Source organism: Tachyglossus aculeatus, chromosome 9, assembly GCF_015852505.1.
Source record: "Tachyglossus aculeatus isolate mTacAcu1 chromosome 9, mTacAcu1.pri, whole genome shotgun sequence".
Taxonomy (NCBI): domain Eukaryota; kingdom Metazoa; phylum Chordata; class Mammalia; order Monotremata; family Tachyglossidae; genus Tachyglossus; species Tachyglossus aculeatus.
In genome coordinates this window covers 64,078,967-64,151,055 of record NC_052074.1, presented here as the reverse complement: position 1 = coordinate 64,151,055, position 72,089 = coordinate 64,078,967, and positions in this window count along the sequence as shown.

The window sequence follows — 72,089 nt, the reverse complement described above, 5'->3', positions numbered from 1 at the left end:
AATGCTCTTAAATCAGCTATGTAGAAAAATTATATATATATAATTATATACATATGTATATAATATATATAATTATATATGTATATTATATGTATACATATATATGTATGCACATGTATATATCTATATCTATATATATATATATATATATAGATATAGATATATACATGCCCAACCTTCCCTCACCCTAGGCTTTGAAGTCCCTTCTCTCCAGGTAGGAGAGAAATAAATTCACCTATTTTTCACAACTGGCCGTTAATAAATGATTGCCTCCAGGAGGCAATTTAAAAGGCTATTTGCAAGGTTAGTACAAACACAAATTGGATTTATAATGGCTTTCAGACAAATCTGTATGTTTTGATAAATTCTGAGGAATATTATGTCCCCTTACAGCTTGACATTGGGTAATATGTTATGGAATAATGAAAATGGTTCTTAACAAAAATTTGAAAAGTTGTATTTAAAGTATATTTTATTCGGTGTCTACACTGTCTGCACAGCACATAAGATGTATGACTAAATGCAAAATCTTCCATTAAAATATCACATGAGGAATGAAGCAAATATCTTGGAACTTTTTGCACTATGAATTTACCTTTCCCTTATCCACATGATCACCTCCACAGATATTCACATTGCATATGAGTGAAAAATGACTCTGGAGGAGTCTGACACTGGTTCATTTCTCACAATATGTTCTTCATTAAAATATTCCATTAGGCATATATTCATGAGTCAGAGTACACTTTTCAGTTTCCCCAAGCAGTGTTAGACATGCTTACATTTCTTCTTTCCTTACACCCACGCCACAATCACACCAATCTCCTTTTGATTTGAGGACCAGAAAGAATCATTCACAACAGATAAATCTATTTCCTTTGGTTTGCCTGTTTGGTTTGTTAACTCTTCGAGAGAAAATAAATCATTATTCCAGTAATTTAGAGACTTTGTCTCGTGATTCATTGAAAATGATTTGATGAGAATACCCGAAATAAAAGGCGGTGAGCCTCAAGAGAGACAGGGACTGCGACAAACCTGATTTTCTTACATCTAATCCAGGGCGTACTACAGTGCCTGGCTCACAGTATGTGATTAGCAAATACCATTTTTTAAAGGGAAGTGTGTTTACTATTTAAGGCTATACCTATTTTGCCTTTAAAGTCTTTCTAAAAATCCACTTTCTCCAGGAAGCATTCGATTCATTCAGTTGTATTTATTGAGTGCTGACTGTGTGCAGAGCACTGTACTACCCACTTGGGAGAGGACAGTACATCAATAAACAGTCACATTCCCTGCCCACAGTGAGCTTACAGTCTAAAATGAGCTGTACCTCTCCTTAGAGCAGGCCATCACATCAGCTGACTTTTGCATTGCTGTTTATTGATTCTGTCACTCCATTTCATAATTTCATTCATTCATTCATTCAATTGTATTTATTGAGTGCTTACTGTGTGCAGAACACTGTACTAAGCGCTTGGGTAGTACAAGTTGGCAACATATAGAGACGGTCCCTACCCAACAGTGGGCTCACAGTCTAGAACGGGGAGACAGAGAACAGAACAAAACATATTAACAAAATAAAATAAACAGAATAAACATGTACAAATAAAATAAATAAATACATACAAACATATATACATATAATTACTTTGGCTTTAATCTTGTTAAGCTCTTTCCCCTCTTGTTGCTATTTGGTATACTTTTAATTCATGTCTGCCTTCTTCCCCCATTAGATTCACCAGTAGAGACTGTGTCTTCTACATTTGATGAAGTTTTTCAAGCACCTAGTAGGTAATCAACATTTACTGCTGACAATGATGATGGTGATGATGAGGAGGAAGACTGCTTTTTTGAGAAATCTCGCTTGAGCATTTTGGTTGATCCAGGAGAAAGTGGCAATGAACTGCAGGTTGGATTGGGGAGTGAGCTTCTTCAGTGTTAGCAGAACTCTTCCTCCTTAATGAGGTTGAGTATAGTGTTCACCACCTGGAACACGAAGAAGGCTATGACTGTTTGGACCAGGGGTTAGCTCGGCCTGGAGAACCGAGGAACACAACACTCCATTCCTGCCTGGTGAGAGCATTCTGCTATTCTAACTGTTGGTGATGTTCTTGTATTTTCTGCACGTCCATCTTCCTGCCCTCTAGATGGAGAGTTCCCATTGGACAAAGTGGCAGGCCCAAATCAGTGATGATGATGATGTTGGTATTTGTTAAGCGCTTACTATGTGCGAAGCACTGATCTAAGTGCTGGGGTGCATACAAGGTGATCAGGTTGTCCCACGTGGGGCTCACAGTCTTAATCCCCATTTTTACAGATGAGGGAACTGAGACTCAATCAATCAATCAATCAATCGTATTTATTGAGTGCTTACTGTGTGCAGAGCACTGTACTAAGCGCTTGGGAAGTACAAGCTGGCTCAGAGAAGTGACTTGCCCAAAGTCACACAGCTGACAAGTGGCGAAGCTGGGATTAGAACCCACGACCCCTGACTCCCAAGCACGGGCTCTTTCCACTGAGCCACGCTGCTTTCCCGCACCATTGTACTATTCTTAGTTCAGTGGTTAACACTTTGAAAGTACTTAATAATAATGATGGTATTTATTAAGCACTTACTATGTGCCAAGCACTGTTCCAAGCACCGGGGTAGATGCCAGGTAATCAGGTTGTTCCATGTGGGGCTCAAAGTCTTAATCTCCCTTTTGCAGATGAGGTATTGGAGGCAAAGAGAAGTGAAGTGAGTTGCCCAAGGTCACTCAGCTGACAGGTGGCAGAGCCGGGATTAGAACCCACGACCTCTGATGTCCAATCCCATGCTCTTTCCACTAAGCCACACCGCTCCTCATAGCCACACTGCTCCTCAATTAATAAATTAATAAATGTCACTTTAATTGCTAATGATCCTTCTAGTTGTAATATATCTATTACACAATCCACCCTGAGCAGTCCATACTTAACAGGGGAAGCAGCATGGCTCAGTGGAAAGAACCCGGGCTTTGGAGTCAGAGGTCATATGTTCATATCCCGGCTCCGCCAATTGTCAGCTGTGAGACTTTGGGCAAGTCACTTCACTTCTCTGGGCCTCAATTACCTCATCTGTAAAATGGGGATTAAGACTGTGAGCCCCAGATGGGACAACCTGATCACCTTGTGACCTCCCCAGCACTTAGAACAGTGCTTTGTGCATAGTAAGTGCTTAATAAATGCCATTATTATTATTATTATTATTACCTAGATTGTTTTTCCAGAACATCACCATGCAAAGTGATCAAAAAATTTTTAAACACGTTCTTCCTCTCTGCATCAAGCAGAGGTTACTTTAAGGTGTTCCATAATTTCTCTCCGCCTATTTGTCCTCACTTCTCTCACTGTATGTCAGTTCATAACTCAGAGGACGTGGGTTCTAATCTCAGCTCCACTAAGCACCTGCTAGCTGACCTTGGTTGGGCAAACCATCTAACTTCTCTGAGCCCCAGTTACCTCATCTGTAAATTAGGTATTCAATACTTGTTCTCCTCCCTACTTAGAATGAAAGCCCCATGTGGAACCTGATTATTTTATAGCTACCCCTTTACTTAGTACTGTGCTTGGCACATAGTAAGTGCTTAACAGATATTATTACTATTATTAATACCTATGTACGTATCCATAATTTATTCATTTATATTAATGTCTGTCTCCCCCTCTAACCATAAACTTGTCGTGGGCAGGGAACGTACCTGTTAAATTTTTGTACTGTACTCTTCCAAGCACTTAGTACAGTGCTCTGCACATAATAAGCTCTCAATAAATGATTTATTTATTATTATGATTAATAATACAGACCTACTCACCGTGCTTTCTCACCACGGCCTCTTGGTCACACCCTACCTCCTCCCTGAAGCTCTCATCTTTCACATCTGGCAGACTGCCCCTCTCCCCTTTTTGAAATCGCATCTCCTCCAACAAACAGGCTTTTCTTGATTAACTTTTCCTCTCCCCTCCTTAATTACCCCACTACAGCCTCTACAATATTTTCTTTCCTTATTTATTATAGTATTTTTTTAAGCGCTTACTGTGTTTTAAGTGCTGGGGTAAATACAAGTTAATCAGCTTGTACACAGTCCCTGTCCCACGTGGGACTTCCCAGTCTTAGCAGGATGGATAGCAGGCATCAAACGCCCATTTTACAGTTGAGGACACTGAGGCCTAGAGAAGTTAAAGGTTTCACAGCAGAGAACTGATGGAGTAAGTGCCTGTGACTCTGTCCAAGCATTTAGTACAGTGCTCTGCACACAGTAAACGCTCAATAAACATGATTGAATGAATAAACGTTCAAGTCCTCTGACTCCCAAGCTCATTCTCTTTCCCCTTGGCCCATCTCATCTAAGCCCTTGAGTGCTCCAATTCAGTAAGTACTATTTATTGATTGATTGTTGTAGCTGTTAATTCTCCCTTGAACCCCCAGAATGTTCCTGACACTTCTGAATCTCCATTTAAATGTCTCCAACAGCATCCAATGAAGGGCAGTCCTATGAGAGAGGTATCTGTATTTTGGGGAGACACTGATCTTGTCCATTTGTTGATCTGATGAATAATGTACCTGTCTCAGTTTTCCTCTTCACATCAGAAAATCTGAATCAAATTGTCTGGACAAAGACATTTTCCAGATCAAACCATCTCGTGTCAAATACCTTAAAACCATAAATGAAAATCAGCCTGACTCAAGGTCATTAATTGCCCATATGTCACAGGGGAAATGGCAGGGAATACTCCTTTATTTAGTTTTCATTTTTTTCGGGAAGCTTAGATAATTAGATGACTTGGTTTTATTCACTTTATTTTGAATGGTCGGTCAGACAACTGTTTCAGCAGGCAGCATGCATGCTGGATTCAGACTGCTGGTTGCTTATAATGAAATTATTCCAGAGACGACAAATGACTATTTATTTTCTTTTAATGCTCTCAAGGCCTGAGGAAGATACTGGTTTTGAGGCTATCCTACTTCAGATTCTCTCATCAGGCATGTGTACTTGGAGGATGTGGACTGCATAAGGTAAACACATGTTGATTTGAAAATACAAAATTTTCATGTTCTTTAATGACAGAAATGTTTAGAACTTTGTTTTTATAACTCATGGATTCTATTATTATTATCATCATCTACAGCAGTATTAAAAACAGTATTTATTAAGCACTTAATATTGTGCCAAGCACTGTAATAATAATAATGATAATAGTATTTGTCAAGCACTTACCATGTTTCAGGCCCTTTTCTAAGTGCTGGGGTAGATATCAGATAATCAGGTTGGACACAGTCCCTGTCCCACATAGTGCTTACAGTCTTAATCCCCATTTTACAGATGAGGGAACTGAGGCACAGAGAAATGAAGTAATTTCATTCATTCATTCATTCAATCATATTTATTGAGTGCTTACTGTGTGCAGAGCACTGTACTAAGCACTTGGGAAGCACAAGTTGGCAACATATAGAGATGGTCCCTACCCAACAGTGGGCTCACAGTCTAGAAGGGGGAGATAGAGAACAAAACAAAACATATTAACAGAGTAAAATAAATAGAATAAATATGTACAAGTAAAATAAATAAATAGAGTAATAAATACGTACAAACATATATACATATATACAGGTGCTATGGGGAAGGGAAGGAGGTAAGGCGGGGGGGATGGAGAGGGAGAAGGGGGGAGAGGAAGGAGGGGGCTCAGTCTGGGAAGGCCTCCTGCAGGAGGTGAGCTCTCAGTAGGGCCTTGAAGAGCCTTAATTTGTCCAAGGTCCATTAAACACTGGGGTAGATACAATATTATTAATAATAATAATGGCATTTATTAAGCGCTTACTATGTGCAAAGCACTGTTCTAAGTGCTGGGGAGTTTACAAGGTGATCAGGTTGTGCCACGTGGGGCTCACAGGCTTAATCCCCATTTTACAGTTGAGGGAACTGAGGCACAGAGAAGTTAAGTGACTTGCCCAAAGCCACATAGCTGACAAGTGGCGGAGTTGGGATTAGAACCCATGACCTCTGACTCCAAAGCCCGAGCTCTTTCCACTGAGCCACACTGCTTTCTGAGCACTTAGTACAGTGCTCTGCACACAGTGAGCGCTCAATAAATACGATTGAATGAATGAATCTGTTATACTGTACTTTCCCAAGGGCTTATTACAGTGCCCTGCCTACTGTTAGTGCTGAATAAATATGATTGATTGTTTGGCTGTCCTACGGGGAGTCTCTTCATGGCCTCTTCCACTTGTTATCCCATAGGGGACCAATCAATCAAAACTCTTGTCAAGTACTGTACTGAGGGTTTGGGAGTATATAATAGACACTAATCCTGCCCTCTTCTTCTGCCTGTTCTCCAGTTCCACCCAAGCTAGAAGCAACAGGCCCCTCCCCTTAGCCTAGACTCAGTTGAATGAACCCAGGACCCAACCCAGAAAATATTCTGAAGTTGCACATAGCTGTTTCCTCTGGAGGGAGATAAGTGAAGATCAAAGGCTTGGAGTGAGAGGAACAATGGCACTCCTATTTCTCTGAACCCTCTTTCTCAGTTTCTTTTCCTCCTTTTCCTTCCAACCTCTCAGAGGCGGGGGTCTCTCAAGGCTCATTTCTGGGTCCCCTTCTATTCTCCGTCTACACCCATTCCCTCGAAGAACTCATTCAATCTCATGGCTTCAACTATCATGTCTTTGCAGATGATTCGCAAATCTATATGTTCAGCCCTGACCTCTCTCCTCCACTACAATCTCTCATTTCCTCCTGCATTCAGGACATCCCTACCTGGATGTCCTGCTGACACCACAAGCTGAACATGTCCAAAACTGAACTCCCATCTTCCCACCCAGTCCTCCCTCTGTCTTTCCCATCACTGTAGACAACACCACAATCCTTCCTATCTCATAAACCCATCACCTTGGGGTTGTCCTCAACTCATCTCTCTCACCCCTCCCACGTATTCAATCTGTCACCAAACCCTGACAGTTCTACCTTCACAATGTGGTTAAAATTTACTCCTTCCTCTACATCCAAATTGCTCCCTCACTCATCCAAGAACTTATCCTGTCCCGCCTTGACTGAGGCATCTCTCTCCTTGCTGTCCTCCTGGCAGCCTGTCTCTCCCCACTCCAGTCCACACTTCACTCTGCTGCCCAGATCATTTTTGAACAAAATGTTCAGTCCACGTCTCCCCACTCCTCAAGAACCTCAAATGGCTGCCCATCCACATCAAACAGAAATTCCTGTTTTAGAGCTCTCAGTCGGCTCACCCCATCTTATCTCACCTCACTGATCTTCTTCTACAGTTCAGCCCACAAGCCCCACTCCTTTAGTTCCAGCTTACTCACCGTGCCCCAAACTCATCTATTTTTCCTGTGTCCTCCCCTACCCTGAAAATCCTCCACCTTCATATACACCAGACCACCACTCTCTCAACTTCTGAAGCTTTATTAAGTTCATATCTCCTCCAAAAGGCCTTTCCCTATTTAGCTTTTTTTTCCCCCTGGCTCCCTCTCCTTTTTATATCATCTCTCCACTTGGGTCTGAGATCTTTAGAGAAGCAGCATGGCTTAGTAGAAAGAGCATGGGCTTGGGAGTAAGAGGTCATGGGTTCCCCACCATTTATCAGCTGTGTGGCTTTGAGCAAGCCACTTAACTTCTCTGTGCCTCAGTTACCTCATTTGTGAAATGGGGATTAAGACTGTGAGCCCCACATGGGATAACCTGATAACCTTGTATCTACCCCAGCACCTACAAAAGTGCTTGGCACAGACTAAGCTCTTAACAAACACCATTATTATTGTTATTATTTATTTAGACCTTTGATATTTGCCCCACCCCAAACCCCAAAGCATTTATGTACATATCATTAAATTATGTTTTATTAATTCCTTATTTATTCATATTAACGTCTGCCTACGTCTCTAGACTGTAAATTCGTTATTGGCGGGGAACGTATCTGCTAATTTTGTTGTATTGTACTTGCCCAAGCATTTAGTATAGTACTCTGCACTCAGTAAGTGCTCAATAAATGCCATTGATTAACTGATTGATTGATTATTGTCTTGTACTGTACTAAATGTTGAGGTACCTACAATCCGATCAAATTGGACACAATTTTTGTCTCACGTGGAGCTCACAGTCTAGGAGGATGGAAAATAGACATTTAATCCCCATTTCATAGATGAGGAAACTGCAGCCCAGGGAATTAAAGGGATTTTCCAAGACACAGACCAGACAAGTGATAGCCGAGATTAGAAACTGGGATTAGAGTTCCACTAAGGTACTAAAAATGGAATACGTAGAAAATGTCACTTGTATTTTCTCATATATGATGTGTATTTGCTGGAATTTCTGGCTATTTTCATCTCCATTTCTCATGAACCATCTGATAGTGATGGGTCTCTAGCAGTGGCTGGAAATTATTGAAGCCCTTCCTTCCCCCATTTTTCCTAGTATACACAATCATCTTTTTATTAAATTAGAAAAGAAAGGTTCTGTATAAATATTAGAGGACAGGACTATCCATGACAGTTTGGAGCTAAATGATGGAAATGACTGAAATTTTAAAGCTGTGAAGAAGCAGCAATATTTCCAAGTCATATTACTTATACTGTTTACAAATAGTGTTTATTCATTTTGTTGTAATAGTCAAAGTCATTTTCTGCTGCTGTCACTAATCCACGTTCAGCTGGCCTTCAAAGAGAGCTACGGCAACATTATTTTTTCTTAAAGGAAGCCTGGCTATTGTGAAGAAAATAGCTGGTCTGCAGAATTAAAGTGGAGAGCTTGCATTTGATTACAAATGTGTTCAATAATGAAATCAGCCTTCTGCAACCACTAACTGGAAAAAAAAGAGATAAATTGGTGGCAAGATTGTATGTACTACAACGAGTCAGAGAAAATGAAGCCTAGGTAATTCAAATTACAGCATTGGAAGATAATGTTCAATCAGGTGGCATTGTCGAGCCCTTTCTACTACCTTTTTCCAATTCCAAATTGAGGTGGTAACAAAGAGTTCATGTTTACTAGCTAGTTTTTCTCAAAACTATAAAAGTGCATTTGCCATGCATATAAACCTAATGGTCTTCGATTCCCTTTCCGATTCTGCAATTTGCATTCATGGCTTATTAACAATCTGTTTGTTTTCATTTCTGACTGATCTTAGAAGAATGCGGTCCCAACATAGGGGAAGAGTGGAAAGGTAGGATGCTGAAAACTTGCCGTGTATATAGCAAACTAAGGCTGCAGATATACTTCAGCGGAGAATACGTGAAAGGAACAGGGACTGTCTCTATATGTTGCCGACTTGTACTTCCCAAGCACTTAGTGCAGTGCTCTGCACACAGTAAGCGCTCAATAAATACGATTGAATGAATGAAAGGAACAAGGACTAGAGAAAATTAAAAATACCACTAATGGGTCAGACAAAAAGGTCCTTCCAGGATGGCAGCCAGTCTCCAGTAATAGTAGCCAGATGCCTGGAAGAACAAGGTTGTCGGTACTCACGTGCTTATTTATTACTATGGTTAGACTATCTGCCGTCACTTACTGTTTTCTCGCTATATTTCAAGTATGATTCTTGTTAAGCACTTACTGTGTGCCAAGCATTGTTCTAAGCACTAGAGTATCAGCACTTAGAACAGTGCTCTGCACATAGTAAGTGCTTAATAGATGTCATTATTATTAGTAGTAGATACAAATTAATTGGGTTGGACCCAGTTCCTGTCCCATTTAGGGCTCACAGTCTTAACCCCGCTTTACAGATGAGGTAACCGAGGCACAGATAAATTCAGTGACTCGTCCAAGGTCACAAAGCGAACAAGTGGATTAGCCAGGATTAGAACCTAGGTCCTTCTTAATCCCAGCCCCATGTTCTAACAGCCAAACATATGTACTGTTTTTCGAACTAGCAATCAAAAGGGGAACATAGGCCGAAGAAAGTAAGGATGAACAAAAATCCAACTGTTAATGGCTACAGATTGGAAATAATAATGACAATGATAATAGTATTTGTAAAGCACTTATTATGTGTCAGGCACAGTACTAAGTGCTGGGGTGGATACAAGCAAATTGAGTTGGACATAGTCGTTGGCCCCTGTGGGGCTCACAGAATCAATCCCCATTTTACAGATGAGATAACTGAGGCCCAGAAAAGTAAAGTTCATTCAATCGTATTTATTGAGCGTTTACTGTGTGCAGAGCACTGTACTAAGTGCTTGGGAAGTACAAGTTGGCAACATATAGAGATGGTCCCTACCCAACAACGGACTCACAGTCTAGAAGGGGGAGACAGACAACAAAACAAAACATGTGGAAGGGTGTCAAGTTGTCAGAACAAATTGAATTAAAGCTAAATGCACATCATTAACAAAATAAATAGAATAGTAAACATGTACAAGTAAAATAAATAGAGTAATAAATCTGTACAAACATATATGCAGGTGCTGTGGGGAGGGGAATGAGGTAGGGCAGAGGGGAGGGGGAGGAGGCAAGGAAAAAGGGGGTCAGTGTGGGAAGGCCTCCTGGAGGAGGTGAGCTCTCAGTAGGGTTTGAAGTGAGCTAACTTGGCAATGTGTGGAGGGAAGGCAGCAGCATGGCTCAGTGGAATAGAGAACGGGCTTTGGAGTCTGAGGTCAGGGGTTCAAATCCTGGCTCTGCCACTGGCCAGCTGTGTGACTTTGGGCAAGTCACTTCACTTCTCTGGGCCTCAGTTCCCTCATCTGTAAAATGGGGATGAAGACTGTCAGCCCCCGTGGGACAACCTGATCACTTTGTAACCTCCCCAGTGCTTAGAACAGTGCTTTGCACACAGTAAGTGCTTAATAAATGCTATCATTATTATTACTGTTATTATTCCAGGCCAGGGGGAGGACGTGGGCTGGGGGGTCGATTGCGAGACAGGAGAGAATGAGGCCTAGTGAGGAGGTTAGCGGTGGCAGGGGAACGGAGGGTGCGGGCTGGGCTGGAGAAGGAGAGAAGGGAGGTGAGGGAGGAGGGGGCGAGGGGATGGACAGCCTTGAAGCCGAGAGTGAGGAGTTTTTGCTTGATAATAATAATAATAATGATGTTGATGGCATTTGTTAAGCGCTTACTATGTGCAGAGCACTGTTCTAAGCGCTGGGGGGGATAGAAGGTGATCAAGTTGTCCCACGTGGGGCTCACAGTCTTAGTCCCCATTTTACAGACGAGGTAACTGAGGCTCAGAGAAGTTAAGTGACTTGCCCAAGGTCACACAGCAGACGTGTGGCCGAGTTGGGATTCGAACCCAAGACCTCTGACTCCAAAGCCCGTGCTCTTTCCACTGAGCCACGCTGCTTCTCCTTGATGCGGAGGTTGACAGGCAGTGACTTGCCTGTGGCCACACAGGACACAAGTGGTGAAGCCAGGATTAAAGCTCCTGACCTTCTGACTGGGCCTGGGCCCCAGCCACTAAACCATGTTGCTTCTCCAAAAAAAAAACATCATTTAGTGAATGGATTTGTAATCGAGGCAAACATAAGTTTTAAGGGTGGCTGGAGATGCATAGTTGAAGTAGAAATAGTAGTTTTTAAGCCCTTACTGGATACAGAACACTGACGTCGTCCCTCCCCCTCAAAGGGCTCACCGGCTAAGAATAAAAGTGCAGAGCGGGAACCGGAGTCGGACACCCCAGGAGTGACGAAACAATGTAACACTGAAACAGCAAAAATCATAAGGACACACATAAACAAAATAAAAACAAATACCAGTGCGGTCCTGTGGCTACAGCAGAATTTCAGGTTCCTCGTGGCTCATAATCCAAGGTACCAAGGCAGCGATTTCTGCAACCATCAGCTCTCTTCAGGTTTTGTGGCAGGCTCATGCTGTGGATGATTTTCTCTTTCAGACCGCGGTGGTCAGAGGCAGGGAAGCTTGGAATAACAATAATAATAATGATGGCATTTATTAAGTGCTTACTATGTGCAAAGCACTGTTCTAAGCGCTGGGGAGGTTACAAGGGGATCAGGTTGTCCCACGGGGGGCTCCCAGTCTTAATCTCCATTTTACAGATGAGGTAACTGAGGCCCAGAGAAGATAAGTGACTTGCCCAAGGTCACACAGCAGACATGTGGCGGAGCTGGGATTCGAACCCCTGACCTCTGACTCCAAAGCCCAGGCTCTTTCCACTGAGCCATGCTGCTTCTCTAAGTTGGACGTTCCTAAGTGGTGCGGAGGAGGAGAGCCGATCCTCATTTGTGGGGTGGCAGTATGGTGGACGGTCTTTCTGTGGGGACACCGAGAGCACACATCTGTGGCTAAGGATGGCTTTATCTGGGATAATGGATATCTTGTAATCTCCCCAATCTTTAGTACAGTGTTCTACGCAGAGCTCAGAAAATACTATTTACTGAATGCGGAGAATAAATTAATGAGGGATGGCTTCCTGGAGTAGGTAGGACATCAGGAGTACTTCGAAGATGGGGAGAATTACTGTCTGGTAGACGGTAAGGCCGGGTGCTCGATTTGAAAACGGATGCAGCGTGGCTCAGTGGAAAGAGCATGGGCTTTGGAGTCAGAGGTCATGGGTTCAAATCTCGGCTCCACCAATTGTCAGCTGTGTGACTTTGGGCAAGTCACTTCACTTCTCTGTGCCTCAGTTACCTCATCTGGAAAATTGGGATCAGGACTGGGAGCTCCACGTGGGACAACCTGTAAAATGGGGATTAAGACTGAGCCCTACGTGAGATAACCTGATCACCTTTAAACCTCCCCAGTGCTCAGAACAGTGCTTTGCACATAATAAGTGCTTAATAAATGCCATTATTATTATTGTTATTATTATTAGACGCAGGCCCAGTGATGCTGAACTGGGAGTGTGGAGACAACAAAATTGACAGCATAGCTGAGGGGTTGAAGTATAGGTAGAAGCAGAAAATCAGGGGCGGTTTAAGTCCTAGAAGGGGAACCAATGAAAAGAACTCGGTAAAGGAACACCAGGCCCATCCTGGAAGAAAGACAGAGAGGTTAAGTAATTATTTTAATTAGCATACTTTTATTATTAATAATAGTAGAAGTATAAAGAGCCTGGGCCTGGGAATCACAGGACCTGGGTTCTAATCCCAGCTCTGCCTTTTATTTGCTGTGTGACCTTGGACAAGTCACTTAGCTTCTCTATGCCTCAGTTTCCTCAGTTGCCAAATGGGGATTCCCAACCTTTCTTCCCTCCTACTTAGACAGTAAGCCCTATGTGGGGCAGGGACTGCATCTGACCTAATTAACTTGTTCCTACCTTGATGCTTAGAGAAGCAGCATGGCCCAGTGGAAGGAGCCCGGGCTTTGGAGTCAGAGGTCATGGGTTCAAAACCCAGCTCCACCAATTGTCAGCTGTGTGACTTGGGTCACTTCACTTCTCTGGGCCTCAGTTACCTCAACTGTAAAATGAAAATGTAGACTGTGAGCCCCTCATGGGACAACCTCATCACCTTGTAACCTCCCCAGCACTTAGAACAGTGCTTTGCACATAGTAAGCGCTTAATAAATGTCATTATTATTATTAATATTATTATTGTTAAGAGTATTTTGTCACATATTAAGTGCTTAACAAATACCAAAAAAAGTTATTATTATTGTACCCATAGCACTTAGGTACATAACCCTTCTAGACTGTGAGCCTGCTGTTGGATAGGGATTGTCTCTCTGTTGCCAAATTGTACTTCCCAAGTGCTTAATACGGTGCTCTGCACACAGTAAGTGCTCAATAAATACAACTGAATGAAAGAATGAATATCCGTAATTTATTTTTTTATATTAGTGTCTCTCTCCCCCTCCGGATTGTAAGCTCCTTGCGCTCAGGGAATGTCAAGCAACTCCATTACATTGTACTCTCCCAAATACTTTGTAAAGTATTCTGCTCACAGTAAGCACTCAATAAATTAGATTGCTTGCTTGATTGATAATAATTGTACTATTTGTTCAGCACTTACTATGTGCCAAGTGTGGCTCGGTGGAAAGAGCCTGGGCTTGGGAGCCAGAGATCTTGGGTTCAAATCCCAGCTCTGCCAGTTGTCAGCTGTGTGACCTTGGGCAAGCCACTGAACTCCTCTGTGCCTCAGTTACCTCATCTGTAGAATGGGGACTAAGACTGTGAGCCCCCCGTGGGACAACCTAATCACCTCGTATCCCCCAAGCGCTTAGAACAGTGCTTTGCACATAGTAAGTGCTTAACAAATACCATTATTATTATAATCAGGTCCCACATGGGGTTCATATTCTATATAAATGAGAGAACAGGTATTGAATCCCCATTTTGCAGATGAGGAAACTGAGGCGCAGAGAAGTCTTGTAACCTGCCCAAGGTCACACAGCGGCAGAGCCTGGATGAGAACCCGTCCTCTGACTCCTTTGCTCTTTCCACTAGGCCATATGATACTTGCTATTGATAATTGTTTTCATGGTATCTGCTGTCTACTACTACTAATAATAATGATGGCATTTATTAAGCGCTTACTACATGCCAAGCACTGTTCTAAGAGTTGAAGGTGCCAAGCACTGTTTACTGAGAAAACAGAAGCAGCGTGGCTCAGAGGAAAGAGCCCGGGCTTTGGAGCCAGAGGTCATGGGTTCAAATTTCGGCTCTGCCAATTGTCAGCTGTGTGACTTTGGGCAAGTCACTTCACTTCTCCAGGCCTCAGTTACCTCATCTGGAAAATGGGGACTGTGAGCCCCAAGTGCAACCACCTGATCACCTTGTAACCTCCCCAGCACTAAGAACAGTGCTTGGAGCATTGTAAGCGCTTAATAAATGCCATTATTATTATTATTATTATTATTACTATCGAGAGGGGGAGATTTAATGCATTGTTTGGCAACTGCTAACATCCAGTAACTCCAGCCACACCCTGCTCTCTATTGCTCTAGATTGTAAATTCCCTGAATGCAGGAATCATATCTACTCTCTTTATTGTATTTACTCTCCCAAGAGCTCTCTATAGTGTTCTGTACACAGTAAACTCTCAGTCACTTAACTGATATATCACTGGTTCCTTCCCATTGCTCCCTTTCCCACTTTAAGTGACCTGCCCAAATTCAGTTTTCCTTGCCCCACCCTTGTGGATCAAACCCCTTAGGAAGTGCAATTACAGATTAGCTGAATTGATCCCCTTGTGCCAGTGAAATGACGATCATCTCCGTGATTGTTAAAATCATCTTGTGTTAGTCTTTTACAACACAAATTCTTCACCTACTTCAAAAATACAGACTGGGCAAAAACTATCATTATTGTACAATTAGGCCAGTGTTTAGAGTAGCATAGAATGAATTCATTTATTCATCAATCATATTTATTGAGCACTTACTTTGTGCAGAGCACTGTACTAAGCGCTTGGGAAGTACAAGTTGGCAACATATAGAGACGGTCCCTACCCTACAATGGGTTCACAGTCTAGAAGAATGAATCTGAGGCTTATGAGAATGCCTAGCTGGATAGGATAGAGAAGCAGCATGGCTTAGTGGAAAGAGCCCGGCTTGGGAGCCAGAGGTCATGGGTTCTAATCCTGGCTCCGCCACTTGTCAGCTGTGTGACTTTGGGCAGGTCATTTAGCTTCTCTGGGCCTCAGTTACCCCTACTGTAAAATGGGGATTAAGACTGTGAGCTCCATGTGGGACAACCTGCTGACCTTGTATCTACCCCAGCGCTTAGAACAGTGCTTGGCACATAGTAAGCACTTATCAAATACCATAATTATTATTATAGAGTGATTAAAAGATCAGGCTGGAAGATAAAGAGTTCCAACATAGAATACTAACTGGAGAACACTTCTTTGCCAAGACAGAAAATCTGAAAAGCAGCAATACAGTCTCTATGTTCAAAACAAGTTAAATCACATCTCTCAGTGCTATGCACAACTATTTTTGAAGTTATAAAATTATTCAAGATAGAAACCAGTCCTTGAAAGTGCCGAGGAGGTGGCAAGTGTGTAAAACTCCGCATTAAGCTGAGGCAGCTAAAAGTAAAATCCTTTTTGAGTGAGTGGCATTGCTGAAAACAAATCAAGCACAGTGGATCAACTCTGCCTCACAGTGAACCCGCTTCCTAGTCAACCAAAATAGGAAAGCTTCTTTGCTGACCGTCCTGCATCCTGCCTTTCCCCCTTCATTCCCTATTTTCACACTGCTGCCTGGATCATTTTGCAACATTACTTGGCAACCCGCCCGCCCTCCCCTCCCCATAATCTCCAAGCCAACAACTGTACATTTTTATTGATTTATATATTGTATTTCTATGTTTACCTGTACTTACAATTATTTGCTCTACCTTTGCAACCTGAGGTGTTTGTACTGCTTCTTGCTTCCTGCTGTTCTTCCTTTAGATTTCACCATGTATAAACAATTTTGTCTTCCTCTCTCAGTTCTCGTCAGCTCCTTGAAAGCAGGGAATAGGTGCCTTGCCATTGTGGTACCCTTCCAAGCACTCAGTCCTTAGCACTTAGTAGGTGTTTAATAAATATCACCAATTGATTGATTCTGACAGCAGGTTTGATATCTCTTTGGATTCTCAAGCATGGCAGCAGAGAAGAGAATGAAGAGGATAGAGCCTTATCACAGTATCCTGCATCATACTGACAGTCCAGAGGAAAGCAAGAGAGCCTTCAGCTATGATTCAACCAACCATTATGGAAGTTACTAAAGTTTTGGAGAATTGACAACTAAATTTGTTTAACAGTTCCCAGAACCCTGATCTGTTGATGGTATCACGTGCGTTGAAGGTCAGTGAACACACTAAAGAGGTCTTTATCTTGCCTTTCTACACTGTTCTTGTATTTTACATGCTGTAAATATCAAACATTCTTTACCGCATTTTTGCCTGAAGATGACTTTCTTTCAGTAGCTGCCCAAAGCAATCCATCAATATTTTCCAGTGATGGAGGGGAATCAAATTCCCCGGTAGTTTCCACAATTGGCTTTCTCACCCTTCTCCTCAAAGAGGGTAATTATGGTTGCATCTTTGAAATCTTGTAGCATTTCCTCCATAGGAACAGCATTGTATTTATTGACCACTCACAGGTGGAATATACTGTTATCAATCAATCGTATTTAATGAGCTCTATTGAGTTTTATTGTATTTATTGACCACCCACTGGTGGAATATACTGTTATCAATCAATCAATCGTGTTTATTGAGCTCTATTGAGCCTTATTGTACTTAGCACTTGGGAGAGAATAATGTAACAATATAACATACACATTCCCTGCCCACAGCAAACATACAGTCTAGAGGGGGAACAAACTTTAGTATAAATAAATCAATTAAAGATATGTACATAAGTGCAATGGGGCTGAGAGAGGGGATGAATAAAGGGAGCAAGTTAGGGCGATGTGGAAAGGCAGAAGGGAGTGGAAGAAAAGGGAAAAAAGGGCTTACTCAGGGAATGCCTTTTGGAGGAAATGTGCCTTCAACAAGGTTTGGGAGTCGGGAGATAAACTGTCTGTCAGATATGAAGAGGGAAGGCATTCCAGGTCGGAGGCAGGAAATGGGCGAAAGGTCTTTGGGGAGCTAGAAAAGATTGAGGTACAGTGAACAGGTTGGCATTAGAGGAGAGAAATATGCGAGGTGGGTTGTGGAAGGAGAATGTGGAAAGAGCATGGGCTTGGGAGCCAGAGGTCGTGGGTTCTAATCCTGGCTCTGCCATTTGTCAGCTGTGTGACTTTGGGCAAATCACTTAACTTCTGTGCCTCAGTTCCCTCATCTATAAAATGGGGATGAAGACTTGTGAGCCCCACGTGGGACAACCTGATTACCTTGTACCTACCCCACTGCTTAGAACAGTGCTTGGCACATAGTAAGTGCTTAACAAATACCAACATTTATTCATTTACTTTATTTTTTAATAGCAGGGCAATGACTGGAATTTCTTGAGAAATGCGGAAACACGGAAGGAATGTTTTTGCAGAAGAATGATCCAGGCAGTAGATTGGAGTGTGGACCGGAGTGGGGAGAGACAGGAGGCAGGGGGGCCAGTAAGGAGGCTGATAGAGTAATCAAGGTGGCATTCATTCAGTCAGTCATATTTATTGAGCGCTTACTGTGTGCAGAGCACTGTACTAAGCACTTGGGAAGTACAAATCGGCAACATATAGAGACCGTCCCTACCCAACAACGGGCTCACAGTCTAGAATAAACTAAGTGTCCGTATAAAGGCGGTAGCACTTTGGATATATGGAAAAGGATGGCTTTTAGCAATGTTGTGGAGGTTGAATTGACAGGATTTAGTGACAGATTGAATATGTGAGCTGAATGAGAGAGAGGAGTTACGGATAATGCCAAGGTGTTGGGCTTGTGAGGCAGGAAGGATAGTGCTGTGATAGGAGAGTCAGAGGAACGACAGGGTTTGGGGATGTGGATGAGATCGCCCCGATGTCTAGATTTCCTCCATCAGCACTCTGTGGCTTGTGCACAGCAGCAGAGGAGGAGGACTGCGGAGATGATCCAGGGCTTTGGGTTAGTGGTAAAAGATCAATGAAGGGTTAGGGGAACGAGTGTTTGAGTAGAGAGGTGGTGTTGAGAGCATCAGTTTGGACATCAAGAAAAAGTAGTTATGGTATGCATTCATTCAATCGTATTTATTGAGCGCTTACTGTGTGCGGAGCACTGTACTAAGCGCTTGGGAACTGCAGCACTTAGAAAAGTGCTTTGCACATAGTAAGCACTTAACAAATACCATTATTATTATTATTATTTATTTACAAGAAAGGCTAAATAATGCTAAGTATTGTATCCGTTAAGCACTTACTATGTGCCAGGGACTGTACTAAACGCTGGGGTGGATACAAGCAAATTAGGGTTGGACACAGTCCCTATTCATTCATTCATTTAATTGTATTTATTGAGCACTTACTGTGTGCAGAGCACTGTACTAAGCACTTGGGAAGTACAATTTCACTAGTAAATGGAAGTTTTTAGGACCTGATAGCTGAACCTCTATGTTCAAGGGCCAGACCTACCAATTCATTGGCTGTTTTATTACAGACCTGATTTGACAATTATTTTTTTGTTTAAAAAAAAAGATGGGTGAGGCTGGCCCAGACTGTAACTGTATCAATGTAGAACAAGCCTGAATTTATAAAGCTTCAAACCAGATTGATTTGGTACTTGATTCTGGAAGATCTTCATTTAAAACTACACTCACAAAGAAACTGATCAGGAGCCCCTTGGAGAAGTCTGTCAAGGTAAGACAGTGCTGCCAGTGTCTACTGGGGAAAGGGTGGGCCTCCGACATATTCATTTGGCTTTTCGGGCATTACTAGTAGTGTTCCCCTTCCCCCTGCTCATGGCTATAAAGGCTTTGCCTTGGTCTTGTGGTCTATCCCATGTGGGACTCCCAGTCTTAATCCCCATTCTACAGATGAGGGAACTGAGGCATGGAGAAGTGAAGTAACCCAGGTCACACAGCAGACAAGTGGCAGAGGCAGAATTATAGCCCATGACCTTCAACTCCCAGGACCATCGTCTATTCATTACATTCCTTCTGTCTTTCTCCGTGCCCATATTGATCCTTGGGGACTTCACTAACCACATGGATGGTCTTGATGACCCTTCTATCATTCCTCAACACTGCTGGCTTCCTGCTGCACCTCATCTTGCCCATTCACCAACTCGGCCACACAGTCGATCCCATCATCTCCAACCTCTGCACAATTTCCACCGTCACCGACACCGAAATCCCTCTGTCCGACCACAACAAACTCAGCTGCCTCCTCTCCCACACGTCTCGTCCTTCTAAATTTGTACTATTCCCCCACAGAGACCTCCGATCTTTTGACCACATCCAATTTTCTCAACTCACGATGGCGAAAATCTAAACAGGCTGACTTGGTCTAATTCAACTTTATCCTTACACGCTTTAACTGTGCCCTCTACCAGGAGAAGCAGCGTGGCTCAGTGGAAAGAGCCCGGGCTTTGGAATCAGAGGTCATGGGTTCAAATCCCAGCTCTCCCAGTTGTCAGCTGTGTGACTTTGGGCAAGTCACAACTTCTCTGTGCCTCAGTTACCTCATCTGTAAAATGAGGATGATGACTGTGAGCCCCCTTTGGGACAATCTGATCACCTTGTAACCTCCCCAGCGCTTAGAACAGTGCTTTGCACATATAATAAATGCCATTATTATTATTATTACCAGCAAAAATATTTTTGCCAACCTAAATGACACCCATACCTATAACCCTGGCCATTTGTTGCAGATGTTAAACTCCCTTCTCAGACCCCACTGTCCCCCTGCCTTCCCCTAGCCTCCAATGACCTGGCCACCTGATTTATTAAGAAAATTGACACTTTCGTCTAAGAGCTCCCCCAAATCTCCCCTGTCCTTCTTCAGTCCCCCTGCAGTTCTGGCCCACTCTTCAACTCTCCCATCCTTCCCAGCAATATCTCTAAAGGAGATCTCCTGCCTCCTTTCAAAATCTACCCCCTCCAACTCCTCATCCATTCAGAATGCTTGACCCCTCCAACTCCCAACCCCACAGCCCTTATGTATATATCTGTAATTTATCTAATTATACTAATTCCCATCTCCCTCTGTCTAGACTGTAATCTCATTGTGGGCAGGGAATGTATCCGTTTATTGTATTGTACTGTCACATGCACTTAGTACAGTGCTCTGCAAGCAGTAAACACTCAATAAATATGATTGAACGAATGAATGATTATTCTCCCCTAAATACACAGGTAGCATTATTAAACTGCACGGGTGTCTTATAATTTCTAATTATTTTTATTTCTAGTACTGTAACTATTGGAGCTTTAAATACCATCATCAGAAGGTTTGAAATAGATTGGCCTTTTTATTAGGGACTACTGAGAGAAAATTAGTAAGAGAATATATTACTATTGTATTTGAAATTAGGGGCAAAATGAAGGTAACAGATAGTCAAGTAATTGACTGTTGGTGACACCGTGAAGATTATTTCCAAAATAATTTGCTGATACATTAACAAGTATTTTAAATTAAAACAGCGTTCAGGTCAGCATGATTTTGCTCAAAGAAGCCTAGTCTACCCATATACATATATTCTTACATAACTCTAGATATGTGGATACACATTAATTTTTCTTTTAGCGTAAAATCACTTTTTTCAGTTTTAGAAATGACAAAAAAAGAAAATAATCATAAATTGAAATGAACTGGTTTGTCATTTTTCCTAAAAGCAAGACTTTATAGTCATTGACTGATAAGAGACAAAGGAAAAGATTTGTTGGAAGTAAATGAAAATGCAATTGGCGTAGAAAGAAACAAAAAAATGACTGAATTAATTGTATTTCTCATTGTTGCCATACACAAGGATTCAAATCCCAAGCTCCATAAACACCTCACCACACCTTTTCCCCCAAACAAATATAATGAATTCCTTTGAGTTATAGTGAATGATAATGGTTTTGGCAGCTAATTAGCAGTAGGTCTCGAAATAAATTCTAATCTAATACCAGGCTGTTGTTCAGTGCAATTGATTACATTATTGATGGTATAAACATAATTCTCCCAAGCTTGTGGGTAGAGATTTAATTATTGAGAAGGAAGCAGAAAAAAATACTCTTGCATCAGAACATATTAACCCAATTTAGCACTTTTAATTCATTTAATAATTAGCAATAGATTTTTGTTCATTTTGCATGTTCTCTCAAAACAAAATTTAAAACATCAGAGTGTGCAACTGACACAATTTTCAATAGTATATCATACGCCTTACTATATAGATGAGACTTAAAAAACACACAAAATAGTGAAATATCATTGTTCAGTTAAAAACAAGCAAATCCCATTGCCTGTTTCTCATTTCTATCTTTTATTCACCCCTGGCAATATGTCTTTGCTCACTTGTCAGTAATACAAGCATTTCTTCTACGTGAAACATTGGGTTGTCAAAAGATGAACAATTTACTGCCCTGCACTAAGAAAACGTCCTTTAAATAATTCACCGTATCGTTTTAGTGAACACTTTAGGTGGAGAAACACAAAGAGAACTAGCTCTGCATTCTTGATGTTTTATTCTATTCTCCATGTGTGGAATAAACTCAATCAGAGAATCTCCCAAAGCATACAATCAAAGGTCTAAATTGAGGTCCCTTTACCCTACTGGGAGCCATAGCGTTTGGGCTTCGTAATCATGGATTCAGGGAGTGTGTCTGTTAATTCTGGGGTATTGTATTCTCCCTAGCGCTTAGCAAGGTGTTCTGCACATAGTAAGAACTTACTAAATGCCATTGATTGATTGATTGATAGACCCAGGTGCCACTTGTCTGTTGTGTGACCTTGAGTAAGTCATTTCGCTTCTAGACTGTGAGCCCACTGTTGGGTAGGGACTGTCTCTATATGTTGCCAACTTGTACTTCCCAAGAGCTTAGTACAGTTCTCTGCACACAGTAAGCGCTCAATAAATACGATTGATTGATTGATTTTGCTTCTCCGTTACTGCATCTGTAAAATGGGGATGAAGACTGTGAGCCCCACGTGGGACAACCTGATTACCTTGTATCTCCCCCAGAGCTTAGAACAGTGATTGGCACATAGTAAGCGCTTAACAAATACCAACATTGTTATTATTATCAGAAAATGAAGGGGGTTGTCCTAGATGCTGTTTGGGGAGGAGTACCTCAAGCCAGTCACCCTTGATGAGGTTTTGAACAGATCCAGATTGTTAGAGTGCATTGCCTCTTAAAAACCATCTTAGATTATTCACCTGAGTGCTAGAGATGAGCAGAGAGGGGCGTCACTCAGGCTTGCAAGAGAGAGGAGCTAAAGGAAAGGGTGAAAAATGCTTTTTGAACTCTCAGCAACTAACCCTTTTGAGACAGCTGTGGCTGTCTGATCCCCTTGCCATTTGGGAGGTGCATATCAAGACCCAGCACTTAGAACAGCGCTTTGCACATAGTGAGCACTTAACAAATACCATTATTATTATTATTGTGGGCAGGGAATGCGCTTGTTTACTGTTGAATTGTACTCTTCCAATTAGTATGGTGCTCTGCACACAGTAAGTGCCCAATAAATAAGAATGAATGAATGAATCTAGAGAGATGCAAGTCAATTATGTTTGCTCTCTGAGAAGGTCTAAAAATTGTCACCATGCCTAAAAGAGAAAACTAAGAGACCTTGGTGACACTTCTGGGTATCTGAGCCATCTTGCAGGTGGCTTTGGAAGGAGTTTCTTCAGAGGAGAGTTGGATGTGGGAGCAGGGGAGAGACGGCAAACCATTAAGTCATCTGACTGAGATAAAGTTCTCGTTATCTGGAGACTTGATGAAATGAGGCTAAATGGGCAGTCTGTCCATGCATCCTTTGTTACTTTTCTTTTCTTCTACTTTCAGGTCATCTCCTACATTTTAACATCTGCTCCACAATAGGGCAGGAAGGATTTGGATAAAGATACCTGTGGGTTGTTGCTATGGATCTCAAGCTTACTCTAAAGTACCAGGAGTTGCTCAGATGAACACTATTTCCTTGTGGTGAAATAGTTTTATCTTGGAACACTATGAAGTTAGGTACCAACTATTCAAACCATCATTTAATAAATATTCATTCACCCATTCAATCGTATTTCTTGAGCGCTTACTGTGTGCAGAGCACCGTATTAAGTGCTTGGGAAGTACAAGTTCATTCATTCAATCATATTTATTGAGCTCTTACTGTGTGCAGAGCACTGTACTAAGCACTTGGGAAGTACAAGTTGGCAACATATTGAGATGGTCCCTACCCAACAAGGGGCTCACAGTCTAGAAGGGGGAGACAGACAACAAAACAAAACACGCGGACAGGTGTCAAGTTGCCAGAACAAATAGAATTAAAGCTAAATGCACATCATTAACAAAATAAATAGAATAGTAAATATGTACAGTATAACTTTCAATCAATTAATCAATCAATGATATTTACTCTTATTGAGAGTTTGGCTAAAGAACAACTTGGTGGGATATTCATTTCCCTCGCCACTAGTTGAATAAATCAATGGATCCATTGCCTATACGAATCAATTCAATCAGTCAGTACTCTGTACTGACCACCTACTCTGTATAGAGCACTACCCAGCTGTTCAAATGATGTTTAACTGTTAAATTATTTGCAATTGAGATGGCATTTATTTTTATTCATAACAGTCTTGAAATCAACAAAAAATGAGACATTTTTGGTTCAGGAAGTAGATTAGTGCAAATCAGCTGTAAATCTTTATGGCTAACAGATGCAAGTGAATTTCTTCTCTAGATGAATCACAGCCTTAGACTATTAAGCCTTCTCTTCCCGTTCCCTCAAATTCACTTTACAACCAAATGTAACTTGGTGGCCATAATCCAGGATATGCTTGAATGCAACTCATAATAATTATGGAACCAAAGTTGTTCCACAATGTCGAACTAGCCTCACGCATCGCAGTTGTTGTGCAAACTACAACAGGGCAACATGCAAAAATATTCCAGGCTACAGTATATTCTGTAAAACTATTTCTCCAATTTAAGAACTGAAAGGGAAAGGTTATAACTCTTCAATCAATCAGTGGTATTCATTGAGCCCTTACTGTGTGTAGAACACTGTGTACTAAGCACTTGGGAGACAACAATAGAGTTAGTTGATCCTCAAAAGATTTACAATCTAATGGGGAGTGTGTAATCTAGTGACAATCACTGAGAAGATTTGGAGGAAATATCAGAAATCTTTATATCATCACCAATATCATATCTAGACTAGCAGGCTTGGCTCACTGAGTAACCTCTCATCTTCCCTCCTTAGTCTCCTTCCTTTCTGCAATAACTATACTCTTAGGCCTGAATCCAAGCACTTATGCTCACATCCTTATTAACTGTTACTCTCTAGCCTTGAATCTTGCATTATTATCTCATTGCCTTGGTGAGTTGTTGTGTCCTCTGCGAGCTGGACTTTACCTGATTTTCCCCATCTGACTTCCTCCAAATTCATTTGCCCAGCTTCTCTAGACTATCAGCTCATTGTGGGCAGGGAATGTGGATGCCAACTCTGTTGAACTGTAGTAATAATAATAATGGTATTTGTTAAGCTCTTGCTAAGTGCCAAGCACTGTTCTAAGCGCTGGGGGGATACGAGGTAATCAGGTTGTCCCACATGGGGCTAACAGGCTTAATCCCCACTTTACAGATGAGGTAATTGAGGCACAAAGAAGTTAAGTGACTTGCCCAAAGTCACACAGCAGACAAGTGGTGGAGCTGGGATTGGAACCCATGACCTCTGACTCCCAAGCCCGGGCTCTTTCCACTGAGCCACGCTCCCCCAGTACTCTGCATACAGTAAGAGCTCAATAAATACCACTGATTGATTCCTGATAATTCAGGGTTCTGCTACAACCCAGGGCACTTTGTTTTGATCAGTAGCCACGTGGTTATTGCCATCACATTATTAGTAGAGTTTCCTCTCTTAAACCCTTACTACATTACACTGAACTAAGCTCGTCCCGGGCGGGGAACGTGTCTGCTAATTCTGTCGTACTCTCCCAAGCGCTTAGTACATTATTCTACACATACTAAGCACTCAATACATATGATTGGTTGAATGGTTGATTGATAATTACTGGGGAAAGGTACAATGATATTGAATCCAACATGACTCAAGTCTTAAAGGGGGTTCACAGTCGAAATGGGAAAGAATAGAAGGGGAACTTTACTATAAAATAACATTCCAATAACAACAACAGGAAGAAAGCAGAAGTACATTAATACTGAAAGGATAAAGTCCTCTGGCTTTCAAAAATTTTAGTTAAGGCCATTCTTGGTCAAAAGAATCACAGACCTTAGGGGTTCCAGTGTTCTGAATCAAGCTTCACATGAAAATGCAAACAAAAAATCTGTGGTCCACATGACATTCCTGAAGAGGTTAATAATCCATTCCCCCAGTGAAATTTTCCATGATACCACTATCCTCCTTGTCTCCGAAGCTCACAACTTGGGTATTATCCTTGATTCCTCCCTATCTTTAGCCTTTTTTTTCATTTACTGCATTTGCCTACACTTAGCCCTGTGCCTTGTTCTTCTCTCTCTCTCACCTCTGACTCTTTACTCACTACCTTCCTGCTAACTGAAACTCCTTCCCCTTTCCCACTCCTCAAACTACAGCTCTCCTCGTCTTCAAATCCCTTCTGAATGATGCCAGTAAGAGCAAAAAAGCAACCATCGATAGCCTTCACGTATTTGTCTTACTTAACTAATACATACTTCCATCATCTTTGAAGGTTGACTCCACCAAATGTCACTGATGATGTACAGTAAAGGAGTTTACCCAGGAACATGAAACAGGTGAGGGACACAGTGTTATGACCAAATTATATTAGATTCCATTCATTCAATCCTACTTATTGAGTGCTTACTGTGTGCAGAGCACTATACTAAGCGCTTGGGAAGTACAAATCAGTAACATATAGAGACGATCCCTACCCAACAACGGGCTCGCAGTCTAGAAGTTTCCAAAAACTACCACATCTCTTTCCTAGTACTTTTGACTCAACTTCATGACTTTCTCAACAAATATAGATAAGTGTCATGCTGTTTCATCTCGGGTAGGCTGTTTGAAGAACAGTTCCTTTCACTGAATCTTCCCAGTGTAGGCCTAATCTTTTTGAATTGCTGTCTTGTTCTTGTTTTCCAATCCATTGTAGGTGAGGGATCCTTTCGTTATTCCACTTGGGAATTGCATGGCACGCCCATTTCCTTTTAGCTTCAGATATAGCTTTTACTTTGTTTTTTGAATTTCTGTGTCCAATCCGATCATCCCATATCTACAGCAGAGCTCAGTAGAGCACGAGGCAAAGAGTGAATTCTTAGTAACCACCATTATCAAAATGGAGATATGGAGTCACTCCTTACCTTTCTTGGAACTTGTTACTGGCCAGCGTTCCTATCTGGATATCAGGGAGAGCTACTCAGGAGAGTCACGAAGTTCTCTGTTCTTCATCTCGGGCGACGACTCATCCACCGGTGATGTTATAGCTTTATTGAAATTGATCTATGCTGCTCTCCCCCTGCTATTTTCCCCAGGAAATGTGCTTTCTTCATTGATTTCCTGGTCAAGGTAGATGAAACTGCTTCAATATCTTCACCATTTACAAAACACAGCATTCCAAAAGGAAGACATCAGGGCACTCTAATGGATTCACCAACACCAGATCGATGGTCTACTGATGGACACATAAAAACAACAAAAAAGAAAGCTTTCTTGATATCTTAAGAAGGGTGAAAGCATCATTTGCACACCGGCAGAAAATAAGATGGATTCCATTCGGTATCCCATTGACTGCATCCATTCCCACCACTAGCTCAAAATACCAAGGACCAGAAACATGAAATCCCAGTTGAAGTGCATTTGCCAATTGCAAAATCATAATAATAATAATAATAATTATTATTATTATTATGGTATTTGTTAAGCACTTACTGTGTACCAAGCATTGTTCTGAGCGTTGGTGTAGATATAAGGAGATCAGGTTGTCCCATGAGGGGTGCTCAGTTTTAATCCCCATTTTCCAGATGAGGTAACTGAGGCACAGAGAAGTTAAATGGCTTGTCCAAGGGTACACAGCAGACAAGTGGTGGAGTCAGGATTAGAACCCATGTCCTCTGACTCTCAAGCCTGTGCCCTTTCCACTAAGCCATGCTGCTTCTCAAATCATGCATGAAGAGCTGCTATGAAAGGGGAAAAGGGAACTTTTTTGTTCTCTTGGATCTTTAAATGAATACTAATACTAATACTAGTACTTCTAATAGGAACAACCATTATGATGGTGATGATGATGATGATGATGATAATAATAATTGTTAAGCACTTACTATACATCAAGCACTGATGCATGGGTATGGACCGTCTCTATATGTTGCCGACTTGTACTTCCCAAATGCTTAGTAGAGTGCTCTGCACACAGTAAGCACTCAATAAATATGATTGAATGAATGAATGAATGATACTAGGTAGATGCAAGATAATCAGGTTGGACACAATCCCTTTTCCACATGAGGGTCACAGTCTAAGTGGTAGGCAGTAGGATTGAATCCCTATTTTACTGATGAGGTAACTGAGGCACAGAGAAGGGATGTGACTTGACCAAGGTGACAGTGCAGCCAAGTGGAAATGGCAGGATTTGAACCCAGATCCTCTGACTCCCAGGCTTCTAGTCTTTCCAATAGGCTACTCTGTTCCCCCTATTATATCATATGAACAACACTGCATGTGAGTGTGTGTATTCGCATCCATACATTATTGTTCACTTGCATAGAAGAATACTCAATAATATTTATGGACGAGGGCATGCAATATAATTGCTGAGTACTGTGGACTTAAAAGGTGCATGGTATCTCAATCTCAAAGTTTACAATAAAGCTTATGGTGAAGCAAAGAAGTCCTCCAGGAGGATATTACTTGTATACAGATAATAACCCCCAAATCACCACCTCAGCGCCTCTGAGTCAGCTGTGCATTTATATACTCACAACTCCCGTCGTATTTATGTTCACATTGTACTACAGGACAGAGCGCAGGACTGAGAATCAGGAGAATTGGATTCTAATTTCCATTTCACCACTTGCTGTACGATTGTGGGTTAGTATCTTAACTGTTCTCTCTCCCCTCTTACACTGTGAACCTCACTGGAAGACAGGGGCTGTGTCTGACCTGATTGCTTAATATCGATTACAGTGCTTGCCATATAGTAAGTGTTTGATAAACACCATATTAATTATTATCATTATCATCATTATTTTATCATTATTAATGGTACCTTATTTTTAAGCATTCGCACACACAAGTTCACTCTTTCTTTTTGTGTCCTATCTCGATCAATAGCCTATTGAGATTTTACTTTGCACAGAGCGTTGCTTTAAACACTTGTAAAAATCCTCTTGACCCTCAAGGGTTTACAAGCAACATATTCCCTGCTTGACTATAAGCTCCTCGAGAGCAGGAATCATGTCTACTGACTCCATTGTACTGTCACAAACACTTTCAAATGTTCTTTGTACACGGACATTCATCCTCAGTCTCCTTCATGGTCTCCTCCGTTGCTCCTCACCCCCTAATAATAATAATAATGATGATGGAATTTATTAAGTGCTTACTATGTGCAAAGCACTGTTCAAAGCGCTGGGGAGGTTACAAGGTGATCAGGTTGTCCCACGTGGGGCTCACAGTCTTAATCCCCAATTTACAGATGAGGTAACTGAGGCACAGAGAAGACAAGTGACTTGCCCAAGGTCACACAACAGACATGTGGCAGAGCCGGGGTTTGAACCCATGACCTCTGACTCCAAAGCCTGTGGTCTTTCCACTGAGCCACGCTGCTTCTCAACTGTGGGGATCCTTTAAGGTTCAGTTCTGGATCCCCTTCTATTCTCCATCTCTGCTCGTGTGAAGCAGTGTGGCTCAATGGAAAGAGCCCGGGCTTTGGAGTCAGAGGTCATGGGTTCAAACCCCGGCTCTGCCAATTGTCAGCTGTGTGACTTTCGGCAAGTCACTTAACTTCTCTGGGCCTCAGTTCCCTCATCTGTAAAATGGGGATTAAGACTGTGAGCCCCCCGTGGGACAACCTGATCACCTTGTAACCTCCCCAGCACTTAGAGCAGTGCTTTGCACATAGTGAGCACTTAATAAATGCCATTATTATTATTATTAATATTATTATCTACACCCACTCCTTTGGAGAATTCATTCACTTCCATGGCTTCAACTACCACTTCTATGAAGATAACACCCAAATCTACATCTCCTGCCCTACTTTCCCTCCCTCTCCGGAGTCTCACATTTCCTCTTACCTTCAAGATATCTCTACTTGGATTTCCTCCCAACACCTCACCCTTAACATGTCCAGAACTCCTTATCTGTCTTCCCCCTGATTTTCCCATCACTGCAGATGACGCCACCATCCTTCCTCTCTCAAGCCTTAGTGTTTTTCTTCCATCACTAAATCCTGTATGTTCCACCTTCACAACCTTGCTAAAATCTGCCCTTTCCTCTTCATCCAAACTGCTACCACGTTAATACAGTCACTCATCCTATCCCACCTGGATTACTGTATCAGCCTCCCTGCTTACCTCCCAGCCTCCTGTCTCTCCCTTCTCTAGTCCATACTTCACTTTGCTGCCTTGATCATTTTTCTATAAAATGTTCAGGACATGTCACTTCCCTCCTCAAAAAACTCCAGTGGTTGCTCATCTACTACTGCATCAGACAAAAACTCCTCGCCATTGGTTTTTAAAGCAGTCCATCACCTAGCACACTCCTACCTCACCATGCTTCTCACCTTCTACAACCCAGACTGCGTACTTCGCTCCTCCAGTGCTAACGTTCTCATTGTGTCCCGATTTTGCCTGTCTTTCTGCCGACCCCTCGCCCACGTCCTGCCTCTGGCCTGGAATTCCCTCCCTTCTCAAATCCGATGATTATTTTCCTCTCCTTCAAAGCCTTACTGAAGTCACATCTCCTCCAAGAGGCCACTCCTACGTACCCCTTTCCTCTTCTCCCACTCCCTTCTCCATTGCAGACTTGCTCCCTTTGTTCTCCTCCCTCCTCAGCACTTATGCACATATCTGTAATTTATTTATATTTGTCTGCCTCACCCTTCTAGACTAATAAGCTCATTGTGGACAGGAAATGTGTCCATTTATCACTCTATTGCACTCTCCTAAGTGCTCAGTACAGTACTTCGCACACAGTAAGTGCTCAATAAATTTGAATGAATAAATATGATTGGTGTATTGAATGAATGACTAGATGAGAAAATATTTGAAGAAAATTGGGAAATATCAATATAATAATCGGGCTAATATTAAGACAATTTATTTTTCATCCAATAATGCTTCCATTTAGAGGAGAAATGATTAAACCCTCCCATCTGAATGAGAATCCTGCAGTCGTTTTGGGACTAGCAATTAGGTTAATAGGAATTTTACCTTTGGGTTTCTGCAAATTTAATTTCCTGTGAGCAAGATAAAATTCAAATATTTCCAAAATTATACTAATGTCAGAATATGGATACTCTGTATCACTTGGGTTTGACAAGTTGCTAATTATTGTGTTCCTGCAAATCCTTGCTCTAACTGCTCTACAAACTATGCGGATTTTTTTTTAACATTTTATAATTGGCTGGAAAGGGAATCATTAAAGATATAAAACAGCAACTGAAAGCAGTTTGGAAACCCCAGTCAGAACTGCAATTCTTGCAGGATTCCAAACGTAAAGAAAGATCTTTATCAACTAGATGACCTCCTGTCATCAACTGTGAAATGGTCATTATCAATCCTGTAATTCAACCTGATGTAAGGTTACCATAAAATGTATTTCGTGAGAATCGTACAGGGAAAAGTCAGAGACCAATGTCGGGAAAAAAAAAATGCCAAATATTTTATTTCAAAATATTTGTGATGGTAACTTGCTGAACAGCATGTCTAGCGACTGTGCCATTTACTTTGGAAGAATGATGAAAGCCAGAAGTAAACCTTGATATTCCCAAGAGGCATGCGACCAATCTGTTATGTCAAAGCTAATAAGACTGATGTTCTTAGCTCAACCAGGTTCTTCACCGAAGCCTAAAAACCCTGACATAAAACAACAGAAAAGGAAGATCACCATGGGTCCCATCGAGGTGAGGGATTGTATGATTGTATATCTACCCCAGCATGAAACAAAGTGCTTGGAACAGGGTAAGCCCTCAATAGATATCATTATCATCTTGCCCTAAATGCAGTTACTAAAGAGTGAAGCTTACAAAACCAAATGTATCCTCCATTAAATATATAAATGACGAATATTACAAAAAATTGTGTTTGTTTCCAAAGTCTTGGAGTCTAAAATATTGTATTGTATTCTCCCAAGCATTTAGTACAGTGCTCTGCACATAGGAAGTGCCCAATAAATACCATTGATTGATTGATTGATTGGAGAAACATGCCCCATCACAATCATGGAAAGTAGGAAATCTAAATATGTTGCTCTGGCCATCACAGTCCCCAAAACATTTCAGGTGAACACACTTAGGTACCAAGCCACTAAAAACTTTTCTCAGTCTTTTCTTTATGACCCTACAAATCAGTCAATCAATCAATCAATCTGTGGGGCTTATACGGATTGCGGAGAAAGCCATTTAAGTAATTAAAACATCAAACAATTTCATTCTAGTTGTTGAATTAGAATAATCCTACAAGGCAAGTACTCAGCGTCTAACCAAAACCTATTTCAAGTTTAGTGCACTCAATTCTTCCATAACACATGTTTTTACATGTTTTGGATTGAATGCTATTATGGGAACATTCTCTCACAACACCTGTCAGTCCATATAGAACACAGTAAGATGTCAGAAGAAACGGTATGTCGTACGCATGTAGTGTCAGCCAAGGTGACATGAGTTCTGTCAGGAAACTCACTAAGAAAATTGAGTGTATTTCCATGGTTAGAGTAATGGTTTCATAGTATTGCTAGTATTTTGATGATATTGCTTACAGATGATAATGATGATGATGGTGATGATGATGTAGTAAGGATAGTGATAATGGTGATGATAATAATAATAATGATATTTGTTAAGTGCTTACTATGTGCCAACCAGTCAATCAATCAATCAATCATATTTATTGAGCACTTACTGTGTGCAGAGCACTGTACTAAGCGCTTGGGAAGTACAAGTTGGCAACATATAGAGACAGTCCCTACCCTACAGTGGGCTCACAGTCTAAAAGGGGGAGACAGAGAACAAAACCAAACATACTAACAAAATAAAATAAATAGAATAGATATGTACAAGTAAAATAAATAAATAAATAGAGTAATAAATATGTACAAACATATATACATATAAACAGGTACTGTGGGGAAGGGAAGGAGGTAAGATGGGGGGATGGAGAGGGGGACGAGGGGGAGAGGAAGGAAGGGGCTCAGTCTGGGAAGGCCTCCTGGAGGAGGTGAGCTCTCAGTAGGGCCTTGAAGGGAGGAAGAGAGCTAGCTTGGCGGATGGACAGAGGGAGGGCATTCCAGGCCCGGGGGAGGACGTGGGCCGGGGCTCGATGGCGGGACAGGCAAGAACGAGGCACGGTGAGGAGATTAGCGGCAGAGGACCGGAGGGTGCGGGCTGGGCTGTCGAAGGAGAGAAGGGAGGTGAGGTAGGAGGGGGCGAGGTGATGGACAGCCTTGAAGCCCAGGGTGAGGAGTTTCTGCCTGATGTACAGATTGATTGGTAGCCACTGGAGATTTTTGAGGAGGGGAGTAACATGCCCAGAGCATTTCTGGACAAAGACAATCCAGGCAGCAGCATGAAGTATGGATTGAAGTGGGAAGAGACACGAGGATGGGAGATCAGAGAGAAGGCTGATGCAGTAGTCCAGATGGGATAGGATGAGAGCTTGAGCGAGCAGGCTAGCGGTATGGATGGAGAGGAAAGGGCGGATCTTGGCAATGTTGCGGAGCTGAGACCAGCAGGTTTTGGTGATGGCTTGGATGTGAGGGGTGAATGAGAGAGCAGAGTCAAGGATGACACCAAGGTTGCGGGCTTCTGAGACGGGAAGGATGGTAGTGCCGTCAACAGAGATGGGAAAGTCAGGGAGTGGACAGGGTTTGGGAGGGAAGACAAGGAGTTCAGTCTTGGACCACTGTTCTAAGTGCTGGGGAAGATACAAGGTAGTCACATTGCTCCATGTGGGGCTCACAGTCTCAATCCCCATTTTACAGATGAGATAACTGAGGCACAGAGAAGTTAAATGACTTGTCCAAAGTCACACAGCTGATAAGTAGCAGAGCCGGCATTGGAACCCATGACCTCTGACTTCCAAGCCTGGGCTCTTTCCACTAAACCACGCTAGTCCCAACTGAGCAAGCTGAGAAATGCCTGCTGGGGTATGCCATCCGAGGTAAGGTTTTTGACCAAAGAACCAGTTAGGGTGAGGGGGGACAGACCCAGCAGTAATCCTGAAAAATAGTTGGCTACTCTCGGGGGGGCGGGGGGGGAACCGCAGCAGCTATAATAATATTAATAATAATAATGACATTTATTAAATGCTTATTATGTGCAAAGCACAGTTCTAAGTGCTGGGGAAGTTACAAGGTGATCAGGTTGTCCCATTTGGGACTCACAGTCTTAATCCCCATTTTACAGATGAGGACACTGAGGCACAGAGAAGTTGTGACTTGCCCAAAGTCACACAGCTGACAATTGGTGGAGCCGGGATTTGAACCCATGACCTCTTACTCCAAAGCCCATGCTCTTTCCACTGAGCCACACTGCTTCTCTATAAAAGCAAACTCGAGCTGGATTATGACATTATGCACAATAACAACACTCTGCTACAGTCACTTTGGTCACAAATGGGTCCTGGCCACCGTTTATTTTTCTCTTCACAGTTCGTGCCCAAAGTGAACATGACTGGGAGGATTCAGAGAGTTGAAGTGGCATTCGTTAAACCACTCTCACTAAAATCAACTTCTTCATGGAGGTTCTTAGTCCAGAAATCTCAGGCCGGAGATTCATCTGGCATGTTGGGAAATGAAGCATGGCGTAGCGTAGAGCACAGGCTGGGAATCAGAAGGACCTGGGTTCTAATCCTGGTCCCACCACTTATCAGCTGTGTGACCTCGGGCAAGTCACTTCACTTCTCTGTGCCTCAGTTACCTCAACTGGAAAATGGGGAGCAACACTGTGAGCCCCACTTAGGACAGGAACAGTGTTCAAACCAATTTGCTTGCTTCCACCCCAGTGCTTAGTACAGCTCCTGACACATAGAAGTGCTTAATTAATACCATAATTATTATTATTGTTGTTAATATTACTGTTATCATTATTATTCAGCAACAGCTCACTTCAGCTTTCTCCATTAAGCATTGGATATTCACCCCACTCTCCACCCCTCAGCACTTACATACATATCTAATTGATTTTAATGCCTACCTCCCCCTCTAAACCATAAGCTCATTGTGGGCAGGGGACAGTTACGAACTCTGTAGTAATGAACTCATCAAGCGTTTAGTACAGTGCTCTGCCCACAGCAAGGGCTCAGAAAATACCATTGATTGGTCAATTGACTAAGGACTATTCTGTTCCGATTAATGAGCTGCAGCCGAGGTTCTTTAATGCTAAATCAGAACACTGCTCGCCATATTAGCCTCATCAGGACAGTTAACTTTCTCATTTTTACTATTACCAGGTACCGGGGGAAATCAAAAGAGAATAATGTGACCTGGAGTGGAAAAACCTACCCAAAATGCAGGCAGGCAAGTAGACGAAATATGCAGGTTAATCGAAGTGCTGGGGGACGTGGCAAGGGTGGGAAGATTTAATCTGGACTGTTTCATTTTCATTCAGGGTCTGCATCTGATGAGTTCCACTTTAAAAATGCCATTTTAATGGTTTCTGGGCTTAGTATGAATCGATCCCCAATTCTTAAAGCACTCAGGAAAGCCGCCCGGTGAATTCCTCTCTCTCCGTTAACTAGCCTGTCTGAAAGGAAGATAGTTACAAATGGCCCAGAGGGTCGAGAGCGGTTAGGAGAACAGGAATTGGCTGTGCTCCTGCTATCACACACCCATTTTCATTTAGAAAATGGAGACGTAGGGCTCACTGTTCCCCCGCATCCAGAGGCGTCGGGGGAACTGGAGCTCCCGTTCATCCTAATGGCTCAATTCTACAGTTCTTACTCAGAAAAAATAAGCTCCTAAAACACTTGGTAGAGTTCCTAAGTGCTTGGCGATGATTAAAAGTGATGGGACCATTAGCCAAATCCCAGCATTCAGACAAGAACAATCATGTGGAGAATGAATTTTTCCTCCGTTCCAACCTGGTGCCCTTTGTGTCCAAAGGAGATGGTCCACCTCGATGCTTCCCACAACCCTTGACCTCTGCATCCAGGCTAGACCAGGAGGGCTGATTCTTGAGTTCTCCATGCGGCAGCCTGGGATTCCTAAGGAAGAGAGCTTCACAGCCCTCTTTGGGCCACAATGGAGGCTCTCATCTTCACGTTAGTCAGGCCCATACAGTATACCCCAAACAGAGGGATAACGGGAGGTCATCAGAGATGAGAAAAACGCAAGTTGGATGCCATGTACGCCGCGTTCATTTGTAGAAATAGCATGGATCTGGGAATCAGAGGACTAGGGTTCTCGTCCCGGCTCTAAAATGTACCTGCTGTGTGACCTCGGGCAAATCACTGGACTTCTCTGTGCCTCAGTGCCTTATCTGCAAAATGGGGATTCAGTACCTGTTCTACCTCCTACTTAGAATGTGACCCCCATGTGGGACATGATTATTATGTTTCTACCCCAGTGCTTAGCACAGTGCTTGGCACATAGTAAGTGCTTAACAAATACCACAATTATTATGTAAAAGGACCTAGGCAAGAAACTGCAGACTTCTAAAATATACAGTACTGAGGAAACTCCCAGTGACAAAGGCAATCAGCACCCTATCCCACATATATGCATGTGAACACATATGCACACACACACGCACAAACACACACAAACACATATACAAACATACCCTCATACACGTGCTATGTACATATAATAATTATAGTGTGTGTGTGTGGATATATGTATTATGTATTACGGTATTTGTTAAATGCTTACTATAATAATAATAATGATAATGATGGCATTTGTTAAGTGCTTAGTATGTGCAAAGCACTGTTCTAAGCACTGGGGAGGATACAACGTAAGCGGGTTGCCCCACATGGGGCTCACAGTCTTCATCTCCATTTTACAGATGAGGTAACTGAGGCTCAGAGAAGTTAAGTGACTTGCCCAAGGTCACAAAACAGATATGTGGTGGAGCTGGGATTCGAACCCATGACCTCTGACTCCAAAGCCCGTGCCCTTTCCACTGAGCCGTGCTATGTGCCAGGCACTGTGCTAAGCGCTTGGGTGGAGACAAGCAAAGTGGGTTGGACACAGTCCCTGTCCCACGTGGGGCCCACAGTCTCAATCCGCTTATTATAGATGAGGTAACTGAGGCACAAAGAAGTCAAGTGACTTGCCCAAGATCACACAGCAGACAAGTGGCAAGCTGGTATTAGAACCCATGGCTTTCTGACTCCGAAGCCTATGCTCTATCCACAGTGCCATCATCATCATCAATCGTATTTATTGAGCGCTTACTGTGTGCAGAGCACTGTACTAAGCGCTTGGAAAGTACAAGTTGGCAACATATAGAGACTGTCCCTGCCCAACAGTGGGCTCACAGTCTAAAAGGGGGAGACAGAGAACAAAACCAAACATACTAACAAAATAAAATAAATAGAATAGATATGTACAAGTAAAATAAATAAATAAATAGAGTAACAAATATGTACAAACATATACATATAAACAGGTGCTGTGGGGAAGGGAAGGAGGTAAGGTGGGGGGATGGAGAGGGGGACGAGGGGGAGAGGAAGGAAGGGGCTCAGTCTGGGAAGGCCTCCTGGAGGAGGTGAGCTCTCAGTAGAGCCTTGAAGGGAGGAAGAGAGCTAGCTTGGCGGATGGGCAGAGGGAGGGCATTCCAGGCCCGGGGGATGATGTGGGCCGGAGGTCGATGGCGGGACAGGCGAGAACGAGGTACGGTGAGGAGATTAGCGGCAGAGGAGCGGAGGGTGCGGGCTGGGCTGGAGAAGGAGAGAAGGGAGGTGAGGTAGGAGGGGGCGAGGGGATGGACAGCCTTGAAGCCCAGGGTGAGGAGTTTCTGCCTGATGTGCAGATTGATTGGAAGCCACTGGAGATTTTTGAGGAGGGGAGTAACATGCCCAGAGCGTTTCTGGACAAAGACAATCCGGGCAGCAGAATGAAGTATGGATTGAAGTGGGGAGAGACATGCCATGCTTTTAGTAGCAGTAATACTATGTATTAAGTGCTCATCAAAGCAGAACACTGTACTTAGAGCCAGACAAGAATACACAGGTGAGAATTAGACAAAGTTCCTGATGCTCAAGTGACTCACAATCAATGGGAAAAGGGTCTTGGTGGTGGGCTATGAAGAGAAAATGAAACAAAAAAAATGCAAAATCAACATAAAAGTTGAGGTGACTGTGTGTTCTTTATGAACAGGGAACGTGTCTTCTAATTTTGTTGTACTGTACTCTCTGAGCACATAGAACAGTGCTCTCTGCACGTAGAAAGTGCTCAGAGGAGCAGTGTTGCTTAGTGGAAAGAGCATGAGCTTGGGAGTCAAAAGACATGTGTTCTAATCCCACCTCTGCTACTTCCCTGCTGTAAGTCACTTCACTTCTCTGATCCTCAGTTTCCTCATCTGTAAAATGGGGATCAAATACCTGCCCTCCCTTCCCTTTAGAGCAAGCAGGGTAGGGATTGATTGTGTCTGACCTGATTATCTTTCAGCTGCTGCAGCTTGGCACACAAAGCGTGTTTAACCAATATCACCATTATTATTACTGCTATCATTATTATTAATAGCAAATATTTATTTAATTGTCCATTCTTTAAATGGAATCAACTAGGATTTATACTTTCATCAGAACGGTCTTGTCTCGTCTGACACCCCCACACTACATGAACAGATGGGATATGCTATAAACTAACTTCCCTGAGAAGAAAAGAAAAGTTTTGATGGTGAACAAATGACACTCTTCCCCTATGCTAGGGACTGTCTTATTTACAAAGTTCTGGGGTAGATAGAAGTTTATTAGTTTGGGCACAGTCCCTGTCCCACATGGGGTTCAAAATCTCAATCCCCATTTTAGACTCTGAGCCCGCTGTTGGGTAGGGACCGTCTCGATATGTTGTCAACTTGTACTTCCCAAGCGCTTAGTAAAGTGCTCTGCACACAGTAAGCGCTCAATAAATACGACTGAATGACTGAATGAATTTTATAGATGAGGTAACTGAGGCGCAGAAAAGTTAAGTGACCTGCCCAATATCACACAGAAGACGACTTGACAGAGCTGCAGTTCGAACGCAGATCTTCAGGGAAATAAAGACTGCTAGGACATTTACTCTTAAATGCAGAAGAAGTAACAAAATTTGGAACGGTTTCAATAAAGCAGAATGTTACCGGCAGATAGAGAGCTTCCTGAGAAGAAAATGGAAGCTTACGCTTTCATTATTTTGCCACCCATGATTATATGAATCAAAATGTCAGTTAACAACCTGCACAGAGAAGAGGAGGTGGTGGTACCTCAGAGAGCAGTTGACTGAAAATTTTGCAAAGCTTCACTTCCAAAATATTTTCAAAACAAAGGATCTAGGATTCCTTATTGAGATTAATGACTTGGCTAGGCTATATTCTAAGTAGAGTGAAGAGTTCATTCATTCATTCATTCATTCATTCATTCAATCGTAATTTATTGAGCGCTTACTGTGTGCAGAGCACTGTACTAAGCGCTTGGGAAGTACAAGTTGGCAACATATAGAGACGGTCCCTACCCAACAGTGGGCTCACAGTCTAGAACGGGAGACAGAGAACAAAACAAAACATATTAACAAAATAAAATAAATAGAATATGTACAAGTAAAATAAATAAATAAATAGAGTATTAAATACATAAAAACATATATGCACATATAAAGGTGCTGTGGGGAAGGTAAGGAGTTAAGGCGGGGGGATGGAGAGGGGGAGGAGGGGGAGAGGAAGGAGGGGGCTCAGTCTGGGAATGTGAGTCATGCATTTCTCAGGCTGGTACCCAATTTGACCAGAAATTTGAACCCTAAGAAACAGAACATGTCCATCTGGAAGGAGAGAATTGGACAGACATGCATCATTAGCTTGAGTTTGAAGTGGAATAAATGAGAAAAATGGGATTTTTAAAAGACTAAAGCTTGTAGAGCCTTACTCTATTCCAAAGTATATCTATCTGTAATGTATTTTAATGTCCGTCTCCTCTTCTAGTCTGAAAGCTACTGTATTGTATTGTTCTCTCCCAAGTGGCTAGTACATTGCTCTGCCCACAATAAGAACTCAGTAAATGCCATGATATATTGATTGATTGATTGACTGATTGAATAACATCACACCTAATCTTTTAGAACTGTTTTCCATGGGCTCTAATGAACCCAAAACGCTCAACATTCAGTCTAAACCTTCATCTCCAGTGTCCTATTTCACCCTGTTTCGTGTCATCCGTTTTCTGCCGGTTGTTTTGGCCACATTCTAGTCTTAGCCCAGTTCTGATTTTAAGATCAAAGCCCTCCAACTTCAATCTTCCTTTTCTCTCCGACACTTGAGTGGCAGTCAATGCAGATCTCTTGGCAGGGCTCATTAAAGTCAATGTCAAACCGTCTCTCCACAGCTGGTGTGTTTTTCCTTGCGACCGAGCCTGATGTCACCACCTGGGCTCAAAGAAAGAGTTGCCTTTCCTTTCTTACTGTTGATGCTATTTGTGAGTTATTGACTTTGAGGTGGCAACACTGGGCTTGTAACTTGTTCTGTTTGGCACTGGCTTTTTGGGAACACATTCATCCCTTTATTTCTGTCCAGCCCTCGTGCAGACTCCCCTTCCTTTGTACCCAGGAGTACTTGTTTTTCATCTTGGAATGATTTCATTGTTCTACCTCCACGTATTTGTGAAAATGTTTTCCTAAAGTTTTTTTTTTTTAACTTCGTTTCTGGAAATGCCACACTGTACATTAAACTCCAATTACGAGCCATTTTAAGGCAGCTTACCCGCCTATCAAATCTGATTTCTGAATGCTGAGCTAAACTGTTAGGGGCTTTTTGTGAAAGAATGAAAAATCAGAGGTCAATTTAAATGGTATGATGGCAGGTGTAAACAGAATTCTGATTATTGAAACTGGAATTTTAGATTTTAAAATTTCAGATCAATGTCTATACATAGCATGAGAAGATTTATCAGCACTATTCTGAGTGTCTGGAAGATTCATTCATTCATTCAATCGTATTTATTGAGCGCTTACTGTGTGCAGAGCACTGTACTAAGCGCTTGGGAAGTACAAGTCGGCAACACGTAGAGATGGTCCCTACCCACCAGCGGGCTCACAGTCTAGAAGGGGGATAGTTCTCTGCCCACAATGAGCTTACAATGTACAAGGGAAGACAGACATTAAAATAAATAAACAATTTATAATATACAATTAAAAGATTTGTACATAAGTAAGTTAAGTGCCTAGTTTGTGACAGCTCTGAAGAGCATACCAAATAATCATGTTTGAATCAGCTCCTGTCTGACATGGGGCTCTCAGCAAAGGGAGGAAGGGGAACAGATATTTCGCCCCCATTTTACAGATGAGAAAACTGACACATGGAGAAGTTAAGCAACTTGCCCATGGTTGCACAGCAGGCAGATGGCAGAGCCAGGATTAAATTTAGGTAATAATAATAATAATAATGATAATGATAATGGTATTTGTTAAGCACTTACTGTGTGCCAAGAACTGTTCTCCAGTAATCAGGTTGTCCCACGTGGGGCTCACAGTCTCAATCCCCATTTTCTGGATGAGGTAACTGAGGCACAGAGAACATAAGTCACTTGCCCAAAGTCACACAGTAGACAAGTGGCAGAGTTGGGATTAGAACCCATGACCTTCTGACTCCCAAGGCCCATTCTCTATCAACTATACCATGTTGCTTCTAATAGTAAACACTTAAGAAATACCACAATCATTATTATTATTATTATTATTATTATTATTATTTATTTTTTTTAGTAAAGGAGTGTGAATTCTTTTTGATTGAGAAAGGGCTACTTACTGTGTTGTAGGAATATGACAGGGAACTAAATAATCCCTCCAGAGCTCTATAGCATAGTGGACAAAATCCTGGCCCGGGAGCCCAAAGGTCATGGGTTCTAATGCCGTCTCCACTACTTCATTCATTCGTTCATTCAACCATATTTATTGAGTGCTTACTGTGTGTAGAGCATTATACTAAGCGCTTGGGAAGTACAGATCAGCAACATAAAGAGGCAGTCCCTACCCAAGAACGGGCTCACTTGTCTGCTGTGTGACTTTGGGCAAGTCACTTTACTTCTCTGTGCCTGTTACCTCATCTGTAAAATGGGGATTGAGATGAAGAGCCCCAAGTGGGACAGGGAGCGGGTCCAACTCAATTTGCTTGAATCCACCCCAGTGCTTAGTACAGTGCCTGGCACTCAGTAAGTGCTTAATAAATACCATTATTATTATTATTATTATAAAATAATTAATGCTTCTCCCAAAGTGCTCTCTTTAACTCCATGTGATGCCTTAGGTCTGGAAGAATAGAGCTAATCAACTCAGGCCATTGCAATGAAGCACTGAAATCATACCTTAGTGTAACTGAAGTACCAATGTACTTTGAACAGGGCCTGAATTACTATTAAGGAGTAATTTCAACCTTAAAAACAGGATCTCTCTGTCCTATCAGTGAAAACAGTGTTACTTTGCAATAATCTCTCACCCAAATTTACTCCCCCAGGATTCTGTTGGACCCAATTAATCATTTTCCCTTACTTCGTGCACAGTAGGAACCCATTAATAATTACCATCACGAATTAACTGATCTGATGAGGGGTCATGTCAAGTTGAGGAGAATGGAGTTTTCATTTTAAATCCCTCTAAAAGACACGGTCATAGGAAATCAGTCCTAAAACAGGATTACGATTTTTCTGGACATCCGAAATGGCCGAAAATGCTAGAAGTGGTAGCAGTGGAAGTAGAGGTATTGAGCTGCAAAATAAATAGGCATTTTGTCCTAAATGAACTTAAACTAATATACTTCTGTTTATTATTAACTATGCTTTCACACTTACACTAGTGACTTGAACAGTAATAAAGTATGCTGAAGTGATTTGTTTGAAACAATTAGTAATTTAATTTAAACTATATAAATCATGTGTATGCCATCCCTACCAAGAATAGCATTAAGAGGTAGGGCCAATGATGCAGACAATTTCATTTTCTTATTGCTTACTTTTCATAGCTTGCTTTCACAATGTAGTTCCCAGTTTCCAGCCACTGGAAAAGTATTTTAAGGTGGTATAAGAAAAGAAGGGAACCAAAAGCCCTGGTGACTTTTGCCATGATTTCATTCTTTATAGTTTACACTCAAAGAGCTAAGTCAACTAAAATAAAGGCCATTTCAATCAGATAGGTAGAGCTAATAGGATTCTCCTCTGTGATAAAGGGCCTCCCATATGCCTTCTGAGGTACTGAAGAGAACATCTACATTTCTTTGGCAGAGATAGAAGAAAAAGGTTTCATTTATTCAGTTGTTTGGGGGGATTGTGCTGCATGAATCTTATCTTTCCCCCTTGTGTTTATCTCTAGGGTCTCATCATTTTCTAAAGCCAAACCATGTTTGAAGTATCCCTATATTCTTTTAATATTGTTCTCTCTCCATTTGTGTTCCAACCGAGCCAGGAAGTTCAATACCATGGAAATTGTTTTTTGGCTGTTTTTATTTTATTTTTTTTTTCTCTCCCACTGGAGGCAGAAATGACTGAGTACTCGCTAGGGGAAGTCTCCATCTCATGATAGTTCAGAACTAATTCATAGCCTCAGGAGCCTTAAATAATTGAGATAAATATACATATCCCTGGGATGATAAAATACAGACTGAATTTCCAAAAAGGCTTTGAACCGCGTTTGAAACCTTAGTGATGGGCGTTGTAGCTCATCATTAAAATCTCTGAAAGTCTGAGACCAGTATTGTTTCCTTGCACATGTGAGAAAGATGTTAATCGGCTGTAACTTGATTTCATAAACCGTTCAAAGTCTGCAGCCCAAACATTACTAGAATTTTTCACTCACCAGTTGTCCCTTTGTCCTGTTTCACTGACATTTCAGGAAACTAGACTGTATCCTGAAGGAAAATAAAATATTTCATCACCATCATCATCAATCATATTTATTGAACGCTTACTATGTGCAGAGCACTGTACTAAGCGCTTGGGAAGTACAAATTGGCAACATATAGAGACAGTCCCTACCCAACAGTGGACTCACAGTCTAAAAGGGGGAGACAGAGAACAGAACCAAACATACTAACAAAATAAAATGAATAGAATAGATATGTACAAATAAAATAAATAGAGTAATAAATATGTACAAACATATATACATATATACAGGTGCTGTGGGGAAGGGAAGGAGGTAAGATGGGAGGATGGAGAGGGGGATGAGGGGGAGAGGAAGGAAGGGGCTCAGTCTCGGAAGGCCTCCTGGAGGAGGTGAACTCTCAGCAGGGCCTTGAAATAATAATAATATTTGCGGTAAGATTGTGATATTGGCTGTTTGGGATAGCCTATTGGCACAGATTTCTTTGGGGTATATTACCATCTGTTCTTTGGGTTCAAATTAGCATAGTCTAATGGAAAGCACAGGCTTGGGAGTTTTCTGGCACTCTGCCCATGTCTGCTGTGTGACCTTGGTTGAGCCAGTTTACTTCTCTGTGCCTGTTACCTCATCTATAAAATGAGGATTGAGACTGAGAGCCCCAAGTGTGTACAACTCAATTTGCTTGAATCCAATTTCTCGGTCCCTCAGTTACCTCACCTGTAAAGTGAGGATTAAGACTGTGAGTCCTATCCTGGACAAGGGCTATGTCCAACCTGCCTGGCATATAGTAAGCGCTTAACAAATATAAGAAAATGACAGTTCTAGCAGTGAGGTGTTATCAGCGTACAGAGGTGTGGCTTACTAAGACCCCCAGTAAGACTCCAAAGCTTCCTTCTCCATTGTGTGCAGGTAAAGTTTGAACCATATAAACTCTAGCATTTGTTACTCATTGTGTCTGCTGCTTATTTTATTTCTTCCTCTCAGGGCCACCATCTTCCTGAACCCCCTGCACTAAGATGGTCACCTTAGTTCTGAGATGGCTGCGTGCCATGTTATCCTATTTTATCCTGTCATCTCCCAACCAAAGCCCATTGTCTGAGGTTTAGTGTACTTCATCTTTAAAGTGTTTCTTCTGTCCACTCTGCTGCTTCTGGATACCCCATATCAGCATATCATGAGCAGTCGTTTGGGTTTGTTGTAGTTGTCTATTCTCATTCATTCATTCAGTTGTATTTATTGAGGGCTTACTGAGTGCGGTGCACTGTACTAAGTGCTTGGGAGCGTATGATACAAAAATAAACAGCACATTCCCTGCCCACAATGAGCTTACAGTCTGGACAGGAGGGGGGGCAGAGATTAATAGATATAAATAAATTACAGATGTAAACTTAAGTGCTGTGGGGTTGGGACGGGGGAAGAATAGAGGGAGCAAATTCATTCAATCGTATTTATTGAGCACATACTGTGTGCAGAGCACTGTACTAAGCACTTGGGAAGTATAAGTCGGCAACACATAGAGATGGTCCCTACCCAACAACGGGCTCACAGTCTAGAAATCTGGGCGACACAGAGGGGAGTGGGAGAAGGGGAAAGTTTTCCTCACAAGCCCCACCTAATAAAGATGTGAAATAATAAGCACAACAAAACCACAATTCTGGTGGTTCGATTGCATCCCAGAACCTTGTTGTTTCTGATCTTGTCTTGTCACTTGAAAGGATTGGACATAGGTGCTTGGTGGAATTACTGTAGACACTGAATTGCACATCTGGAGTAATTCCAGGTCTCAAAGCCATAAAGGTAAGGTACCTTTATGATTTCAGGTCTTTCTGCCTCTTTATTCCATTGTGGTAGTACACTATAGATTCAGCTCCCAAAACCTTTTGACAACAGAGCTATATTGCCTTAATCTATCCTTGCACTGGTGAATAGTATACCACTTGGGTAGTTGAATTCAGTCTCATCCTTAAGATGAGTGTAAACTTTGCCAGGGACAGACAGGTACATAACCTTCATCTTCTTCAGATACTGGTTAAACCATAGTGTTTTTCTCAAACTGAGAAATAATTCAAAATCATCAGCACACTGTTTTTTGGTGTGTGTGTCAAAGCATAGTCATCAGCATGTAGGGGCTTCTCTTGGAGTCTTTGAATGAGGCTCTCAGCCTGCCGAATAAAAAGGATTTCCCAGATTTCCAGCTTCCGTAATCCTTATTGCATCCTGGAAAATAGCTGTGATTATTTGTAATGGTGTTTATTAAGTGCTTACTATGTGCCAAGCACTTTTCTAGACTCTGGGTTAGATAAAAGGTTATCAGGTTAGACACAGTCCTTGTTCCACATGGGGCTTCCAGTTTAGGTAACAATAATAATAGCAATGATGGTATTTGTTAAGCACTTACTGCATGCCAAGCACTGGGGTAGATAGAAGGTAATCAGATTGTCCCACATGAGGCTCAGGATCTTAATCCCCATTTTTTAGATGAGGTACCTGAAGCTCAGAGAAGTTAAGTGGCTTGACCAAGATCACACAGCAGACAGGTGGCAGAGCTAGGATTAGAACCCATGACCTCTGACTCCGAAGCCCAGGCTCTTTCGACTAAGCCACAATGCTTCTCTCAGTTCTGACACTTTCAGGCACATACCCTGCAGTAAACTTGGGATCTCGAAACAGTTCCTCAGGGTAATCAAACATCTGTAGTGTTTCATAATTGTGTCAAAAGCTATTGTACAACCAACAAATATTTAATAGACTCTATTCCTTGTGGGGGTTTGAAGCTAAGATGATTCTGGGAACCCCATATACCAGACTAATGATGATTTTCAGTAAAGAGGCCAAGCAGATTCAGACTAGAATCTTGCCAGCAATGAATGGAGAGTTAGTGAAGTGCCACTTTGGACTAATCAGACTGCTCTCTCCCCTTTCTTCATGAAGATGGTGATGAGGTTGGGATCTTGGAAATCTTGTGGTATTTCCTAGGGTTCCATGGACTGAGAAAGAGCCTTTATAGGAAACTGAGCAGCTCTTCCCATTCCCCTGCCGGTAAACTTCAGCTTCTCTATATCTTTATAGAACTTTATTCTATAAAGTTCTAATTCCACTGGTGACATCACTAAGTGTTGGAGGGAAAGCAATGGTTCCCAATGTCATAATAATAATAATAATGGTTTTTGTTAAGCACTTAACCATGTACCAAGCACTGTTCTAAGCACTGGGGTAAATACAAGGTAATCAGGTTGTCCCACATGGGGCTCACAGTCTTAATCCCCATTTTACAGACGAGGGAACTGAGGCGCAGAGAAGTTAAGTGACTTGCCCAAAGCCACACAGCTGACAAGTGGCAGAGGTGGGATTAGAACCCACAACCTCTGACTCCTAAACCCAGGCTCTTTCCACTAAGCCATGCTGCTTCTGTCCTCAGCTGCAGCAGTAGAAGACATGTTAAAGAGAGCATCACTGTGTAAACTCATTGCGGGCAGGGAATGTGTCTATTTAGTGTTATATTGTACTCTCCCAAGCGCTTAGTACAGTACACGCCATAAGCACTCCACAATGAATGAATGAATGAATGAATCTATCAATAAATCACTTCTTGGAGAGACAACTGCTAGGAAATTGATAGACTGAAATTATGGACACATCACTTATGCCTGTTTGAATTGAAGGGGAAAGACATTTTAGTTCAAATACTCACATAATTATTTTTTGAAGACCCATATATAACATTCACTTCTCTGAAATAAGCTCAACAATTTTATTATCCAAAATGCCAAGCGCCTAAGTAGTTTTTATTTAAGTAAGGTTACATTTTATTGTACCACCAGTAAATTAAATAACACACTAAATCCTTAGCAATATTACAAAATGTATCTAGGTTCTGATAATGTTACTTTATTTGGAGGTGAATGGTGATCTATTCTGCTCTATATGTCATTTCTGAACTTTGTACTTTAATTCTCATTTTATTATTATTCTTGTTTAGTGATTACTATATGCGAAGCAGAGTGCTGGGATTGATACAAGATAATCAGGTTGGACACAGCCTCTTTTCCACATGTGGCTCAGAGTCTAAATAGGAAAGAGTAGGATCTAATCCCCATTTTGCAATCAATGGTAGTTACTGAGTACTTATTGTGAGGAGAGCATTGTACTAAGTTCTAGGGAGAGAATAATAAGAACAGTTGGTAGAAGTGTTCCCTTGCCCACAGTGAGCTTGCAAACTTGGAGGAGTTTAAGATGAGGTACCTGAGGTCCAGAGAGGTTAAGTGACTTCCCCAAGGTCATAAAGCAGACAAGTGGCAGAACTGGAATTAGAACTCAGGTCCTCTGATTCCCCACCCCACCCTCAGCCTCGCACCACTTATATACAGATTCATAATTTATTTCAGTGTCTTCCCCCACTCTAGACTGTAACTCCTTGTGGGCGAGGAACATGTTTACCAACTTTTATCAACAAAAATGTTCAATTCGTCTTTCCCCACTCCTCAAGAACCTCCAATGGCTGCCCACCCATCTCCACATCAAACAGTAAGTCCTTATCGTTGGCTTTGAAGCATTCAATCGGCTTTTCTCATCCTAACTCACCTCGCTAATCTCCTACTACGGTCCAGTCCACACATTCCACTCCTCTAGAGCTAGTTTATTCTCTGGCCCCACCTCATCTATCTCACCCCTTTCCCCTTAGCCTGGAACTCCTTCCACCTTAGACATTACTAATGTCACATCTCCCCCAAGAGGCCTTCTCCAATTAAGTCCTCTTTTCCCCAGCTTACTCTCTCCCTCCTCATCATCTATGCACTTCAATCTGTGACCTTTGGATCCTTGGTATGTGGCCCACCCTCAATCTCATAGCACTTAGGCACATATCTTTAAATTACATATTGTAAATTGCTTATTCATTCATATTAATGGCTGTCTCCCCCCATCACTGTAAGCTCGTTATGGGAAGGGAACATATCCGCTAATTCTGTTGTGTTGTACTCTCCCAATCACTTAGTACTGTGTTCTCCTCATCATAAAGACTTAACAAATACAACTGATTGATTGTTATGTTGCACTCTCCCAAGGGCTTAGCACAGTATTGCGCATTTGGGAGACTACAATATAACAGAGTTGGAACCAACTCTGTGTTAGTACTCACAACTGTACTGAACTCTTGGGAGAGTATCCATTCATTCATTCAATTGTAATTTTTGAGTGCTTACTGTGTGCAAAGCACTGTTCTAAGCTTCTGGAAGAGTACAATATAACAATAAGACTTTCCCTGCCCACAACAGCCTTACAGTCTAGAGACGGGCTTACAGTCTAGTCTTATGGTATTTAGTCCACAGTAGAACAGAGTTGGTAGGTATATTTCCTGCCCACGAGGAGCTCACACTCTAGAGGGGAAGACAGACATTAAATAAATAAATTACAGATATTGACCTAGGTGCTGTGGGGCTGAGGAAGGAGGAAGTAAAGTGGGTAAATCCAAGTTCAAGGATGACGCAGAAGGGAGTGGGAAAAGAGGATATCAGGGTTTGATCAGGGAAGACCTCTTGGAGATGTGCTTTTAATACGATTTTGAAGGTGGAGAGAGTAACTGTCAGATTCAGTCACTCAGTTCAGAGGGAGAGTGTTCCAGTCCAGAAGCAGGATGTGGGCAAGAGGTCGGCGGTGAGATAGGCAAGACCAAGTTACAGTGAGTAACTTGGCATTCGAGGTGATGTGTGCAGACTGGGCTATAGTAGGAAAGCAGGAATAAGGGACAAGGTGATTGAATGCTTCGAAGTTGATGCTAAAGAGTTTCTGTTTGATGCAAAGGCGGATGGGCAACCACCGGAGATACCTGGGACATGGGGAAACTGAATGCAGACCAAATGTTTTTGAAGAAAAATAATATGAGCAGCAGAATAAAATATGGACTGGAGTGGGGAGAGACAGGAGGCAGGGAGGTCAGCAAGGAAGCTGGTGCAGTAGTCGAGGTGGGATAGGATAAATGCTTGGATTCACAGGGTAAGAATTTGGAAGGCAATGCCTCACAAAGCAGACTCTGGAAACCTGCATCTCTTTAACAGCAGGCTCAGTCTTCTCACAACCAGAAAGCGAGGGAGTGGGGAAAAGCATTTGAAGAGTGGAAGACTCCAAGCTTCCAGTTTAGTTTCCGACTGGAACCAATAGTTTCATATGTGACATTCCCCACGGCCACAAACTCACTAAGCAACCTCTCTTCCCTTTTGTTCATGAGACTTTTATTAAGCAATCTTGATTCAGGCCTCCCAGAGCAGCAGTGGATTGGGAGACAATGTCAGGGGTGGGCTTGACAATAAGCAATCCATCAGTGGTAATTATTGAGCACTTACGGTGTGCAGAACATTTGGGAGAGAAGGATACAACCGTCGGTAGGTACAATCCCTATATTGTATTCTCCCAAGCGCCTAGTATAGTGCTGTGCACACAGTGAAAGAGAAGCAGCTTGGCTTAGTAGAAAGAGCCCGGGCTTGGGAGTCAGAGGTCATGGGTTCTAATCCTGGCTCTGCCACTTGTCAGCTGTGTGACTTTGGGCAAGTTACTTCACTTCTCTGGGCCTCAGTTACCTCTTCTGTTAAAATAGGGATTAAGACTGTGAACCCCCTGTGGGACAACCTGATCATCTTGTAACCTCCCCAGGGCTTAGAACAGTGCTCTGCGCATAGTAAGTGCTTAATAAATGCCATTATTATTATTGTTAACTTCTCTGTACCTCTGTTACCTCATCTGTAAAATGGGGATTAAGACTGTGAGCCCCACGTAGGACAACCTGATTACCTTGTATCTACCCCAATGCATAGAACAGTGCTTGGTACATAGTAAGTGCTTAACAAATGCCATCATAATTATTATTAGTAAGTGCTTAATAAATTAATAATTAATAATAATAATGATAATAACAAGGACTTTTCCATCAACAGGGGCAAACATTAAATCAATCATATTTATTTAACATTTAATGTAATAAATAATAACGATGGCATTTATTAAGTGCATACTAGTGCCAAGCACTGTTCGGAAGCACTGGAATGTCAGCAGAGTACTGTACTAAGCATTTGGGAGACTGAATATAACAGGCACATTCCCGGCCGGCAAGGAGTTTACAGTCTATTGTGGGAGACAGACATTGTAATTAATTATGAATATTTGCATAAGTGCTGTGGGCCTGAGGATGGAGTGAATATAAGGTATAAATCCAAGTGCTAGGGTGACAGAATGGGGAAGGAGTAGGGAAAATGAGGACTTAAGGAAATTAAGTTGAAAATGTAATTCAATATATTAGAGAGGGGAAATAGTAGCATAGAAGTGCTGTGGGACTGGGGTCAGTATCAAAGCGCTTAAACGGGAGACAGCCAGGTGCTTGGTTGATGCGGAGGGGAAGGGGAAGAGGAGAAATGGGGGCTTAGCCAGGGAAGGTCTTTTGGAGGAAATGGGATTTTGGAAAGGTTTTGAAGGTGGGCAGAATAGTGGACGGAGGGTGGCCCATGGGTGAATGTTGGTGAGGGGTCTGTGGTGACATAGATGATATTGAAATTTAGTGAGTAGGTTGTCGTTAGAGAAACAAAACGTAACAGTAAGACAAGCAAGGTAAGGTGTGAGGGAGAGCTAGTTGAGTGCTTTAAAGCCGACGGACCGGAGTTTCGGTTTTACGCAGAGGTCGATGGTCAACCACTGGCGGTTTTTGAGGAGTAGGGGGATTTGAACTGGCCAGCTTTTTAGAAAAATGACCTGGGCCCCAGAGTGAAGTATGGACTAGAGAGGGGAAAGCCAGGAGGAAGGGAGGTCAGTAAGGAGGCGGAGGAGTCAAGGTGGGACATGATAGGAAGGAATGCTGTGAAGATTGGGGTGGGGTGATATCAAAGTGCTTAAGGGGTACAGAGCCAGGTGCAGTGGAGGCAAACAACATGGTGTAATGGATAGACACAGATCTTGGAGTCAGGAGGTCATGAGTTCGAATGCCGCCTCCGCCACTTGCCTGTTGTGTGGCCTTGGCCAAGACACTTTCCTTCTCTGTGCCTCAGTTACCTCGTCTGGAAAATGGGGATTGAGACTGTGAGCCCCACGTGGGGAAGGGACTGTGTCCAACCCACTTTGCTACTCTGTGCCTCAGTTACCTCGTCTGGAAAATGGGGATTGAGACTGTGAGCCCCACGTGGGACAGGGACTGTGTCCAACCCACTTTACTTGTATTCATTCATTCAATTGTATTTATTGAGGGCTTACTGTGTGCAGAACACTGTACTAAACGCTTGGAAAGTACAGTTCAGCAACACATAGAGAAAATGCCTTCCCAACAATGGGCTCACAGTCTAGAAATGTCTACCACAGTGCTTAGTACAGTGCCTGGCACATAGTAACAAATACCGTAATTATTATTATTAACAAGGTGGGAATATGAGAGGTTAATCGGAGACAGCTTCTTGGAGGATAAATTATTGAGCGCTTACTATATGCAGAGCATTATACTAAGCACTTGAGAAATTTCAGTCAGTCATAGACTTGATCTCTCCTCTTAAGCAGCTGACAATCTAACACGTTGACTGCATGTCACAATTCTTGGGACAGTGAGTGCATATTTTAGATGAATTTTGCCCTCCGTAATTGGCCCCATATAGTGAACATCCACTCGTGGTTGTGTAATAACAATATTAATAATAATAACTATGGTATTTGTTAAGTACTTACTATGTGCCGAGCACTGTACTAAGCACTGGGATAGACACATGGTAATCAGGTTGTCCCACGTGGGGCTCACAGTCTTCATCCCCATTTTACAGGTGAGGTAACTGAGGCACAGAGAAGTTAAGTGATTTGCCCAAAGTCACACAGCTGACTAGTGGCGGAGCTGGGATTTGAACCCATGACCTCTGACTCTCAAGCCTGGGCTCTTTCCACTGAACTACACTGCTACTCCAAGAAGAAAGATCAGATTCAGCTATATGCTGAAAATAAACTCTGCAAAAAGTCAATCCCTCACTACCAAAAAGTGCTTCAAACTCCGAAAGTGACTGTAAACAAAAGTGAGACTAAAAACAGGGTAAAACCATGTTGCCCTTTTCTAAATGTTCTTAACCTTTCCTCTAAAGCTCTGTCCTGAATATTCAGGTTGAATTCTCCCAATGTAATTTGACTTTATATTTTTCTGCAAGTCTTTTTTTCCCCCTAGTATCTCAGGCCCAAACGCAAATGTATTTTGATAATACCTTAGCCTCGATTTGAAGAACGTTAAAGTCAGAGTTTTCGTAAGGAAATACCAGTATTTTCATTCCACACTAGTATCAATAGTTTTAAAAAAGAACTTTAATCATGTTATTAAATGTCATAAAATGTTATTCCCAGGAGAAGATTTTCTTATTTGGAGGCCACTGGGTAGGGGTTCTAGAAGACATCTTTAGGAATTGATGAGGAAAATTAGAAAGAACAAAGAAGTTGCCAAAATATGTCTTACTATATGTCCAAAAACATGTTGAACACTGAGTGAAGAGATTGATCCAAGATGACACTTAAGTGGAAAGCCAAGACTGATCCTCCATTTGGAGAGGTAGGTTAATGTCATTTTAGCATCAACATCATTATATCATTTGTCAGGGAAGTCTAAAGGAAAGAGCTCTGGGCTAAAAGTCAGATTCTGGGGCTGCTTTTGCACAGATTATCTAATGACCTTGGATAAATCACTTTTTTTCTCAGGGAGAAATGTTTTTCTCCTTGACTCAGAGAATGAGGGTTTATGACTACCATCAGCGAAGAGCAAAGAATATTTGGTCCTGAGGCCAACTGATACTTTGTAAATTGAAAAGGTCATGGAACAAAATAGAAATGTTGGTTTGGAAGGCAGACAGCACACATCAGTAAGGACACTAGGTCTAATAATCTCATATCTGTGCTCAATCTCTATCTTCTCCAACTTCAGGGTTCATTTATCTTATCCCACTTTCATACTCTGATACCACGCCCACACCCCCATCCTTCCCCTGACCAAACTGACCACAGCTATCTCCTAAAATCCCACTTCCTCCAACAAGCCTTCCCTGATTGATTCTTACCACTTATATTTATTTATATTCATCCTCCTTTAGTGTCCAGAGGAAGGTGAAACAATGACAATGACAATACTGATGTTGATGCCTATATTACAATATTGATGCCTGTCCACTTGTTTTGTTTTGTTGTCTGTCTCCCCCCCTTCTAGACTGTGAGCCCCTTAGGTAGGGATTGTCTCTGTTGCCGAATTGTGCTTAGTACAGTTCTCTGCACACAGTAAGCACTCAATAAATATGATTGAAAGAATGAATGAATGAATAACTGGAGGGACTAATTAATCTAAGCTTCCCATTGGCCCCATTTCATAATGACAATGATGACAATTATGAAATTATTATTATCTAATATTAGTTAAGCATTTACTAGGTGCTGTGGTGGATTCAAAATAATGAGATCAGATACAGTTCCTGTCTCGCATGGGGCTCACAGTCAAAGTACAAATTAGTACATTACCCAACCTCATTTTAATAATAATAATAATGATGGTATTTGTTAAGTGCTTACTATGTGCCAAGCACTGTTCTAAGCACTGGGGGGATACAAGGTAATCAGGTTGTCCCACCTGGGGCTCACAGCCTTAATCCCCATTTTCCAGATGAGGTAATGGAGGCACAGAGAAGTTAAGTGACTGGCCCAAAGTCACACAGCTAAGTGGCGGAGTTTCCCTCCACTCTGTTTCCCTGCCCCTGCTGCAAGGACCAGCTTTGGAGGAAACCCCTGACTTCCTCATTCATGGTACTTCCCCTGCTCATAAGATGTGGCGACTCCATAATTTTAACTGTGAAACAGTAGATCAGAAGTCGATATAAAATGCTCATTTATTGGATCATCTTGAAGGATTTCACCTGATTAGTGTGTCATAAAGGAAAATACACTAATCTGTCATGGGACCCTTTAAATTCTGTTGGGGATAAGAATTACCCAGGCGCCTTCCTCTTGTATTCTTCAATGGGTTCAACGTGGGTATCCATGGGCTTTAGCTAAGTCGGATCTTGGATCAAAAGGTAGAATCGATTGCTCATTCGGTGACTTAATCTGATCATTCTATTTGTAATTTTCTTACCATTTGTCTCCCCCAAAAGTATAAGCTTCCTGTAAGGACAGCATGGTCTGTTGTACATCCCCAAGTGCTTAGTTCAGTGCATTGCACCTAAACGATGATTAGTAATTATTAGTAAAAGAAATGAATTCATTTAGAAGCATCAGGGATCTTGTTTAAAACGGGGAAGGTTGATGAGGGAGAAGAATAGAGGATTAACTGACTGTAGTCACAGAACATTGCATGATGCATGATTGTGTGATGCCAAACTCGTTTCTAAGAGTACTCCAAAGGAAAACGGAGCGATGTGTCTTCAGGTGGGAACACAAGCATGTGGCAAAAAAAAAGGATTAGGAGTTTAAATGGAATGAAGTGAAGGGGATTACTTGAGGACATACAAACCTAGGCCGTGAAAAGCGTGTGCTTTGCTGTGCTTTGCTTCTTTGCTGTGAAAAGCGACGTCCTTTCCTCCTCCATGAATATCCACTTTATTTTCAGGTCAGGAGGGTGATAACTATTTTACCAGTAAGGAAATTGAAATGTAGCTGAGTTACATTATATCCAAGGTCATTCAAAAGACTGGTGAGCGAAGAGGTACTTGAGCTGAAGAGGCACTGTTTATTCCGTTAGCCAGGATTCTTCTCTAAATATTATCTTTTTTATTTTATTAGTTCAAACCCTAAATCAGTTTCCTTTACCTTGACTTGGATATTGAATGTGTCAAATTATAGCGGTTCCTCAATTGCTTTCACTTCTAACTTCCACATCCCTTTCTGTTGCAGGAAAAAAATCTGTTTATCATGTTTCCAGGACTTTAGTGTCCTTGCGACGAAAGCCAACAGGAGATCAGAATTCTTAGAGGGTTACTCATGATACATAACAGCCTAGTTTTCTTTGATTCTCAAGTATTCAACCACAAGCAGCGTGGCTCAGTGGAAAGAGCATGGGCTTGGGTGTCAGAGGTCATGGGTTCTAATCCTGGCTCAGCCTAGTTAAGTGCTTGAGAGTCAGAGGTCATGGGTTCTAATCCCAGCTCAGCATAGTTAAGTGCTCACTATCTACCAGGCACTGTACTCAGTACGGAGAAGCAGCGTGGCTCAGTGGAAAGAGCCCAGGCTTGGGAGTCAGAGGTCATGGGTTCAAATCCTGACTCCACCGCTTGTCAGCCATGTGACTTTGGGCAAGTCACTTAACTTCTCTGTGCCTCAGTTACCTCATCTGTAAAATGGGGATTAAGACTGTGAGCCCCACGTGCAGCAAACTGATCACCTTGTATCCTCCCCAGCACTTCGAACAGTGCTTTGTATGTAGTAAGTGCTTAGAAATGCCATTAAAAAAAAATCAGCCAGACCCAATGGCAAGCGTTTATGACCCATACTGAAATGGCAGTACATCCTAAAACAGATATGCTTTGACATTTCCACTTCGGGCAAACTCCTCCCACCACTGTCAATATTTGTTGGTAAGCATCATTTCCTCTTCACCCAAACTACTCTGATATTGGTATGAATGAGGGATTGGGGTGGAGAAAGATGAGAGCAAGGCACAGCAAATAGATTCATTTTCAAGTAGCAAAGTGCAGGGGCTGGTTATAGTGGGTGAGAAGCAAGATTAAGTAAGGATGGGGAAGAGCTGATTGAGTAATTTAAGCCTCATGGTGAGGAGTTCATTTCCAGCCAGGGGAAACTAAGTGCCCTCCCCTACTCGTGCTACTCCTGCTCTGGCCATCATTCATTCATTAAATCATACTTACTGAGCGCTTACTATGTGCGGGGCACTGTACTGAGCACTTCAGACAGAACGCTATAACAATCACTAAAGTACCTGGACCACGGAGGTGGTGTGTTTGTGTGCCTGTGTGGTTTATTCAGAAGGGTTTTTAGCTTCAGGGAGATAATAATAAAATAATAATAATAATGATGGCATTTGTTAAGTGCTTACTATGTGCAAAGCACTGTTCTAAGCGCTGGGGAGTATACAAGGTGATCAGGTTGTACCCCGGGGGGCTCAGAGTCTTAATCCCCATTTCACAGATGAGTTAACTGAGGCACAGAGAAGTTAAGTGACTTGCCCAAAGTCACACAGCTGACAAGCGGCAGAGCCGGGATTTGAACCCACGAACTCTTACTCCCAAGACCGTGCTCTTTCCCCTGAGCCAGGCTGCTTCTTGTGGTCTGGGAGCTTTAAAGGTGAAGAAATTTTGATTTGGATGGAAAGATAACTCATAGTGTGATAATACAATTTAATTGTGCCCCACGTGACATCACTACAAAGCAGAACACACAATGTCTTCTGTGTCACAGATATCAAGGGGGCCTCGCCAGACATATGAGCCTTAGGCCTAAGCTTCAGTAAACCCTGACCTACCTCTGTATCAAAATAAAAATACTCCTCATAGTTGGTTTTAAACCTCTCCATCAATTCATCCGTCATACTTATCTGCTCTTGTCACCCTCTGATCCAATTATTATTATTCTTATTAACTAGTAGTAGTAGTAGTAGTAGCCACACTGTTACATTTGGTAAGCCCTCATTACATAACAAGCACTGGTCTAAGCTTTAGGGTACAAGTTATTCAGGCTGGACACAGTCCCTGTCCCAAATAGGGCTCTCAGTCTAATTAGGAGGGGGAAAAGTATTTTATCCCAGTTTTACAGTTGAGGAAACTGAGGAACAGAGAAGTTAGGCAATTTGCCCGAGGTCACACAGCAAGCAGTTGGCACAACCAGGATTAGAACCCAGACCTTCTGACTCCAGGTCTGTGCTCTTTCCACTGAGCCATGTTGCTCCTTACTTTCTTTATTTCTCCCAGCCAGCCTTCTGTCTGAAACTCACTCTAGACTCCACTGCCTGTCTCCCCTCACTCACTTTCTTTCTCTGGCTTGGGACTCCCTCGCTCCCCAAATCATTCAAACCACAGCTCTCCCTACGTATAAAACCCTTCCAAAAGTCCATCTCCCATAAACCACTTTCCTGGATTAATTCCCAGTGTGACAAGTCTTTCCCCATTAACTATTTCTCACATTAGTGCACCATTTATACAATATAAGTGGAAAGAGCCAGGGCTTGGGAGTCAGAGGATGTGGGTTCTAATCTTGCCTCTGCCACTTGTCTGCTGTATGACCTTGGGCAAGCCACTTAACTTCTCTGCGCCTCAGTTCCCTCATCTGTAAAATGAGGATTAAGACTGTGAGCCTCACGTGGGACAACCTGATTACCTTGTATCTACCTCAGCACTTGGAACAATGCTTGGAACATAGTAAGCGCTTAACAAATGCCATTATTATTATTATTATTACTATTGTTATTATTATCCTCAGCAGATATGTATTTATACTTTTCTAGGGCCTCCTTTTATTTCGATAACTCTGAAGATGCTTAATGTCTGTCTCCCCCTTCAGAAGAGAAGCACCTTGTTGATAAGGAATGTGTCACTTGTTTATGTTGTCAATTGCTTGTGCATTACATCCAGTGCTCAGTACATGTTTTTATATTCCTACTACTATTCCCCGTATTACTCCTGCTCCTCCTCCTACTACCACTAAACTAAGTCTTGGCTCCGCCAATTGTCAGCTGTGTGACTTTGGGCAAGTCACTTCACTTCTCTGTGCCTCAGTTCCTTCATCTGTAAAATGGGAATTAAGACTGTGAGCCCCCCGTGGGACAACCTGATCACCTTGTAACCTCCCCAGTGCTTAGAACAGTGCTTTGCACACAGTAAGCGCTTAATAAATGCCATTATTAGTAGTAGTAGTATTACCACCTACACAGCAAAAATGGCTTTTCCTGACTACGGTATGTGTAGGTTAAAGTGAAGTAGTGAATTGTGGAGCGATGGCCGAATTTCATTCCCTTTTATGAATTTACTTTAGGCAGTGTAATAAAATACCTCAGAAGGCTGTTAGTTGTTTGGATATATCCTGCGGCAATGGTGTTGCAATTAAGTCCATGTTGGATAGCTAGGCATCCACTTCTAGGAATTGCTAATTTCTAATTAGAGATTTTTTTAATGACTAGGAATTTTGGAATACTCCCCATCTACCTGGTATGCCAGCTGAGGCACGCCATGAGGCTCCTTAAGCAATTTGCACTGCTCTGTACAGAAAATAGACGGTCTGAGTGTATGGTAATTAATGTTTTAATAGCGTCTTTAATGATCAGATTGCACACCATGATCCAGAGATCCATGTTCAATCTCCCACTTTTATCCAGGACATTAATATTTTGTTTGGCCTTCATTGAGAAGAGCTGTAATGAGAGGGCAAATGCTAGGCCACTTACTAATATTTTTAAAAATAAGTGATACTCTCTTTGATAGCAACAGCAGCTAAACAGACTATCATTAGAGTTGATCCTATAAGGTAGCTGTTTGGGTTAATTTTTACTTATTTGGTTTAGGAGTTCTTAACCTCTTCTTCCTCTAATAAATCTGTCCAGGACAATTGCCTTCACATATTCATAAGCTTCTACGGAGGATACTGTTGACTTGGGTCACACAAACTCAAATTTGACACAATGACCAGCTGGCGATTGTAGTGAAAGAAGTTTAAGTGAGCTTACACTGTTTTAAATGCAAATCACCACTGTGTTGTTATGCAAGTCTCAGTAATCACCCAGTGATGGACATTTTCATGGAGACTAAAAACAACATTTGATCCCCTTTTGATGGTCAATTTTGGTCACTTCATTTGACCTCATTTTTATCAGCCTGAATTCTCATTCAAGAAGCTTAATGCACTCAACTCATGATAATATCAGTATTTGTTAAGTGCCTGCTCTAAGCTAAGCAACATACAGTGCAAGCAGATCAGACACAGACTCTCTCCCTCACAGGGCTCAGAGTCTAAGGGAGAGGGGGAACAGGAATTGAATCCCCTTTTACAGATGAGGAAACTGAGGGGGAACAGGAGTTGAATCCCATTTTACAGATGAGGAAACTGAGGGGGAACAGGAGTTGAATCCCATTTTACAGATGAGGAAACTGAGGGGGAACAGGAACCAAATCCCATTTTACAGATGAGGAAACTGAGACATAGAGAAGTGAAGTGATTTGGCCAAGCCCACCTAGCAGACAAGTGGTAGAGCAGAAACCCAAAATCTCTGGCTTGCCATGCCCTTGCTATGAGGTCATACTAATTCTCATTATAGAAAGAGGCAAGATAGATGATAGATAGATGAGGGCTGATAGATCCAAGAGTAACAGTAGGAGATGATATGACGGTAAAACATCATCACTGCATTCTCTAGGTAAATCTGTGGCAGTGACTCCCTTACTTTAAAAAGCGTAGAATGGAAATCTGCTTCCTATTACATACAAATTCATTTTTTAAATGAACTCATTATAGTATCACTTAAACTTAATATATACAGTGGGAATAAAAACATCACACTTAGGCTATGAATTTAGACTTACAATTCAATTATTTGACACATCAGTTCAATAACGATTACGTTTACAGATTATCATTTTTATTTACAGTGTAAGCTCTCAGACATTATTTACTTCTGAATTTACTCCTTCCCAACAATAAACGAAAGTCTCCCTTTCTAAATCCCTCTCATTTGCTCCATGTGGTGTAGCTTACCCAGATCCTTCTACCTTGAGCCTGGTGAAATGGATCACAGTTAGTTTTATTGTCCCCAAATCCCTGGCTGAATTAAATGTCTCCATTAAATGTCTCTGAGTCCCAGTACAGTCAATTTAATATCATTATTATTATTATTACTATTATTACTAGTAGTAGTTGTTTCTGTTAAGAACTTACTATGTACCAGGCACTGTACTAAACGTTGGAGTAGACACAAGGTAATCAGGTTGAACATAGTCCGTACACTCTTTCCACAAGCAAAGCATTCTGCTTAGGGTTGTAAAGGTGATTATAGCTCTGTGAAAATAATGTTATCCGCTTTTTTCTCTCTACCCACATCTGCATTTTGACATATCATCATTATTTTCCTCCACTCGTACAAGTGAAAAATAAAGGATGTAGGAATTAAAATAATAAAAGCAGAAGTAGAATGGAGATTTCCTTCACTTTAACTCTCTACTTTTCACGTCTTTTTCGCCTTTCTTGGGAAAACTCATTTTCACATAAAATATACAAGGGAGGCAAAGATAACCCACTTGCAAATTGACAGGACATTCATTTATACACGTTTCACTCTGACTCATTACACATCATGCTGGTCCCCGGGCTACACATTAAAAAGGAAAAGCTTGCATAAATCAAATCACATTTTTTCCCCAACTCTACAGCAGTAATCTACATATTCTTGTGCTTCAGTACACACAGAGTGCACACACAGTATACACTGGCTCCCTTAATATTCTGGGTTACCCGCTTCTTACAAGAAATAATAATAATAATATTATGGTTGTTGTTGGTGTTGTATATCCAAATTCATTATTCTTTTCAGACATTGGTGATTTCTTGAAAGCTAAACTTCTTTTCTGGTAATTTTTTTTATTTCATTTTCTTTTCAACCTTGTTTTAGACAATGCCTCTATGTTTCTACTTCCTTGAGAAGGGGCAAAGTAAAGTCAGTTTCTAGTTTCCCCCTTTCTCTGACCAGAGCCGAGGGCCTGGACTTGTACTGCTGCTGATTGTGGAGAGAGGAGAGGTATTTTCATTCCAGCATGGCCTAGTAGAGAGAACGCGGGCTGGAGAGTCAGAGGATCTGGGTTCTAATCCTGGCTCCGCCATTTACCTGCTGTGTGACCTTTGGGTAAGTCAGTTAACTTCTCCGTGCCTCAGTTTTCTCATCTCTAAAGTGGGAATTAAATATCTGCTCTTCTTTCTATTGAAATTATTAACCCCAGGTTGGGCAAGAATTGTGCCTGGCACGATTATCTTGTATCTACCCCAGCACTTACTACAGACCAACTTGTATGTTATGTTGCCAACTTGTACTTCCCAAGCGCTTAGTACAGTGCTCTGCACACAGTAAGCGCTCAATAAATATGATTGATTGATTGATTGACCGTGGCATATAGTACAGTGCTCTGCACACAGTAAGCGCTCAATAAATGCGATTGAATGAATATAGTCATAGAGAAGCAATGTGGCCTAGTGTCTAGAGCACAGGCCTGGGAATCAGAAGGATCTGGGTTCTAATCCCAGCCTCCACCACTTGTGAAGATCTGCTGTGTGATCTTGGGTAAGTCATTTCCCTTGCCAGTTACTTCAACGGCAATATGGAGAGACTGTGAGCCCCACATGGGAAAGGGACTGTGTCCAACCTGATTTGCTTGTATCCACCCGCAGAGCTTAGTACAGTGCCTGGCACATAGTAAGCACTTAACAAATACCACAGTTATTATTATTATTAAATCCAAATTGATTATCTTGTATCTACCCCAGCACTTGGTGCTCTGGGGCTGGAAAGGGGGATGAATAATAATGATGGTATTTGTTAAATGCTTACTATGTGCAAAGCACTGTTCTAAGCGCTGGGGATCAGGTTGTGCCATGGAGGCTCACAGTTTTAATCACCATTTTACAGATGAGGTAACTGAGGCACAGAGAAGGTAAGTGACTTGTCCAAAGTCACACAACTGACAGTTGGTAGAGTCGGGATTTAAACCCATGAACTCTGACTTCAAAGCCTGGGCTCTTTCCACCGAGCTACGCTGCTTCTCCCAATAAAGGGATCAAGTCAGAGTGATGCAGAAGGGAGTGGGAGATGAGGAAAGGAGGGCTTAGTTGGGAAGGCCTTTTGGAGGAGGTGTACCTCCAATAAGGCTTTGAAGGTGGGGAGAGTCATTTTCTGTCAGATATGAGGAGAGAGGGCTTTCCAGGCCAGAATTAAGACAGGGGCGAGAGGTCAACAGGGAGATACATGACATCGAAGTACAGTGAGAAGGTTAGCATCAGAGGAATGAAGTGTGAGGGCAAAGTTATTGTTGAGTATTTTAAAGTCAATGGTGAGGAATTTCTGCAAGCCCCATGTGAGACATGGTGTGTGTGCAACCTGTTTGCCTGTCCCAGTGCTTAATACAGTGCTTGGCATATAGTAAACCCTTAACAAATTTATTATTATTGTTGTTACCATTATTATTATTATTACATCTGCATAGATTGGTTGGGGTAAATAGCCTTTCTCTGTGGAGCCAGCTTTGACTAGGGATGGATTTTCTGTAAAAGTGCTTTTGGCGTGGATGACCTTAGGCAGATTTCTGGTGTTATATTGATGGCATTTATTAAGCGCTTACTATGTGCAAAGCACTGTTCTAAGCACTAGGGAGGTTGCAAGGTGATCACATTGTCCCACGGGGGGCTCAAAGTCTTAATCCCCATTGTACAAATGAGGGAATTGAGGCCCAGAGAAGTTAAGTGACTTGCCCAAAGTCACACAGCTGACAGTTGGCGGAGCCGGGATTTGAACCCGTGACCTCTGACTCCAAAGCCTGGCCTCTTTCCACTGAGCCACGCTGTTATCTTCACAAACTCGGGGTGGCAATTTAAAATACGGATACTCTGTCCCAGAAGAGTGCAGTGTTTCCTGAAGGAGCCTCGGGGGCAAGAATCCTACATGACCAATAATAATGGCATTTATTGAGCGCTTACTATGTGCAAAGCACTGTTCCAAGCACTGGGGTAGGTACGAGGTAATCACGTTGTCCCACATGGGGCTCACAGTCTTAATCCCCATTTTACAGATGAGGTAACTGAGGCACAGAGAAGTGAAGTGACTTGCCCAAAGTCACACAACTGACAAGTGGCGGAGCCGGGATTCGAACCCATGACCTCTGACTCCAAAGCCTGGGATCTTTCCACTGAGCCACGATAAGGAGAGCATGGACTCTCTCCTGGGGTCTGTTGGAAATCCAGCCTCCACTGGATTTCTTGCCCTGTTCTTTTCTTCCATGTGATCTAATGCGATTATATTCTACATGACAAAATGCAGGAAAAAAATCAAATATTTCCTTCACTAAGACCCGATATACTGATTATTGAGATTGTTCTGTTTGGCCAACCAGAAAACTGGATTCTCTCTCCAGGCTGCTCTACATCTCCTAGATATCTTTGGTCAACAATAGAGACTCAGCTTGACATATTACATCCATCTCTGTTTACAATCTGGCAGTGATTCTATGTGCTTACCCAGTATGTATGGTAGTTGAGGTACTGAAAATTAGGTTTATGTACTTTAATCCCAGATTTAATATCTTCCAGGATGAATCATTTAATATCTCCTACGTCTCATCGCAGCTGCCTTTCTTAGCTCTCTCGGAATTGCTTTGACGCGCTGCCAGGATTGGTGAATCTAAACAAAAACCTCTCTTTGCTGTTTCCATCATTCCGTATTCTGTCAGAAACCAAAATGTTCAAAATTGGGGAGAAGGAACGAGATATGAGTCAACTCAAATTTGCGCAAAGCATGAAAAACACTCTGCTCATTGCCGATTAATATAAGAAAGGCTGTCAGAAACCAAAGCAAATACCGAGCTGTTAATGTTTTAACATTTATCTATAAACACCCAAGAGACAGACTCAAATCTGAAATGCACTTTGCAGAGCTCAGTGAAATGACTGAGTAGTTTCTCCAAGGTGAACTGCACGAGGGGACAAGTGGCAGGGCTTAATTATAAGCGCTTAGTACAGTGCTCAGTAAGCGCTCAATAAACACGATTGAATTACAAGGATCGAAAGGTCCCGGGAGCAAATCGGCAGGCTGTGACCTTCACTAGAAATGGGTCAGGTACTTGGGGAGTTAACCCACAACCCGATCATTGAAATGTTTCCCTACTAAAGATTAAAAGGAAGTAAAAGGAGCTGGATGATGCACAAAGTGAGATCACTAATGTTTCTGAGAGCCACTTTCTCAGTGACTCAGGTTCTTTTTCTTAAATATCATTAGCATTGAGTCATAGTAGAGGCCACATGTCGGGCAAACCCTGGAATGCTCTTACCACAACACTCTTCTCTCATGGTGAAGTGGGACCTGCTGTTAGGATAATAATAATTAACAATAATCGCAGTGCTCTTTAAGTGCTTACTATGTGCCAAGCCGCTGTCCCACATGGGGCTCACCGCTTAATCCCCATTTTACAGATGAGGTACCTGAGGCCCGGAGAAGTTAAGTGACTAGCAATCCTTACAGCAGATGGGCCAGCTAAAGAAGACATAGCATCTGTATATAAGTATATATGTTTGTAAGTATTTATTACTCTATTTATTTTATTTGTACATATTCTATTTATTTTAGTTTGTTAATATGTTTTGTTATCTGTCTCCCCCTTCTAGACTGTGAGCCTGCTATTGGTTAGGGACCGTCTCTATATGTTGTCAACTTGTACTTCCCAAGAGCTTAGTACAGTGCTCTGCACAAAGTAAGCACTCAATATATACGATTGAATGAATGAATGAATCTATCCTTCACTGCTTTTCTTACCCCTGTAACATCCCAGGCCTTCTTGTCTGATTGAGGGATTTGGGGAGGCTGGCGAGGGAATGCAAATAAACTTGTGTGGAGGTTATGGAGGGAAAGAGTCAAGGAAATCAGAAGAAATTAGTGCCATGCCTCTGGGTCCCTGGACTGAGGAACAGTCAGCCTCAAATGATGCTGTATTGCGAAAGACAAGTGGGAGATACCCAAAAAAGACAAAAATGTGTCAAAATCAGAAATAGGATATCTTTAGCAAAGACTTCAGAAAGATCATGCTCCCATGAGAAATAGATGAAAACATCACCAAGAATAGGACCAAGACTATATAACAGTGTTGCAAGAAGCAATCTTTATATGACCAAACGTGGGATTGTAAATCACGCATTGTTCTTATCCATTTCATCAAAATTAACTGATAAAATCTCACTGTAGCTTCTTCTTCCAGTTCTAAGGTCAATGGGGTCTTCCTTTCTCTTTCTCTTTCTCTTTTCTTTCTCTCTTTTCTTTCTCTCTCTCTCATTTCCCCCCACCACCATTTTCTCTCCTCTTCAAATAAAGGAAAAGAAGAAAAAAACAGCTTTTGCCATGTTTATTCTTACACTCTAGGCAATAGTCATTCTATTGTTTGAAAGATAGCACTTTTAAAAGAAAATAAAGTGAAATGCATGATCATAACTCAGAGATAGTTTATGTATTTCAGATACATTTAGTGATATCAATGAAGTGCAAAGATAAGTGATTTTGTTATTCACAAGCCTAAGGATGTGAATCTGTTTTGTACCTCAGTAGTTTATGGAGAGAAAAGAAAAGGACATTAGAAAATGCCTTTATGATTGCCCTTGAAGAAAATCTGGACTGAGCTGGAAATTTCTAAATGTGGGTTTTTAAAGGAGCACTTGTTCTTCACATTATGAAATGTTGATCACTGAATAGACAGGTGATATACAAACACAGGAGCAAGAAAAAAAAAAAAACAAAGGAAATAAAAGAAAAAAAAAGGAGATCGTGAAGGGAGCCCAAAGCAGGCAGATTCAAGCACTAGGAAACAGGAGCAAGAAAAAAAAAACAAAGGAAAGAAAAAGAAAAAAAAAGGAGATCGTGAAGGGAGCCCAAAGTAGGCGGATTCAAGAAATAGGAAACATCAAGAAGGAAATCCAACCTCCCAGGATAATTCTCTGCATAAAGTAGGACAGCTGTCAATGGCTGGGGAGGAGAATGATGACAAAAAGGGTGATAAGGACACAAGGAAAATGAAAGGAAGAAAAATAAAATAAGGCTAGGAAGATGACTAAAAAAGGTTTCAGAGGAGCAAAAAACAGGAGTGATCAAAACGAATTCATACTCCATCAAGCAATCAGTGCTATTTATTGACCGTATACTGCATGCAAACCACTGTACTAAATGTTTGGGAGAGTAGAGTATATAGGTAGGCATGATCTCTGACTTCCAGGAGCTTACGATCTTAGACTGAAAGTGTGTGGGACCATCATGGATGGGGAGATCGAAGGATGTCGGAGAACATGAGTTGGGGAAGTGAGTGAGAAAGATGCAGTGGATACCAATTTAGGTGGGCAAGGTGATTGAGTGCTTTAAAGCCTATGATAAGGAATTTATGGGTGAGAAGCAGCGTGGCTCAGTGGAAAAAGCACGGGCTTGGGAGCCAGAGGTCATGGGTTCTAATCCCGGCTCCAACACTTGTCAGCCGTGTGACTTTGGGCAAGTCATTTAGCTTCTCTGTGCCTCAGTTACCTCATCTGTAAAATGAGGATTAAGACTGTGAGCCCCACATGGGACAACCTGATCACCTTGTATCCCCCCCAGCGCTTAGAATAGTGCTTCACATGTAGTAAGCGCTTAACAAATGCCATTATTATTATTATTATGTAGCCACTGGAGGTTTATTCATCCATTCATTCATTCATTTATTCATATTTATTGAGCTCTTACTGTGTGCAGAACACTGTACCAAGTGCTTGGGAGAGTAAATTACAACAATAAAGAGACACATTCCCTGCCCACACCTTGCTTAACGAGTGGGGAAATGTGGACTGTGTGTATTTATAGAAATATGATCCCGACATCAGAGTGAAGTATGGACTGGAGTGGGGAGTGACAAGTGGCTGTAGAAAGTGGCAAGGAAGTTGATGTAGTAAGCAAGGTGGGGTGGGATAAGTGCTCGCATTAACGTGGTAGCAGTTTGGATGGAAAAAGAAGGGCAGGTTTCAGCAATGTTATGAAGGTTGAAGTGACAGGATTTGGATACAGATTGAATATGTGAGTTGAATAAGAGAGATGAGTTGAGGACAATGCCTAAAGTTATGGACTTGTGAAACGGGGAGGATAGTGGTGCTGTCTACAGTGATTGGAAAATCATGGGGATGATAGGGTTTGCGTGGTAATATAAGGAGTTCTGTTTCGGACATGTTAAGTTTGAGATGTCAGCAGGACATCCAAGTAGAGATGTCCTGAAGGCAGGAAGAAATACGAAACTGGAGAGAAAGAGAATGATCAGGGCTGGGATGAGGATTTGGGAATCATCCATGCCATGGGAGCAAATGGGTTCTCCAAGGGAATGGGAGTAGAAGGAGAATAGAAGTGGGCACAGACTGAGTCTTGAGGGACTCCCACAGTTAAGGGGTGGGAGAGAGAAGAAGAGCCCACAAAACAGGAGAAGGGACTGGTCCACAATCTTAAAGACAGCTGAGAGCTCAAGGAGGATTAAGATGGCATTGAGGCCAATGAATCTGGCAAGAAGGAGATCATTGGTGACCTTTGATGGGGAGGTTTTGGTGGAATGAAGGGGGTGGAACCCAGATTGGAGAAGGTCAAGACAAAAATTGGAAGTGAGGAAGTGGAGGTAGTGGAAACTAAAGGTATGTGGGCTATGGTAGAGAAAGAATAAAGTAAAAATATAAAGCTAGCACAGGTGTGCTTAAAAGTCAATATCAGAGGCAGTACCAACAGAGTAGAGAAAATAGGATAGGTCACCCACAACTTCAACTGCAAAAGAGGATCTCTACTGGACACAAAACGTTGACCCACATGCCAACCGAGAAATGGCAGTCTGGTGGAGGTTCGGGAGAGGCTGGGAGTTGGGATAATGGAGAAGGAGCTGGCTTTAAAACTCTCCAGCAGCGTGCCCCCCCTACCTTACCTCACTTCTCTCCTTCTAAAACCCAGTCCTCACACTTCGTTCCCCTGGTACTAACCTTTTAAATCAGCCTCGATCTCGCCTGTCTCACCGCCGACACCTAGTCCATGTGCTACCTCTAAACTGGAATGCCCTTCCTCCTCAAATCCTCCAGACAGTTACTCTCCCCGCCTTCAAAGCCTCACTGAAAGCACATCTCCTCCAAGAAGTCTTCCCAAACTAAACCCCACTTTTCCTCATCTCCCACTCTCTTCTGCATCACTCTGACTTCCTTCCTTTGCTCTTCCCCGCTGTCTCCGCCCCACGGTACTTATGTATATATGTGTAATTTTATTCATTTATACTGATACCTGTTTACTCGTATTGATGTCTGTATCCCCCCGGCCCAGACTGTGAGTTCGTTATGGGCAGGGATTGTCTGTCTTTATTGCTATAGTGTACTTTCCCAGTGATTAGTATAGTGTGCTGTACACAGTAAGTGCTCAATAAATATGATTGAATGAATGAAACCAGGTAGGGTCAAGGAGGACATTTATGGGGAGAAAGGGGACACGATCTTTGGTATTGGGGGCCTATAACTCGTGTCCCTCAGGACTCGAACCCAAGTGGTAAATCTCTGATTTTGAACTTAGTTTGTTGGTGGACTCTGGAGTCGATCTCCGCTCATTCCAACCCAGAGCTCCTGGCATTGTCTCAGGGGAGGGTTCACTGAGGATTCCGGCAAATATCCACAATCACTAGGAACGTCCAAATTGGATCCAGAAACAGGTGAACATCTCTCGTAAGTTTCTAAATTGCTTATAACTGAGCCTCCCACTAATCCAAAATCAAAATGTTTTCGATGTGAGAACTGTGTTCTCTTGGTATTCGGTCTCCTGGGGAAGTTGCTGAGCAAATTCAGATGCTATTTGAAAATGTATATTGAAGAGTTCAGGCTCCTTTGTATGATCATAATTCGTGTTTATTGTTTCTACAGCATAACTTTTGAAATACCAGGATAATTGTACATTGTGCCATATAAACTAATAATCATGCATTCTGGATGACTGGAAATGTTAAAACTTTTGCTGACTTAAAATGTATTTCTCTGTGCCCACCTACACAAACTGTTTCTTTATGCTGCACTGCTCTCTCCCGCATTCACACAGTAGGGGCTGAAGTATTTGATGATGATAATATGCACAAATATCTTTCTTTGTTTTAACTTAAAAATTCAGGCTGCGTAGAAAACAAGGAACTGCCTAGAAAATGACTTCTCTAAGTAGGCTTTGCATGCAAACCAGCTAACAGTGATCTTCTTGTTGTCTGATAAAGTATACTGCTCAATTCTGGAAGCTCTGAAAATAGTTTTAAGGTGATCACACTTTGATATGAGACCAACAGAAGCCCTAAGGGATAATTAATTAGCACGAACCATCAAATTGGGTAGAAAAGCGAACTGCCACGTTTGTCTAGGGGAAGAAAAGACAGCAGGGGAGAGATGAGGGTTCAGTAAGCAATATGGACAATAAGTACATAGATATGGGGAAATGAGCTCAATTTCAGAGAGAGAGCAGGCAGAGACTGAAAGTAGATTTGCAGCTCACCAGAATCCCTGACCCTACTTTATCAAGAAGGAATCTGTAAGTAGGGGATTAAAAGAACAGTTTAAAGATGGCTTTTAGGTCAGAAATGAGTGAGTTTGGGGCCCTGTTCAACCTGACTCCAATTGGGTCACAAAATATTTCATCCAGTTCTATTACAAAGGTTGAGACCCATATCTAGGACATAGTAAGATAGCACACAGGGAACATCCTCTCCCTCTCCCTTCCTGATTATTTTTTAACCTCCGCAGTCTTCCACTGCCTTAGCCCAGGAAAGGGAAGCTTATGGGAAAAAAAAGTGATTCCTCTGCTTCATGTTTGCTAGGGGACATTAATGGCATTTTTTAAGCACTTTACTAAGGTCCGGGCACTGTACTTAGCTCTGGGGTAGATACAAGCTAATCGAGTTGGACACAGTCCGTGTCCCACATTTCTCTTCTTCATGTATACTCACACAGCCTGACACAGAAAAGGCGTTTTCCAGGGAAGTAGCATTCCTCTGCTTCTGCTTCCCAGCAACCACTAGACATCATATGGGTTTTTAACCTTTTCTATTCCATTTCTTTATTGTGTTTCACTAGTTCCATCTGAGTGGATCGCTGATGGGAAGAACAACATTCAAAGTCCAGTGTGGAGGATGAGTCTCAAGGATCTAATGAAGGATGTCTCTCAAAGACGGGTCCTGGTTGCGGCTGATATTGGAGAGGACTTTCTTCATCACAAGGCAGTGGGCGTCATTCATTCATTCAATAGTATTAATGGAGCGCTTACTGTGTGCCGAGCGCTGTACTAAGTGCTTGGGAAGTACAATTTGGCAACACGTAGAGACGGTCCCTACCCAACAATGTGTTCAGAGTCTAGAAGGGGGAGACAGACAAGAAAACAAAACACGTGGACAGGTGTCAAGTTGTCAGAACAAATAGAATTAAAGCTAGATGCACATCATTAACACAAATAGAGTAATAAATCTGTACAAACATCTATACAGGTGCTGAGGGGAGGGGAAGGAGGTAGGGCGGGGAGGATGGGGAGGAGGAGGAGAGGAAAAAGGGGGCTCAGCCTGGGAAGGCCTCTTGGAGGAGGTGAGCTCTCAGTAGGGCTTTGAAGGGAGGAAGAGAGCTAGCTTGGTGGATGTGTGGAGGGAGGGCATTGATGGGTTTCCAAATGACCCCTGAAACTCTGGCCCTTGCCTGCTTATGCCCTGCTTTGATATCTGCCAACTCTGGTCTGGTCTGGTCTTTATTCTGCTGTGAAGAAATACCATGTCAGGGGTTGTGGTTTCTTGGTTTGGCTTTTCTTCTTTGTTTTGGTTTTTCCCCCTGTCTTTTTTTTTCCCCAAGAAATGCACACAAACTGGATGAGGTTGCAGTTGCTCCCACTGTTGCCGAGAGCTTGGAGATATTCTTCTCTGTGATGACAGACTGCCTTAACAGTACTTCCCAGTTGCTTCGCAATCCATACTTCTGGACCCAGGGGCTCCAATAATAATCATGACAATGGCACTTGCTACGCATTTCCTAATTGCCAAGCCTTATACTAATCACTGGGGTAAATACAAGATAATCAGTTTGGACGTACCCTCTGTGCCACCTGGGATTCATTTTCCACGTAGGAGGGAGAACAGATACTGAATCCCCTTTTTACAGGTAAGGAAACTGAGGCAGGGACAAGTGAAATGACTTGTCCAAGGTCCCAGAGCAGGCATAAGGGACAGGGACTGTTTCCAACCCGATTAGCTTGAAACCACTCCAGCGTTTAGTACAGCCAGGACCTAGGTTCCAGTCCCAGCTCTGCCACTTGTCAGCTGCGTGACCTTGGGCAAGTCACTTCACTTCTTTGTGTCTCTGTTCCCTCATGTGTAAAATGGGGATTAAGAGGGTGAGCCATTGATTGACTGAGTGACTGATTGATTGACTAAAAGGGGGACAGTGATGAGTGACAGGCATAAGAAAAAAAGAAAATAACAAGACCAGAAAAAAACCATATAAAATGAGGACAGAATATGCCAACTCTAAGAGAATGGTGTCAATATCACAAAAGAAGCAGCATGGCATACTGGGTAGAGCAATCAATCAATCAATCAATCAATCATATTTATTGAGTGCTTACTGTGTGCAGAGCACTGTACTAAGTGCTTGGGAAGTACAAGTTGGCAACATATAGAGACAGTCCCTACCCAAGAGTGGGCTCACAGT